Source organism: Gossypium raimondii, chromosome 9 (assembly GCF_025698545.1).
Source record: "Gossypium raimondii isolate GPD5lz chromosome 9, ASM2569854v1, whole genome shotgun sequence".
Classification (NCBI taxonomy): Eukaryota; Viridiplantae; Streptophyta; class Magnoliopsida; order Malvales; family Malvaceae; genus Gossypium; species Gossypium raimondii.
In genome coordinates this window covers 27,437,801-27,509,889 of record NC_068573.1, presented here as the reverse complement: position 1 = coordinate 27,509,889, position 72,089 = coordinate 27,437,801, and the positions used below count along the sequence as shown (strand labels likewise).

The 72,089-nt window shown below is 34.1% G+C and overlaps 1 protein-coding gene, 1 non-coding gene and 1 pseudogene across 2 annotated transcripts; all 3 read right to left on the bottom strand.

The window, feature by feature from the left end:
* Positions 1-5,087: 5,087 nt before the first annotated feature.
* LOC128032940 (small nucleolar RNA R71) lies at positions 5,088-5,194 on the bottom strand. Its single transcript, XR_008189280.1, has one exon. It is a non-coding gene; the product is annotated as a small nucleolar RNA R71 (small nucleolar RNA).
* A 22,322-nt stretch (positions 5,195-27,516) lies between these two features.
* On the bottom strand, positions 27,517-33,232 carry LOC105798791 (1-aminocyclopropane-1-carboxylate oxidase homolog 1-like; annotated as a pseudogene).
* A 7,447-nt stretch (positions 33,233-40,679) lies between these two features.
* On the bottom strand, positions 40,680-43,806 carry LOC105798790 (uncharacterized). The gene is made up of 5 exons (XM_012629003.2): positions 43,625-43,806; positions 43,206-43,320; positions 42,630-42,719; positions 41,702-41,800; positions 40,680-41,076 (listed from the first exon to the last, which is right to left on the bottom strand). Exons 1-5 carry the CDS (start codon positions 43,690-43,692, stop codon positions 40,975-40,977), a joined length of 474 nt encoding a protein of 157 aa, XP_012484457.1. The 5' UTR covers positions 43,693-43,806; the 3' UTR covers positions 40,680-40,974.
* Between the last annotated feature and the right edge of the window lie 28,283 nt (positions 43,807-72,089).

The window sequence follows — 72,089 nt, the reverse complement described above, 5'->3', positions numbered from 1 at the left end:
ACTTTTTTTAGTAAGTGGCCAAAACGAAATGTTACATATAATTTAGTGACTAATGGTGTAGTTAATTCCTAATTATAGTTTAGTGAAATGGGATTGGAGAAAAGTTGTCGCCTATTCTAAATCAAACACGTGGGGATATGTAGATTTTGAAATTCATGGCTTATTTCTGGTTTAGGCCCATTATAGTTTAACAATTTTACTATTTAATCCTTAGTTCGTTCATATATCACTTGCCTTGGTTGCATTATACAGCCTTTATTTGAAGACTAGGAGTCTTTCGGTTTCCAAGTTTGAGAACAGTTTTGGCTTGGTACATTATGCTAAGTTCAAGTTCGACCCGTGGTAGGGCTTAGAGAAGAAGGTATGACAAATACAAGTCCTTGTAGGGTGTGCATCACATTTATTGGATAATTTGCAAGCACTTACCAAATTCAGCCGGTAATGTCGTTACAAAAAGCTTTTCGACATTACGAAGATGTTGTGATGATACGAATGAGGAGGTTGCAACATGGCGACATTGTTTCCAGAAACACCGAGTCTTTTTTCCTAGTTGAACTCTGCTATCTTTTTCCCGATTAAACTTTGCTATATTTTTCTGAGTTAAACTCTAGTTACTCTAGAAATATTTTATCCATATTTGGTCTTTTAACTTAGCCTATTTCAAGAGGTCGTGTGTCCCTTTTTTGATAAGGCAATTAAATATGTAGTAATACAGGGATTTTCTTTTAGGGCAACAAGACGTAGTCGCAGATGAGTTTTGGTGAGAGTTCCCATATGGACCACAAGACCATGCAATTTGGGCATAAGGATTTGCTACTTGACCCAGTAAAGAAAGGTGATAAAATGATAGACATGTCTGCTAAGTTTTGGACTGAAGAACTGTCCAACAAGGGGAATTAAAAGCCTAGTTTCGGCACTTGATATTGGCTGCCCAAAAAGTGTGTTTGGGATATTTAAATGATGATCCTTAAAGTTGGAAAACAATTAAAATTCAGCCCAACAACTTACCTGTTGAAACCGTCCACTACATAGCTATCTTTAGCTTGAAGTTCAAATTCTAAATGGAAAACTTGGTCATCCCTTTCCCTTGATACATGGCCTACCACATGAGAGAGGGAAGGAAGATAATTTTAAACTATTTTTAGTATACTCAAACCCTTTTCCCTTTTTCCCTTGCATAGTCATTCATCCATTCTCCATCTTTAGCCTCAAAAGCTTTGTCAAAAGTACTTCTTAGCTGGATACCTTCTAAACCCTTAGCAAAAGAAGCTTTCATTTGAACGGAGGAGCGTATCAGTCAAAACAAATCCGAAAGGCTACTGAACTGAACAGAGTAGAGCACATCAGTTAGAATAGATCCGAAAGGCTGCTGAACTGAGTTTATCTTTTCTCTTTTTATTCATTTTAATATGTTTTCTTTGAGTTTAATGTTTTTGACATCAACTACGTTCTTCTAAATCCTAATTGATGGGATAATTATATTTAATTGATAAGATTTATTTAATTTATGTTAACATTTTTTGTGCCTCAGTTGATTATGTTTTCAATTAATATCATGGTGCATTTCATTCATACGTGATTGGGTGCACTCAGGTTAGCTAAGCAATCCTAACTATGTGACGACTAGTAGACGCATAAGTGAAAAGAACAATGCTTAATTTAGGTCATTAAACCCAACTAAGTTAAGGTTCATAATATCTTTAGTTAGCTCTATTATCTTGTATGGTTTTTAAATTTATGTAATTAAACTATTACAAATGTAAATATCCCTATGACCTTGTATAAATGCTAAGAAACCCTTAGTCTAATATGATTAGCAAAATGCATATTTAACTAAGTAAAAGATCCGAGAGGACTTAATTTGGTTTCTAAACCCATAAGAGATCGAGTTGCCATGAAAGTAATTCTAAACATGTTAGCATGATGAAAGTAAATTGAATTAATTAATATAATTATCCTAGCTCATTTAAAGTTTATTGTTTTTTATTGCTAAAGCCCTCATTCATACATTTAGGTAAAATTTAATTTAGATTAGAAATTACATAGAGATCACTCTTGCATTTAATTTAATTAAATCATCACCATCCAAACAATCCATGTGGAGACGATAACTCATATTTACTTATTATTTGAACGACTATGTCTACTTGCGTAAAACACGTTACAATTCGTTACAAGTTTTTGGTGCCGTTGCCGGAGACTGTTGCCTTAATCATTCTTTGTGAAAATATTTTTACAATTTGGTTTGTAACACCCCAAACCCAGCCTGGACATTATAGTTGAATCTGATGATGTCACATGATAGTGTGTTTGAAAACTGATGCTCTTGTTAAAAAAATCGTAACTTTACTTAAAACATTTCCCGTTTAGATCTCATCATTGTCTTTTATTAATCCTAAAATAGTGATTTTCTATTCAGTCATTAGTTTGCAAAATTTTGTAGTTGCGGTAGCTTTTTAAAATAGTTTGCATATTTGTACGTATTTTTTTAAAACGTTTGATTGGTTTTGAAAACTCGATTATCCTTACTACTAGCAGTTGTAAGTCAAAACAAAATAAAAACCTCAATTTAAAAGTAAAAATCCAAAGAGACCATTATTACAGTAAAATACCCCCAAAATAAAAACAAAATTATTATTAAGTACTAAGTCGAATAAAATAGGTCGTTTGGCCACCGCTGAGTCCTTCGTCGCATTGAACCGCCTATGTCTGGGGATTACCTGTACAGGTGAAACAGAACGGGTGAGTTTACGTAAACTCAGTGTGTAATTCCCCATGCAAACAAACAGACAATAACGGATAATCTCAGTTTGGGCCTAAGCCCATTTCAGTATCAGTAAGCATTAGGGCTTTGTCCCATCACAAGACAAGATATAATGGATGCTTATGCGCTTATAAAATCCTACCCAACCAGCCTCTACACTCCATCTCCGTCCAGTCCTACAATCATTGTGGGGATATAATCAACCCACCCAACCCTACACTCCAAGTAGCACTGAATGCGGCACTAGACAGTAGTTGCAGCTGAGCTAGCAATAAGTTAGGCTAAAAGCCTTTTAGTACACTTCCTCCAATCAATATCAATCCCCAACCCAATGCAATGCATCATACAATCATGTTATGGGATCATGCATAATCAGAATAGTATATACATCATACTCATCATACAGACATACATATCTATCTCATATAGGCATACAACAATCTTTCAATCATTTCAGTCAATTAGGGGTCTAGGTATTCTAACCGTCCCTACAGTAGGTTCACAGTCGAATTGGGCGACCCGTTCAACCTTAGCATTCCAATAGTGAAAATGGGCCCACAGGCCCATGTTGCATGTCCATATGGGCCCACACGCTCGTGTGGACTACACGGCCCAAAATGGCCTTGGCTGAGTGGATCACACTGCCTGGCCCAATATACCCACACGATCCAATTTGACATGGCCCATGAATCGCTCACGGCCAGCCTCGTCGATCACACGCCCATGTTCAATCACACAACCTGTCACACTGGCAGTCGCAGGTCGGTATGGCGTCGACAATCACTTTTTTTCGACTTTTCATCGGTTTCTGCTTCCAAAGTTGTGTTTACACACCTGAATTACTTTCGACGTGTAAGCACTTCCAAGTGCACCGAAGCCTAAAAAAAATCATTGTACAAAACCTCGATTACCCATTAAAAAATTTAAAACTAACGAATTCATCGATTAAGGAATTGCCCAAAACTTGACTTACCACCGATAGAGGACCTTTATAACCATTTCTCAATCCAAGAACGAACTTACTCCTCCACGACCTTCACCGAAATCGTACGAACGTAATACCTGTTGCAAGAAGTGAACGATAATTACAGTAAAATAGAAAAAGAAAAAGGAGGATTAAAGGAGAATTTCAACAAGAGTGAAAGAAAAAGAAAAACAAGGTCGAAGAGGAAGAACAGAGAATTTCAACAATATGCAAGATGAAACTAAAAAAAATCAGAATCTTGGAATTGGGGAGAGAAAAAAATCTGAACTAAATGAGATAACCCATCAATGCCTCAATCTGCTCTAACACTCTCCCATTACAACTCAAACACCCCAAAACCGTCCAACACTCCCTCTCCCTATCCAAATTCCCTTAATTATCTCCGTCAACCTCTCCACTATCAGAATTTTAGTCCATCACAAACTCACACACGGCACAGGCAGCAAAATAAAACCCCTTGTTTGCACAGGGATTCGAACTCAAGACCCCCAGCACACTGACACTCCACTTAACCACCAGACCAACAAGCCCATTCTGATATGAATTTACAAACTTTAAAATATAAGCCTATTGAACCCAGTTAAGGCTTTATTCATAAAAATACCAAAATTTTCCCAAGTTAAGGCTTGAATTTGGGACCTCCCAAACACTCTCAAAACACATAACCACTGAAGTAGACATATATTTGTGTCACAATAATACAAAAATAAATATAAGAGATTTTTGGGGTGTTACATGGTTCTTATTTTTATTTAATTTCTAACACTACTAATTTATTATTTATTCTATATTTTTTGTGATTTATTTTAAGGTGTTTTATGAGCATAGATCGAATCATTGATCTATTACCTATGGACCCTGAAATCGAGTGGACTTTTAGACAAAGAATTACTCAAAGACAAGCCGAGATGGACAATAGAAATCAAAACGAGGAACAAGGTAATGGAGTCAATCAAGTGCGCAACCTAATCCTTATTGTTGATGATAGGGATCGTACCATCAGACAATATGTTGTGTCACTCTTCTATGAGTTACATCTGGGAATTAGAAGGCCGGATATCAAGGCACCCTAATTTGAATTAAAACCAGTGATGTTTCAAATACTCCAAATTGGCCACGGAAGATCCACACTTACATCTTCAATTATTGATGTAGGTAAGCGATTCATTTAAGTTAGCTGGTGTGACTGAAGACGTACTGAAGTTGAAACTGTTTCCATACTCGTTGCGAGATCAAGCACAAGCATGGCTAAATTCATTGCCACCAAGTTCAATATATACTTGGCAAGAAGTAGCAAAAGGTTTTTAGCATAATATTTTCCACCAAGTAAGAACAAAAAGTTACGAAATGAGATAACAACTTTTCAATAGTTGGATGATGAGTCTTTGTATGATGCTTGGGAAGGATTCAATGAACTACTTTGTAAGTGTCCTCATCACGGGATTCCTCATTGTATCCAATTGGAGACGTTTTATAACGGTCTCAACGCACATACAAGATTTATGGTAGATGCTTCTACGAATGATGTGATTTGTCTAAGTCTTATAACGAGGCTTATGAGATCATTAAAAAGATCACAAGTAATAACTACCAATGGCCGACAAATCGATCAGTTTTAGGAAAATGAGTAGCCAAAGTGCATTTAGTGGACGCACTGACTTCACTCTCTGCTCAATTATATTCTATTTCCTTTATGTTAAGATAGTTTACCACTAATGGTTTGAATAATTTTGTAACTCAATCACCAAGTCAATGTAATGTAGTTTCTTGTGTATATTGTAGGGATTGTCATTCTTTTGAGAATTGCCTTTCAAATTCTGAATCAGTGTATTATTTAAGGAACCAGTATCAAAACAGAAATGGACAATGACCATAGTCTAGTTTCTACAATCCATCATGGCGAAACCATCTAAACATTTCTTGGACTAATCAAAGAAATGGACCGAACAATAATCAAATGCAACATAGACCCAACCAAACCCAAGGGTTTAATCAACAAGCCCCAAAACCACTTCAAGCTGAAACATCAAACAGTTTGGAGGACTTATTGAAAGCGTACATGGAAAAAAATGATGCCTTGATCCAAAGTCAAGCAACAACACTGAAAATCTTGAAAACCAGATGGGTTAATTAGCTACTAAACTTCTTAGTAGACCACAAGGAGCCTTGTCAAGCGACACAGAAAATTTGAGAAATTTGGGTAAGAAACATTGAAAGTGGTAGGAATTTGGAGCCTAAGAAGGTTGTGGTTGAAGATGAGCCTACTGAAAAAGAGGAAAGTCAACCAACAATTGAAATTCCTACAACAAAAAAATCAGATGCTGAAAAATCTGATGAGATAAACCCTAAACTGGTAAATTCTGAGAAGCTAACACTTTCCTTTGCAAATTTACCTCCTTAGAAAAGTTGTCCATCTCAACCCAGAGTTCCATATCCTCAAAGACTTCAACGGAACAAGCAAAAACAAGAGGTAGAATTCAACAAGTTCTTGGATGTTTTAAAGCATCTACATATCAACATATTGTTGGTAAAGGCTTTAGAACAAATGCCCAATTATGTAAAGTTTATGAAGGATATCTTTCCCAAAAAGAAACGACTTAATGAGTATAAGATTGTTGCTTTGAAAAATGAGTGTAGTGCATTCTTACAGAACAAATTACTTCCGAAACTGAAAGATCTTGAAAGTTTTACGATATCTTGCAACATTGGTGAATCATATTGCGCTAAAGCTTTATGTGACTTAGGAGCAAGCATCAACTTGATGCCCCTATCTATTTTTAAGCTATTGGGAATAGGAGAAGTAAGACCCATTACTGTAACACTTCAACTTGAGAACTGATCATTAGCATATCTCGAAAGAAAGATCGAGGATGTTTTGGTAAGAGTCGATAAAATTATCTTTCCAGCTGATTTTATTATTTTGGATTTTGAAGTAGACAAGGAAGTTTCAGTCATCCTGGGGAGACCTTTTCTAGCTATGTGAGTTCAAGATGACATGGTAACATTTAACGTTCTGAAGGTAATGAAATTTCTCAATTCGATGGAAGAGTGTTCGGTAATGGAAGAATTATAAACCTTAGTTTCTATGGGAAGCAATTCTAAAGAAGACCCATTGGAGAACACTTTAGTTTCTATACCATTCAAAGATCAAAAAGGTAATCAAGGTTTGGCTTTGATGGAAGCCAATTCGAGGAGTTATATTTAACCACCGTAATTCGAACTACTAGAGTTGGTTAGAAGTTCAAAAATTTATACAATCCAAGTTATCAAACGAGGAACTACCTAAAATCGAACTAAAGGTACTTCCGTCTCACTTAAAATACACTTATCTTGGTGATAGTTCTACTTTGCTTGGGATTATTTCAACAGAACTGACAGAACATCAAGAGGGGAAATTGATTGCTGTCTATAAGAAATTTAAGAAGGCAATTGGTTGGACCATAGCTGACATACAAGGTATAAGTCATTCCTTCTATATGCATAAAATTATTTTAGAGGAAGGTGAAAAAGGTAAGATTGATGGGCAAACGAGACTTAACCCTATATTGAAATAAGTGGTGTGGATGCAGGAATTATTTACCCTATCTCATATAGTTTTTAGGTAAGTCCGGTTGTAACACCCTAAACCCGGCCTAGACGTTATAGCTGAATCTGATGTGTCACATAGAAGGGTTTTACGAAATCCAAGTCTTATGCGGAAATTTGTTTAATAAAATCCAGTTAGTTCTTAATTCTTAACAATATTTTAAACACACCACACAGGAAAAACGATTTGTTGTTGCAGATTTAAATTCGCGGAAGCTACTCCATTTAAGGTTATTTTGAAGTTAAAAATACGTGTTTGTTACGAAAAAAATAGTGTTTGTTGTGAAAACTTATTTAAATTTGTTAAGCAATTTAAAATAAGCAAATAAAAGCCAGTTAAAAGAAAATTAAAACACCAGAGCCTTATTACATAAAAATCACCCCCAAAGTAAAGTTTAAATATCTGTCTAGAATTAAATATTAGCGAACGTGTGGCCACCTCTGAGTCCCTCGTAGCTCCAAATCATCTAAGTTTGAGGATTACCTACACAGTCAGAAGGAAAGGGTAAGTTACGAGAACTCAGTGTGTAATCCCCTATCGTGTGATAACAGTCAGGGCCCGAGCCCTTTTAGTATCAGTGTGGGCCTTAGCCCAATACAATATCAGTACAGTGCAGGCCTTAACCCATTATAGAAATAGTGTAGGCCAAAGCCCGTTACAGTATCAGTATAGTGCAAGTATGCAAACCCATCCCAATCCAGCCCAACACACCACCTGTACCAACCCTACACACTATGTGGGGACAAAGTCGACCCACCCAGCCCACACACCAATATTGCAGTATAGCTGCCAGTAATAATATCGCAATAGAGCTGCCAGTACAGTATATCTCATACTCAGTAACAGTCAAATAAATATCATAAAGCATACGGTCATACATAGCATAAGGCCATAACAATCACCTTATCTCCTAGGAGTATAATAGTCATTCTACCCTTCGAGGGTATTTCGATAATTTTTAACCTTTGAGGGTATTTCGATAATTTACCCATCGAGCGTATTTTAGTAATTTACCCATCGAGGGTATTTTAGTAATTTATCTATTAAGGGTATTTTGATAACTTACCCATCGATGGAATTTCGATAATTTACCCATCGAAGGTGTTTCATTAATTTACCCATCGAGGGTATTTTGGTAATTGACCCATCAAGGGTATTTTGGTAATTTTAGCCCATTATGGCCTAAGCCCATGAAAACATTCATAGGGCCTCTACAGTCTAACACCATGTTCGTGGTCTCATTTACCACACGAGCGTTGGTACGCGCACAGTGCCGTCTTTTTCGATTATTCGACTCTTGCCGATAAGTAGTCTAGAGAGGGTGTGATTACACACCTGTTGCGAAAATGTGCTAAGATCCACGAGAACTCCAAACCTAAACACCCACGATACACCATCAGTTAATTAATCAACAAGATTTAGATCATTCCTTTCATTCCTTTCATTTTGAATTAATACAAGGCTTGAATTGATGCCCAAAGTTCAAAGAATTAGTGTTAGAGCAGATTGGGTATTCGGTCAACATTACAAACAAGCCTACTTACCCCCCACAGTATTCGGCCAAAGAGATATTCAAAGAAAGAAGGCAGAGATGTGCAGAGAAGCAAGGTAGTCAACGCTCCACCGATAGTTAGAGACTATCATCCAAAAGTTTCGAAAATAACAAAACAAGATTTTTGTCATTCAGTTTATATTGGAAAACAAAGAGACAAAAGAGAGAGGAAAAAGGAGATGCAGGATTCGGCTTACCATTGTGTTATGAATAGAAAAAGAGATCGCCGACCACTTTCAAATCGACAGGCTTAGCAGAGAGAGAATAGAAAAGAGAAAGTCGACCACTTAGACCAAGAGAAAAGAGGAACTGTTGTGAAAAGGTGAAGGTGAAAGAAGAGAGAGAGAGGAGTGAATTTGACTGAAAGAGAAATAACAGAAAAGAACCCGAAAGGTACCGAGAGGTACTTCACTTACAAGATATAGACCAGGGTGATAAACAATGCTAAAACACCAAAGAACAATTCGTCTAGAGAGAAAAAGAAGTAAACAAAAATGTCAAAAATAAGAAGGAAAAAAACCTGAACAAGGACTATACCCAAAAGGCATCTCTACCAAAAATCTGAGTAGCTACACACCCAAATCGGCACATCTCTCCTCTCACTCCAACTCCTTAATTCACTCTACGAATCTCTCCATAATCCTCTCCATAACTTGTCCCACAATCTCTCGATGACCAATTCAACCCCTCATCCCTCAGACTTCTACTGCAACACAAACTTTAACCGTCCTAGCTGCAAAAATAAATGCCCCCTATGCTGCCCCAACACTCGAACCTCAGACCCCCTTTCCACACTTGTAACGCCTCCACCACTGCACCACTAAGCTTTGTGACTTAAAGTAAGCACAATAATTAATAAGACCTAGGTACTAGTGTCTAGATCTTTTTAAGAGCAAAATTTAAAAATTCAGCAAAAGCCAAGACTCGAACCCAAGCTTCTCAAACACTCCCAAACACACTCAAATCACTTAGCCATTAAAGCAGACGAGCAAATTTTGTCAAAACATACAAAAATTAAAAACTAGAATTTTGGGGCATTACAACTCTACCCCCTTAATGAAATTTCAGCCTCGAAATTTACCTGATCAGAAAAGATGAGGGTATTATTGTCGCATTGCCTCCTCGAGTTCCCACGTGCCTTCCTCCAAACTGTGATTACGCCAAAGCACTTTAACTAGAAGAATGGACTTCTTCCTTAGTACCTTAACCTCTCAGTCTAAATTCTGTACTGGTTCTTCCTCGAAAGTCAGATCTAATCTAACTTCGATCTCCTCAACTAACACAATATGAGTAGGATTAGAGCGATAACGTCTTAGCATAGAGACGTGAAATATATCGTGAATCTGATCCAACTCTAAAGGTAACTCAAGCTGATATGCAACCGGTCCCACACGCTTTATTATACAGTAAGGCCCAATGAATCTAGGGCTAAGCTTACCTTTCCGTCGAAACCTCAGTATCTTCTTCCAAAGAGAAACCTTAAGAAACACATAATCTCCTACAAAATACTCAATCTCCCGGTATTTAAGATCTGCATAAGACTTTTGCCTATCAGATACTTCCTTCAACCGGTCTCGAATCAATTTTTCCTTCTCTTCGGTATCAGAAACCAACTCTGGCCCAAGAACTCAACGCTTGCCAAGCTCAGTCCAATAGGTAAGAGTACGACACCTACGACCATATAACGCCTCATATGCTACCATTTGAAAACTGGACTGATAGCTACTATTATACGCAAACTCTGCTAACGGCAAATAATCTTTCCAGTTACCTCAGAAATCCACTACACAGCACATCAACATATCCTCTAGTATTTGAATCACACTCTCAGATTTACTATTTGTCTGGGGATGACACGTGATACTAAAGTCCAGTCTTGTTCCTAAGGCATCGTGCAACTTCTTCCAAAATCGAAATGTAAAACGAGGATCTCTATCTGATATAATGGAAATCGGTACCCCATGCAGTCTTACAATATCAGCCACATACAGCTTAGCCAACTTCTGCAAGGAGTAATCAGTACAGACTGGTATGAAATGAGCAGATTTAGTCAGTCGATGACCCATACTGAATCCTTTTTGGTAAGCGTTAAGGGCAGCCCACCCAAAAAATCCATGGTTACTCTTTCCCACTTCCAAAGTGGAATCTTAACTAGCTGCAGTAACCCTAAAGGTAACTAATGTTTAGCCTTCACTTGCTGACAAGTTAAGCACTTACCCACAAAAATAGTTACTTCACGTTTCAGTCCAGGCCACCAGTACAACTCACAAAGATCTCGATACATCTTATTCCTACCTGGATGCATAGAATAAAGACTACTATGTGTGTCTCGCAGTATAGACAGCCTCAAATCATCATCTCTCGGAACACAGACTCTTCCATGGAAACACAGTACTCCTTCGTTATTCAACCCAAAATCTGATGTTTCCCCATTCTCAAGCTGTCGAAAATGAGAAACCAATGACTCATCCATCAACTGTTTACCCTTAATTTGTTTAGTCCATGTCGGTCTAACTTGCAACTCAGCCAACAAGCTACCATCATCATACAAACTAAGATGCGCTAACATTGCTCTCAGATCAGATATGGCCATACAGCTCAGTATGTCAGCTACCACATTAGCATTACTAAGGTGATACTCAATCAAGCAATCATAATCTTAAAGCAGCTCAATCTATCTTCGTTGCCTAAGATTCACCTCTTTCTGGGTGAGGAGATACCTAAGACTCTTATGATCTGTGAAGATAGTACACTTTTCACCATAGAAATAGTACCTCCAAATTTTTCGAGGATCAAACCTAATTCCCTCGGCAGATACCACATGACCTAGAAAAGTCACTTCTCACAGCCAGAAGTCACACTTACTGAATTTAGCATACAGTTGCTTCTCCCTAAAATCTGCAAAATAATTTGGAGATGTGCATCATGCTCATCCTCAGTTTTCGACTACACCAAAATATCGTCAATGAAAACTACCACGTACCGTTCCAAGTAGGGTTGGAATACTCGGTTCATTATGTCTATGAAGGCATCTGGTGCATTCATCAGCCCAAACGGCATTACTAGGAACTCATAATGACCATAACGAGTCCTAAATGCAACCTTATATACATCAGTTTCCTTAACTTTTAACTGATGATACCTAGAACGAAGATCTATCTTGGAGAAAATTGAAGCTCCTTACAACTGATCAAATAAATCATCTATCCTCGGTAAGGGATACTTATTCTTAATAGTCAATTTATTCAGTTGACGATAATCGATACGCATGCGCATAGTCCTATCCTTTTTCTTTATGAACAAACTGGTACTCCCCACAGAAACACACTAGGTCAAATAAACCCTCGATCCAACAGTTTTTCGATTTGAGCTTTTAATTCCACCAACTCCTTCGATGCCATCCTATAAGGGATGATAGACACTGGAGCCGTTCCTGGCGGAAGCTCAATTCTAAATTCAAGTTCACGATTCGGAGGCAACCCAGGGAGCTCATCAAGAAAAATATCAAAAAACTCCTTAACAGTTCTAATATCTCCAACAAAAGGCCCCTTAGCTTCAGATAAATAAATAAAAGCTAAAAACGCCACACAACCCTTGCGAACCAGTTTTTCGGCCCTTAAAGCAAAGATCACATTAGATAGGAAGTCCCTTCGCTCCCCAATCACAGCCAACTCCTCATCCCTAACAGTCTTTAACACCAAATGCTTAACAACACAATCCAACTTAGTATGGTGTTTAACCAACCAATCCATCCCTAAGATTAGATCAAACTCACCAAATGGTAGTTCCATCAAATCCACTAGAAAAATAACCCCTTCAATCTCTAGCTGTACATTTCTGAACAACATGTCTACTTTTACCAATTGTCCCAGTGGACTTAACATAGTTATCTCATTAACATAACTCTCACACTTGATACCCAAAGTGCCAGACACAATGCATGCAATATATGAATATGTAGACCCAATATCAATCAAAGCAGTATAAGGTACATTATGAATTAAGAACGTACCCGTTATGACGTCAAAAGCATCACCATCCTCTCAGCGACAGACAGCATACACCAGAGCTGGTTGTCTCACTACAGTGTTACCTGTACCTCTGCCTGAGGCTCCACAACCTCGTCTCATGTTGTTTCCACCTTTAACTGGCCTACGGCCTCTCGGTGGCTACTAACCACCTCTTACTGGCTGAACATGACCCGGTCCTGCAGCTTGCATCTAAACCTGCCTCTGAGGACAATCCTTAATCTGATGATCCATAGACCCATATCTAAAACACGCCCTAGTCCTCTTCCAACACTCACCCTGATGAGATCTCTCACAATCAGCACAAGGTTGCGGCCTAGCAATAGTAACAGAGACTCCAGTCTAAATCGAACCATCAAACCTGGCCTTCTTAAAAAACTTTCCAGAAGAACTTGAAGGCCCCAAATCCCTCTTATTCCTGCCACTATCTTTTTCACGATTCTGACGCTCCGAGTGCTTAACTTCTTCTACAATCTTTTCTTGTGCTTAACTTCTTCTACAATCTTTTCTTTTTCTACAAGAGCAGTAAAATCTCGCTCCCTCTGCAGAGATATCAATACCCTTAACTCGTCTCGAAGACCATCCTCAAAATGTACACAACGTTCATACTCTGTTGCTACTATCCCTCGGGCATACCGACTCAACTGCAAGAATTCTGCCTTATATTCTACCACTGTTTTATTCCCATGGGTCAGGCTTAAAAATTCCTTTCGGCGTCCACATAACTTACGCCCATGTACTTTTCTTGAAATGCCATCTTAAAGAAATCCCACATCACCCGATCAGCTTGTGTACCCTCTCTCATGGTAAGCCACCATTGGTAGGCCTCATTTCACAGTAAGGACACTACCCCTTTAATTTTTGCTCCACAGTACAGTCAAGGTCGTCCATTATTCGTTTCGTTGCCTCTAACCAGTGCTCCGCTATATTCGAAGCTATACCAGAAATACCCCTGAAAATTCTCGCTCTATTAGACCGGAGTCATTTTGAAATTGACCCTCGACCCACTGTTCCAGTACTAGCTCCAGAAACCTTCTCTAGAACGCGGAGCATTGCTTGGGATAAAGCATCATCCCCAGCTGCTCAATCAAAAGATCACGTCTCAATTACTGGTGCGGCTGGTACTTCCCCAGTAGGCATATGGCCCGATGCCGATGATCCAGCCCGAGTACTTCCTCGGCCTCTACCACAGCCCCGCTTACCCTTTCCGTAAGTACCTCTAGTGCTCATATCAAGCAACGTATTATCTGTTTTAAAAAGTTTTATGTATTAGCTTATAAATTCAGTAATTATTAACAAATGTATTATGGAAAGCAGTCATAAGAGGTTTGTTTTCGTGGATCGAGGTCTCACTATAGTTTACAGTCTCTTACAGCTTCAGTTTCCTCTATCTAGAGTTTCACAGTACAGTTCAACTATATACAGTAATCTCTTAGTATTTTTCAGTTTAAGTAGTCTACAGTATATAGAAACTTACAGATTCGGCGCTAGAGACTCGGTGCGCCACACTTGCAACCTTCATAAATAATTTAAAATAATTTTTCAAAATATCTAGATATTTCTAAACCTATTCCATAGCCGAGTTTTACAATCTGGCTCTGATACCACTAAATGTAACACCCCAAACCTGACCTAGACATTACAGCTGAATCTAATGTGTCACATAAAAGGGTTTTACGAAATCTAAGTCTAATGGGGAAATTCGATTAGTAAAATCCAGTTAGGTTTTAATTCTTAGCAATCTTTTAAACACACCACACAGGAAAAATAGTTTGTTGTTGCAGATTTAAATTCGCGGAAGCTACTCCATTTAAGGTTATTTTAAAGTTGAAAATACGTCTTTGTTACGAAAAAATAGTGTTTGTTGTGAAAACTTATTTAAATCCGTTAAATAGTTTAAAATAAGCAAATAAAAGTCAATTAAAAGAAAATTAAAACACCAGAGGCTTTATTACATAAATATCAGCCCCAAAGTAAAGTTTAAATATCTGGTCTAGAAATAAATATTAGCGAACATGTGGCACCTCTGAGTCCCTCGCAGCTCCAAATCATCAAAGGTTGGGGATTACCTGCACAGTCAGAAGGAAAGGGTGAGTTACGAGAACTCAGTGTGTAATCCCCTATCGTGCGATAACAGTTTGAGCCTGAGCCCTTTCAGTATCAGTATGAGCCTTAGCCCAATACAATATCAGTACAGTGCGGGCCTTAACCCATTATAGAAACAGTGTAGGCCAAAGCTCGTTATAGTATCAGTATAGTGCAAGTCTGTAAACCCATCCCAATCCAACCCAACCCAACACACCACCCGTACCAGCCTTACACACCAAGTGAGGACAAAGTCGACCCACCTAGCCCACACACCAATATTGCAGCATAGCTGCCAGTAATAATAACGCAGCAGAGCTGCCAGTACAGTATATGTGGCAAAGCCACCAATATCACTATGAGTGTGGCAGAGCCACCAGAAATAATACTTCCTCCATAACAGAAACCCAACCCATGCAGTATGTCACGTCATAAATTATATATGTATGCAATATGTCATATTCAATAACAGTCAAATAAATATCATAAAGCATACGGTCATACATAGCATAAGGCCATAAAAATCATCTTATCTCCTAGGAGTATAACGGTCATTCGACCCTTCGAGGGTATTTCGATAATTTACCCATTGAGGTTATTTTGGTAATTTTCCCATCGAGGGTATTTTAATAATTTACCCATCGAGGGTATTTTGGTATTTTACCCATCGAGAGTATTTCATTAATTTTTTCCCATTATGGCCTAAGCCCATAAAAACGCTTATAGGGCCTCTACAGTCTAATACAGTGTTCATGGTCTCAGTTTAGAACACGAGCGTTCATACGCCCACAGTGCCGTCTTTTCTAATTATTCGGCTCTTGCCGATAAGCAGTCTAGAGAGGGTGTGATTACACACCTATTGCGAAAATGTGCTAAGATCCACGAGAACTCCAAACCTAAACACCCACGATACACCACCAGTCAATTAATCAACAAGATTTAGATCATTCCTTTCAATAGTACCATCCAAAATGATTTAATACTTTCCTTGATCGACAGATATGGCTTAGCCCACCTAGGTCGCTAGTTGAGAATGATCACCCCTTCCTTCTCAATTTACTGAGCATAAAACGGATTAATACAAGGCTTGAATTGATGCCCGAAGTCTAAAGAATTAGTGTTAAAGTAGATTTGGTATTCGATCAACATTACAAAACAAGCCTACTTACCCCCATAATATTCGGCCAAAGAGATATTCAAAGAAAAAAGGCAGAGATGTGTAGAGAAGCAAGGCAGTTGACGCTCTACCGATTGTCAGAGACTATCATCCAAAAGTTTCGAAAATAACAAAACAAGATTTTTGTCATTCAGTCTATATTGGAAAATAAAGAGACAAAAGAGAGAGGAAAAAGGATATGCATGATTCAGCTTACCACTGTGTTATGAATAAAAGAAGAGATCACCGACCACTTTCAAACCGACAGGCTTAGCAGAGAAAATAGAAAAGAGAAAGCCGGCCACTTAGACCAAGAGAAAAGAAGAACAGTTGCAAAAAGGTGAAGGAGAAAGAAGAGAGAGAGAGGAGTGAATTTGACTGAAAGAGAAATAATAGAAAACAACCCGAAAGGTACTGAGAGGTACTTTACTTACAATATATCAACCAGGGTGATAAACGATGCTAAAATACCAAAGAACAATTCGGCCAGAGAGGAAAAAAAGTAAACGAAAATGTCAAAAAGAAGAAGAAAAAAACCCGAACAAGGACTTTACCCAAAAGGAATTTCTACCGAAAATCTGAGTAGTTACACACCCAAATCAGCACATCTCTCCTCTCACTCCAACTCCTTGATTCACTCTACCAATCTCTCCATAATCTGACCCATAACTTGCTCCCACAATCTCTCCATGACCAATTCAACCCCTCATCCTTCAAACTTCTACTGCAACACAAACTCTAGCCGTCCTAGCTGCAAAAATAAATGCCCCCTATGCTGCGCCAACACTCAAACCTCAGACCCCCTTGCCATACTTCGAACACCTCCACCACTGGACTACTAGGCTTTTTGTGACTTAAGGTAAGCACAATAATTAATAAAACATAGGAGCTAGCATCCAGATCCTTTTAAGAGCAAAATTTAAAAATTCAGCAAAAGCCAAGACTCGAACCCAGACTTTTCAAACACTCCCAAACACACCCAAATCACTTAACCATTAAAGCAAACAAGCAAATTTTGTCAAGAAATACAAAAATTAAAAAACTAGAATTTTGGGGCGTTACACCGGTACAATATGTACCAAAAAAAGGTGGGATCATGATTGTTGAGAATGAGCGAAATGAGTTAATCCCGATGAAAACTGTCACGAGTTGAAGAATCTGTATTGACTATAAAAAGCTGAACAAAGCCACTTGTAAGGATCATTTTCCTTTACCTTTTATGGATCAAATGTTAGACTGCCTAGCAGGTAGTGAATTTTATTACTTTTTGGATGGATATTCGGAATACAATCAACTAGTTGTAGCCCTAGAAGACCAACATAAAACTACTTTTACCTGTCCATATGGTACATTTACTTTTAGGCGAATGCCTTTCGGCTTATGTAATGCACCTGCCACATTTTAACAATGTATGATAGTAATTTTCACTGATATGGTTGAAAATTATGTTGAGGTTTTCATGGGTGATTTCTCTTTGTTGCTTGAACAATTTGGCTAAGGTACTCAAAAGATGTGAGGAAACGAATCGTCCTTAACTTGGAGAAGTGCCATTTTATAGTTACGGAGGGAATTGTTTTAGGGCACAAAATTTCCAAGTATGGAATTGAAGTGGACCACAAATTTATAAAGGATTTTTCAAAATTTTTAAACCCTTATGTATGCTTTTAGAAAAAGATGTTTTTTATTTTAACAAAGCATGTTTAGAAGCTTTTGAAAAATTGAAAATCCAATTAATTTCAGCCTATTGGAACATGCCTTTTGAGTTAATGTGTTATGCAAGCAATTTTGTTGTTAGAGTTGTGATGGGCCTAAGTAGGAACAAAGTCTTTTATTCTATCTACTATGCAAGGAGAACTTTGACAGGAGTCCAGGTTAATTATATGATAACTGAAAAACAACTTTTTGCTATAGTTTTTACTTTTAAAAAGTTTCGTTCATATCTTATAGGTACCAAAGTTACAGTGTTTATCAACCATGCTGCCATTAAGTACTTACTGACGAAGAATTTGACCTTAAGATCCAAGTTAGAAAAAGAGTTGGAAATCAAGTAGCCAATCATCTGTTAAGGTTGGAACAAAATAAGGTAACTTTTTCACTTGTTCTAATTAATGAGAACTTTCTTGATTAGCATATCTTCGAGGTAAGATAAATCTATGAAATACCTTGGTTTGCTGATTTTGCCAATTACTTAGCTTGTGGAATAATTTCTCGAGAAATGGCATACCAATAAAGGAAAAAATTCCTTCATGATAGTCGATACTATTTTTGGGAGGACCCATTTTTGTTTAAACAATGTGAAGATAACATAATCAAGAAATGCGTAGCTGGGAGTTTGATTGATGAAATTTTGTACCATTATCATTCATCTTCAAGTGGGGACACTTTGGTGGTTCATGTAAAGCAGCAAAGATTTTACAAGCTAGGTTCTTTTGGCCTACATTATTTAAGGATATTTATGCATATGTGAGGAACTACAATATATGTCAAAGGATCAGGAACATATCAAGGAGGAGCGAGATGTTCTTGACAAATATTTTGGAGATAGAACTTTTTGACGTATGGGGCATTGACTTCTTAGGCCCGTTTCCTTCTTCCTATAGGAACAAATATATTTCAGTAGTTGTGGACTATGTGTCCAAGTGGGTTGAAGCTAAGGCATACCCAGCTAATGATGCTAAGGTAGTCATGTTATTCCTACATAAGTATGTATTTACACGATTTGAGACTCCTGGAGTTATAATTAGCGATGAAGGGTCTCACTTTGTAAATAAGTGACTTAAGTGGTTACTTGACAAATACGATGTGAAGCATAAAATTGCTACTGCTTATCACCCATAATTGAATGGACAAGTTGAAAGGGTGAATCAAGAAATCAAAGGTATTCTTAAAATATTAGTACACCCTAACAGAACAGATTGGTCTCGAAGCTTGATAATGCACTATAGGCCTATTAAACTGCTTTTAAGACACCGTTAGGGATGACTCTCTATTAGTTGGTTTTTTTGAAAGGCATGTCATTTGCCAGTTGAATTGGAGAATAAAGCTCATTGGGCTCTAAAGTAATTGAATTTTGATATTAAGCAAGTCAGTAAGAGAAGGATGTTACAACTCGATGAGTTGGAGGACTTGAGGTTATTTTTATATGAGAATTCCAAGATGTATAAGGAAAAATATAAGAAATGACATGATAGTTGTATTCAACCTCATGAGTTCAAAGAAGGTCAGAAAGTGTTGTTGTTTAATTCGAGGCTAAGGTTATTTCCTGGAAAGCTCAAGTCTCAATGGAAAGGACATTATACCATCTACAAAGTTTATCTATATGGAGTTGTAGAATTGTACGACAACCATAGAGGTACATTTAAATTTAATGGTCAACGTCTCAAACACTATTGGGATGGTGAAGTTGAGCGAATTAAAACCTCGTTCAACTTAAGAGACCCTTAATCTTTCATAAACCTACTTTTTAATAAAAAATTAGAACTTATTTTCTTAAATTAGTACATTTAATTAATTCTGTCTAAGGAGATTGGAACTTAAGCGGGACCATTGTCACCCCTCCAACCTTTCTTGGGAATTAATTTAATATAATCTTTTAAGAAGAAAATTTTCAATTCATTTTAATCTTTTCTTAGTTTTATTTTTATTTCTCACTTTTTGTCTTTAATTTTAATTTTAATATTTATTTTTTATTTTAATGCTATTTTTATTTATTCTAATAAAGGGGATCAAATTGGCCCAACTACTAATAAGATTGTTTATTTTTAAGCAGTCCAATTTTTAAATAAAGTTTGGGCTCAAGGCCTGAAACATCAAATAGGACAAATTTAACCCATGTTGTCGTCCATAAGGATCCCTAAAGTCCTAATTTTTGCCACCATATCATCTCTCTATCTTACTTACTGCCCAAGCCACTCAAAATTAGCTAAATTTTAGCTACAAGACTACCTTGTCGCCTAAGTCTTTTAAATTAGCTAAATTTTAGCTACAATATTTCTCTAATTCACCACTATATAAACCCCTTTCTACCTTCATAATTTTCACAAGCCTTCAAGCTATTAGCTCAAAACCTAGCCACCCATTCTTTTTCCTCCTAGTCGTTGGCCTAAATCATGACATTTCTCTCTACAATTTCTTCATTGTCGCAAGCCCCTAGTATTGTCGCAGCATGACCTTTGCCGGAGTAGCCCCTTCGCTGTCGTATCCTTATCTCTGTCGCATCCTATCACTATCACAACCTTTAAGCTGTTGCATGCCCGTCGTTGTCGCAAGTCGATTGCCACCGCAACACCTTGCTCCTATATTTTGCTGATTTCTTTATCCAGTCTTTTGCTACAATTTTTCTTATTTTTCAAGAAAAATGTCCATATCTCGCAAAAGAACTAGATCTTTCAAGACCTCTGCCAAAAATCTCATTTTGATCCAAAATGAAGAAGTGAAAGAAATGTTTGATTCAATATTCAAGAATCAACCTATGATGTTGGAAAAAATGTTTCAATTTGGAAAACAATGATAAGATGGTTGTGGCCTTATTAATTTAAAAGACGGTTGATGCCCTCAATTAAATTTATTTTTGTGATGTACGATCATTGCCAGAAGAGAAGTTAGTTTAAGAGTTCTATGCAAATTTGACTAAGCCAGATGCTACTGAAGTTTTTGTTCGTAAGAAGAAGGTACCCCTAACTTCTAAGCCCATTAATGATTTGTTTAACCTACCTGATGTTGAAGAATATGAACATTTTTTCTTGATGACAAACATAAATTGAGATTTTCTTCAACAAGTGTTTAATGTTGTGACAAATCCGGGATCCCAATGGATTATAAGGAAGTATGGTAGTCATTCTTGTTGAAAGGAATACTTAAAGTTGTTGGCTAATGTATGGTTTTACTTTGTTCGATATAGTTTCATGGCTATCTCACACAGTTCCACCATCTCGATAGAGCAAATACTTCTGTTGTATGCAATTATGACAGAAAGGTCTATCAAATGTTGGGAAGATTATTCTTAAAGAGATCCATGATTGTGCTAGAAATAAGACCGAAAGTGTTTATTTCCTATCATTGATAACTTCACTTTGCTTAGTGAACCAAGTTAAGAAAAAAGCAAACTTGAAGGGTCCATATGTTCAAGGTTACATTACAACCCATGATCTTGAAATGTTAGCAAAGAATGTCCATGAACTAAACCCAATAGAACCAAGTGAGCCGATAGAATCAGAAATCGATGAGTTATTGAACAAGTCTGAAACTGAAGCTAACTCATTTACTAAAACAAAAGAGGTAGAATCGGAGGAGGAACTGAATGAGACTAAATCGATAAAGGAACTGAAAACTTCTGAACCAAGAGATGAGCCAAATGCCAATGAGCCGGTTGAACCAAGTATTGGTCCTGAGTTGACTATTCCAATACCCACTTCTTGAAACACTATGAAGAAATTAGAATTATCAACTATGATGGATATGATAAAGTTTATGCATAATCAGTAACAAGCTTTTTGGAAATATACAAAAGTTAGAGATGATTTTATAAGAAATACTTTTAAAAATATCTCTAATAATTTTGTTCCTGAGTTCCCAAATTATATCTTCGATTCATAGAACGAAGATGATGAAAGAAGCGAGGACGAAGCATTAAAGGAGCAAGACAAGGAGGATAAGTCAAATATATCAAAAGGTGGAGTTCTTTTCTTTAGTTTTTATTTCTTTTTAGGTGTTTATTTTTATTTATTAGTTAGTGTTTTACTTTCACATAATAAAATAGCGAGTATGAATAAAATAAGTTCAATGCCTCTCCATAGAAAAATTAAGTGGTGTGGTAATAGGAATGAGCATCTCTAGGATTGGGTTGTAAGAAAAACTTGGTACTTAAGCAGTCTTTATGACTCAACTCTCTTTTCTTGAAATCTTACCTAATGTTTAGTTTTCATTCATTACTTTATTCTCACAATGAGGACATTGCTTCTTCTTTAAAAGGAGGGTAAGCTAAATTTAGCATGAATTTTAAAGTATGTTTCAATCTTTTTTCTTAAGCATGTTGAAATAAATGAACATTCAAAAATAATTTTTGTTCTTGAGTTTGTTCAAATGCAAGCATGATTTTTTATTTTATCTAAGTTATTTGTATGTTATCTTGAATGATGGAATGCTTGTATGATCTTAGTCTTAGATAGTATTTTCCATGAAAGTTTATTTTCTTTAGAAATAGACATGTATGAAGGTTTAAGTCCTTAGAATTGACTTAGTAACTTTCTTGAGGCGAAATCTTAAGAGGTATAAGATTCTAATATGATATAAGCACACTTTTTTTGGATAGTTTGAGCCTTTCAAATCGACCTTATAAGATTTATCCCTTAAAACTTAATTTTAAGCTTAATGGCTTGTTTTTTGTAAAATACGTACATTATAATCTACATTAACATCTTTTTGAATTTTATCCTATTCTTTTGCACCTATCTAAACCAAAAATTTGTCTTGGTGATCAAATTTTGAGGAGAATTATGAAAAGATGCATGTGTTCTTCACATATTAAAAAAATGAATAAAGAGCAAAGAAAAGTTTGGTCAACTTTCCAAAAAAAATAAAGAAGCTTGCTCAAATGTAGAAAAATAAGAGCAAATGAAAGAGTGCCCAAAGTCTCAAAAACAAATAGCAAAGTTTGCTCAAAGTTCGCGAAAAATAAAAGTGGAGCATAAGTTTGAAATAAGTTTGGGAGTATTCCAAAGACCCATTTGTATGAAAGTTGTGAAGCCAAAAGATCTAAGACAAAGTTAGGGTTAAGATACTTTGAACCTAAAAAGCACTTCTCTTTATCCATACCTTTAGCCTAGCCCTATTAAAACCTAATAAAAGACCTATTGGTTAGATGATTATACCGACAACATTAGTGAAGAGGATTTATTGAGTCAACATATGAAGACACTAATTAAACCTCGGGATTGTTATAATTAGTTGGTAAAGAAAGCATGTTGATTGGTGAATGTTATGTATGACTTTGAAAATGCATGCAAACTATGATTCATGTTGACATTATGATGTACTTAGTATAAAGTTAGAAATACTATTTGCATCCGAGCTACTTGTCAATAAAGAGTATTTTTTAGCATGATTTTATTGATGGATGATTATGTGAGAAGATTGATGCTGCTTTATCATTTTGCAAAATTGCCTTAGCAATAGTTGTATTGTGCATGAACATTGCTCGGGATGAGCAATGGTTTAAGTTTGGGGTGTGTAAACTCAAAATTGTATAGAATTTTTCTATACATTTTACCATCTTTTTACTTAATTATAATGTTTCTATCGAATAATTATTATTGAAATAGGTGAATTTTACTTAATTAGTAATTTTGGACATGAATTTGGAAAGTAATTATGCTTAATTACATGATTTTCATGCATATTTTATATTAATTGATGTTCATTTATTAATGTGTGTATTTTTCACTATATAGGTAGGCTATGGAGACATGATATAAATAAATAAAAGGTGGCCATGCACAATTATCCATGTGGACGACAAGACCATACAAGTTGGGCATAAGGATTGAATACTTGACCTAGTAAAGAAAGGTGATAAAAAGATGGACACGTCTGCTAAGTTTTGGATTGAAGAACTGTCCAACAATGGGAATTAAAAGCCCAATTTTGGCTTGATATTGGCTACCCAAAAAGTGTTTTTGGGATATTTAAATGAAGGTCCTTAAAGTTGGAAAACAATCAAAATTCTGCCCAACAACTTACCTGTTGAAACCTTCCACTACATAGCTATCTTTAGCTTGAAATTCAAATTCAAAATGGAAGACTTGGTCATCCCTTTCCCTTGATACATGGCCGACCACATGAGAGAGGGAAGGAAGGTAGTTTTAAACTATTCTTAGTATACTCAAACCCTTCTCCCTTTTTCCCTCGCATGGTCATCCATCCCCTCTCCATCTTTAGCCTCAAAAGCTTTGTCAAAAGTACTCCTTAGCCGACTACCTTCTAAACCCTTAGGAAAAGAAGGTTTCTTCAGAAGGGAGGAGCGCATCAGTCTATGAAAGGCTACTGAACTGAACAGAGTAGAGCACATCAGTCAGAATAGATCCAAAAGGCTACTGAACTAAGTTTACTCTTTTCTCTTGTTATTCATTTTAATATGTTTTCATTGAGTTTAATGTTTTTTACATCAACTATGCTCCTTTAAATCCTAATTGTTGGGATAATTATATTTAATTGATGAGATTTATATAATTCATGTTAACATGTTTTGTGCCTCAGTCAATTATGTTTTCAATTAATAATATGATGCATTTCATTCATACGTGATTGGGTGCATTCAGATTAGTTGAGCAATCCTAACTTGACGACGGCTAGTAGATGCAAAATTGAAAAGTACAATGCTTAATTTAGGTCATTAAACCCGACTAAGTTAAGGTTCATAATATCTTTATTTTACTCTATTATCTTGCATGGTTTTTAGATTTATGTATTTAAATTGTTACAAACATAAATGTCCCTATGACGTTGCATAAATGCCTTAGTCTAATATGATTAGTAAAATGCATATTTAACTAAGAAAAAAATACGAGAGGACTTAATTTGGTTTCCAAACCCATAAGAGATTGAGTTGTTATTGAAGTGATTCCGAACATGTTAGCATGATGAAAGTAAATTGAACTAATTAATATAATTATCCTAGCTCATTTAAAGTTGATTGTTTGTTATTTCTAAATCCCCATTCATACATTTAGGTAAAATTTCATTTAGATTAGAAAGTGCATAGGAATCACTCTTGCATTTAATATAATTAAATCATCATCATCCAAGTTTATTGAGTTTTTATATTAAATTGTTAATTATAATTTTGAAATTGAATTCATTAAGCTTACATAGTCCCTGTGGAGACGATAACTCTTTCTTACTTATTACTTGAACGATTACGTTTACTTGCGTAAAACATGTTCCAATTCGTTATAGTTATACGGTCGCGAGTAGAAGTATAACTACGGCTCTCAGTTGATGGTGGTTATGCAGTCATGAGTTCGAGTATAACTCGGGCCCCCAATTGACGGTGGTTATGCAATCACGGATTCAAATTTCACGGCACTAGAAAAGGATACTTTATTAACCCCATATATAAGTTTGTAGTCATAATCATAGGAAAAAAGGGTGCACACCGGTGTTATCAATTTATTCTTTTCTCCATAAAAGTAGTATCCTTAACCTCATTGTTTGAAACCTATGTTAAAGGTGGGGGCACGAAGTCTTTCAAGGGGGACTGACTATGACGAAGGAGAAAAAGCTGAAACTCGAGTTGATGTGACAATGGTTGTAGTTATTAATGATTTCTTTAATCACAATAACCATTGTCGCCCATGAGTTATGTTTCAGCTTTTCTCCACTGTAACAGCAACATTGAATATTCACTTGGAGTTCATTGCAAGAACTTCTTTTATTCAAAAAAACTTAACAACATAGTGACTTAAATAAAAACTTTTCAATAGTTCAATGACTTAAAGGAATATTTTCAAAAAGTTTAGTGACCAAATTGTAACTTTTTTTAGTAAGAGACCAAAACAAAAAACTTATATATAATTTAATGACTAATGGTGTAGTTAACTCTTAATTATATTTAAGTGAAAGACTTGGCCTCTCGAGGGTAAATGATTTGGGGAGATATCTTGGAATTCTAGTTTTTCACAGACGGGTCTCAATCGGTACATTCCAATTTTTAGTTGACAAAGTCTGTGCCAAGCTAAATGGTTGGGATGCTCGAAGACTTTCAATGGCAGGAAGGCTCACTCTTGTAAAATCGGCACTTCTTGCTGTACCTAACTATTTTATTAATATTGCTCCTATTCCAATTTCTGTGTGCAAGAAAATTGAGAAATTTGCACATAATTTTATTTGGGCATCAAAGAAATTGCACATAATTTGGGGATCAAATTTGCTATACATAACTATCTTATGAATATTGTTCGATCTGTGTTTGTTGTACATAACAATTGATGGAGGTAATAAAGTGTACAAAATAAAATTAAAATGTATAAAAAAATAAAATATAGCTTTGGATGATTGGTAAATTTAAATTTTTACAATGCAATTAGCATGAGTTCAAATCTCACCATAAGTTTTTTTTTTAAATAAAAAAAAAAGACTAAAGTAACTAAGAATAATATAACTTATTTTAAATATGAACAACATTTTTGTAGTTTCCCTAACCAAGTTGATGCTCGGTTGACTCGTGACATCAATTTAGTCAGAGGCTTAAATAACAATATAGATATGTAAAAATTTAATTATATAAAAAGATTAATACCCTACAAATTCACACATATTCTTTTATAATGAAAGGTAAGGTAAATTATCTATATTAAAATCTCTATCACATGCGTATACATGTAGAAACCATGTATTTAAAATACATATTTATGTCTCAAAATAACATACAGTAAATAATAGTATAGATATACAATAGATGAAATTGATAGTAATATACAATAAATATTAAGATGAAGTTTTGTTGAGTGGTAAGTTAAAATTTTACTAATTCAATTGGCATGGATTCAAATCTCACTATATGCATATTTTTACTATTTTTTTGTTAAAATAAAAGGACTAAATTACCCTCAAATAATTTAGCTTATTTTAATTACGGAAGGACATTTTTATAATTTCCCTAACTGAGTTGGTGTAACAAGTCAACCGGGCACCAACTCAACCATGACTTAAATAATAGTAACTATATATATACAATTGATAAAAATAATAAAGTATGTATAATAAAATTAAAATATATAAAAAAATTTAAAATAAAATTTTGATTCAATGGTAAATTTAATATTTTACCAATGCAATTAGCATGTGTTCAAATCTCACCATAAATTTTTTTTAAACAAAAGTACTAGAGTACTCTCAAATAAAATAACTTATTTAAATATGAAAAAAATTTAGAAAATTATTATTTAAAAAAGAGGATACTTTAGTATGATAAAATTGAATCATTTATTAACTTATTTAGATCCCAAAATTATTATTTTAGAATTTTTTAAAATTTTAACCTTTTATACATTGTTTAGAATTTTTTTTAGAAAATATATATTTCAAAAATATATAAATTTTGAAATTTTATAAATATTTTGAATTTTGTTTTGTTTTTTTAGAGAGATTAATTTGTTCATTTTCAAAATTGATAGGGACCAAAGGCATATTTACACTGACCTATTATTTGATTGCCCGAGTTATATTTCAACCCGACTTGAACTCAAAATGCGAATTACTTATTCGAATTAAATAAAAAATCGAATAACTCAATTCAATTAAGGCAAAATTTAACTATCTAATTATTGTTATGAAATTAGTATTTAATTCAATGAAGGTGAATGTGACACAATAACTTTTGCTTTGTCTTATTATAAATTTAGATAATCGTTACAAAAAGGGCATTACTGGTGACGTGAAAAGTCGTGCACCCTATCTACCTTGTGGAAATGCATTATTTCCTTTTGGATTTTACCTAAAGCCCTGCACAATATCAAGATGGATGTGATACAACAAAGTAACTTTTGATTTTCGTATCAGTATAATAGTAAAAAACAAAACAAACAATAATTTCACTTACGTGGACCCATTGTTTGAATGGAAGATCTAACCCCTTATATTCGGCCCCTTATATTCGGCATAGACAATAAAGCTAAGTCTGAAGAGTTACAACGAACGATAATTAAAACAATTCTACAATTTATAATAACACTACTTTAAAGTTTGATAATGTTTTAACAGAAACAAACTAGTATCCCAAGAGTATCTTCCAACTAACTAAAACTACGAAAATAATTACCATGGTTAATAATACTAAACGATATAAAAACATATCCGAGCTCCTCATCTGCTGACCCGATCAAGTCAGTGATTCACCTTGAATTCATTCAACAATAATTGGATTAATATATCCGAAAGGACCCAACTATTTACATATTCAATAGAATATCGGTAAAACCAAGATATTCAAGTGCAGATGTTGATTCAGAATTAGGAAACAGTTCATTCAGTTACAGACTATAATCAGATGCAAAACAGAATAGAACAGATGTAGTTACTTAATACCAGCCGTTATACACCATCTCTAACCAACCTAACACACCAAATAGGGTATTTATTACATATCCAACCCTACACACTACTTAGTGCCGGTCTGACACATTTTAGAGATTGCAATCTAGCTGCCAGATTAGTACACGGATACTAGGGATTTAACAACTGGTTCAAAATAGAATACTTCCTTCTGATTCAATTCTCATCCAATGCATATGCATACTTCACATAACAGTTAATACAGAGTTCTATACGAATATTCAAATACAACTTATACTCGAATACAGTAGACCAATTCTAGCAATATTAGTCAAACACAATACACACATTGATAATCAATATTCAAGTTCCAGATCACAAAATATCAATTTATGCAGTTTAATTCAGTTCAAACGGCCTCACAGAAGGCTTGTATTTAGTTCAAGCGATGCTTGGAATATGGAAAAAAATCGTAAACTGGCCTACACGCCAGTGTGGTCTCACACAGCCTGGAACATGCCCGTGTCCTTATCCGTGTGTCTCACACGGCCTAACACATGGTCGTGTCCTTTGCCCATGTGCTTGCCCGTGTGTCTCACACGGCCTAACACATGGTCGTGTCCTCCACCTGTGTAATCCTTATTTTGTAAACAGTGAGTCACACGGCCTGGACACACGCCCGTGCCGTTCACCCGTGTGATCATTATTTTGTAAACAGCGAGTTACATGGCCTGGACACTTGCCCGTGTCCTTGTCCCATATGAACCCTACACTAATATGGCCAAACACGATCTGGGCACACTCCCATGTCCCTTGCCAGTGTGGGTAGTGAGTTTCACGGCCTATCACACGACCTGCCACACAGCTGTGTGGCGTTGACAACCATATTTTTTGGCATCCAAACTTCGTAAAAACTCTGGTTTTTGGTATGCACCTAAAATAGTTTTAACGCAGTAACAACGTAGAAGATTCCAAACACCTAAAATGAAAAGTCCAGCAACAATTAAACAATAATTCGAAACAAACGTTAAGATTATCATACCACCAAATTTGTCGAAACATTTCGAGACCTACCCCTAAACAACAACCAAACATATAATCAAAAGGGTTTGAACAGTTTACGCAAAACTACATTGGACAAGGAAGACAACAATCAATGTTTTCCAAAATTGGACAACCAATCACAGTAATTTAACACAACACAAACTTACCCAACAACAGTAGCATACAAGACGTGTAAATCTAAGCAGCGATTGAATGAAAGAAAAAGAAATAAAAAACTAAAAGGGAAAGAGACAAAAAAGGAAGAACAAAGGAAAGGGGAAAATAGGAAGTAGAAAGAAGAAAGAAGAGGGAAACATTTAATTTAATTTAACCACCAATCAAAATTCCAACATTAAGAAAAAAATATTACTTAACGCATACGCTGAGAGTCGAACACAGGACTAAACCGAATATAGAAGCTGAACCAATGAACCAACAAGCTAATTCTTGATACAGGTTAACACTGAATTAAAATTAAGTCGATGGCTTAGGAATAGAGGTTAGCTTAAATTAAAATAACAAAACTTTTTAAAACACAACTCAAACTCTTAACCTAGAACACATAAGTAAAGCACAGAACCACAGATACAGAAACGTAATTACGCTAGAATCCAACACTTAAACACTCAAATTTTTAGGACATGACAACTCTCTCCCTTTAAAACAAATTTTGGCCTTGAAATTTAACTGACTCAAACAAATACGGGTGTTGTTGATGAATCGAATCTTCAGGTTCCCAAGTGGCTTCCTCAGTCCCATGATTTCGCCAAAGGAACTTAACTAAAGGGACAATTTTCTTTCTCAATACCTTAACGTCTCGATCCAAAATCTAAATAGGTTTCTCCTCAAAAGTTAGATCCGGTCATATCTCTATCTCCTCAATAGGAACAATGTGCAATAGATCAGATCAATATCATTTCAACATCGAGACGTGAAATACATCATGAATTTGATCCAACTCAGGATGTAATTCTAACTAATACGCGATAGATCCGACACGCTTTAGAATATGATAAGGTCCAATAAACCTCGGGCTCAAGTTGCCCTTAAGACCAAACCAAATAACCTTTTTCCCCAGAGGCACTTTCAAGAACACCTGATCGCCAATAGAAAACTCAATATCTTTTCTCTTTAGATCTGCATAAAAATTCTATCGATCAGAAGCAGTCTTAAGTCGATCTCAAATCAGCTTAACATTTTCTCGGTCCTAGAAATTAGCTCGGGACCCAAAGCCCGACACTCACCTAACTTAGTCCAACACAGAGGAGTACGATTGTTACGACGATACAGAGTATCGTAAGGTACCATCTAAAACTAGACTAGAAACTATTATTGTATGCAAATTCTGCCAATGGCAAGTAATCCTCCCAACTACCACGAAAATCAATTACACAACCTCGTGGCATATCCTCCAGAATCTGAATAACCCGCTCAGATTGTCCATCAGTCTAAGGGTGATACGCAGTACTAAAGTCGAGTCGAGTGCTCAACGCCTCATGAAGTTTCTTCCAGAATCGAAAAGTAAAACGCGAATCCCTGTCTAAGATAATTGACATTGGAACTCCGTGCAGTCTTACAATTTCATAAACATACGGCTTGGCGAGCTTCTGCAACAAGTATTCTGTCCTGATAGAAAGGAAATGAGTGGACTTGGTCAATCGATCAACGATGACCCGCACCGAATCTTTCTTAGTGGGTGTTAAGGGCAGCCCACTAACAAAATCCATCATCACCTACTTTCACTTCAACAGAGGAATTTTAAACGGCTAAAGCAACCCTGAAGGTAACTGATGCTCAGCCTTAACCTTTTGACACGTCAAACAGTGTGGCACAAAGGTCCTTACCTCCCGTTTCACACTGGGCCACCAGTACAGTGCTCAGAGATCTCGATACATTTTCTCTCCACCAGAATGCATAACATAAGGGCTGCTATGTGCCTCCTGTAGAATCAATCGTCTCAATTCCTTATCGTTAGGCACCCAAATTCAACCCTTGAAGCACAAAACCTTGTCGCCATTCAAACTGAAATCCGATGATTCACCCAAATCAAGCTGACGTAGACGTTGTACCAGAGACTCATCACTTAGTTGTTTAGTTCAAATTTGATTGACCCAAGATGGCTTAACTTGCAGTTCAGCTAGCAAACTCCCATCCTTGAAAACAATCAGACAAGCGAACATCACTCTTAGTTTCAGTCATCGCTCTACAGCTAAGAGCATCGGCTACAACATTAGCCTTACTAGGATGATACTCTATTGTACAATCATAATCCTTAAGCAACTCAACCCACCTACGCTACCTAAGATTTAGGTCCTTTTAAGCTTTTAATGTGTTGGACTAGGGGTGTAAATGAATAGAATGTTCGATGAACTAATCATGAACCGTTCATATAACGTTCGTTTATGTTCATTTACTAAGCTAAATAAACGAGTATGAACAATTTTTTTTTATGTTCGTTTAATAAACGAACGAACACGAACAAAGGTGTGTTTGGTTCGTTATGTTGATGAACAAGCTCGTTTATAAGCTCGTTTATTGACTCGTTTATTTATTAATGATATTTTCTTATAAAAATATGAAAATAATATATGTGTGTATGTATTTATTGTTTGTTTGTTTGTTTATTATTCATTAACATTGTTCATGAATATGTTCAATTATATGTTCATGAACATGTTTATTTAATGTTCATGAACATATTCAATTAAGTTAAATGAACATGTTTGTAAACATTAAACAGGCAAACATGAACACACATATTTTTAAATAAATGAACATGAACACAAAATTTGAAAGTCTTAATGAACACGAACTAAACACGAACAAACTTAAAAATAAATAACTGAACATGAATAGAGATTTATTCGTTCAAACTCTATTCATTTACAGCCCTATATTCGACACAGTTTCAAACACAAATAAAACTGCTAAAAATACCTACTATAATGTTAAGGTTAAAGGTAAGGTAGACTTGCCTGCATCATATCACCCAAATTTACAACAAGAGCTCCATGGATAGACTTAACATCAAGCCATTGATTTTGCTGAAGGACTTGAAGTCCGCCGATTTGATCTTGTAAAAGTACAGTGAAGAAGCCGCTATCGGTGTGGCTGCCGGTGCCCAATGTCAAGTCTGATTCAGGGCATGGCGGATAGTAATGGCCAACCATAAGCAGTCCCTCACCGCACCCAATATCTTCCAAATAACTCCGGTTCAGCCCCAAAGCTTCCGAGAGCAGTTCTAACAAAGTCTGTCCTAATTTCATCACTCTATTCGAATACTCTATCATTATATCTCTGCAGATTGAGTTAGCGTCAGATATGATTGCGTAGCAAAGATCTCTGTAACACACCTCAAAGTATCCCTCCAATTGGCTGCTTCCGCCACATAAAGATCGAAATTACTATTATAAATCACTTTCCTGCTGTTATCTCGAGAATAAAACTCTTTCTTAGCTTCCTTATCTTGTTCATGAAACCTTCGAATTCCGTCAATCATTTCATCTAAAGTCGTCAGCGGAATCCCATGGTTGATAACGTGAAAGAAACCCCATCTCTCACAAGCTTCTCCAACTTTCTTCACTATTTCGTGACGTAAAGTTGGGTCATCGTCGAAACCAGTCAAGTCTATGATCGGGATTCAGCCATTGATGGAGCTTCGAGGTTTGTGGTCATGGATGCTACTGTTTCTCTCGAGCTTGTACTGTTGGTTGATGAAAATGGTTGGGATCTTGGATAAACCAGAATCTACGAGCCCTTTCACTCTTGATTTTGTTTCATCGAATGCTTTCAATTCGTTTTTCCGATTGTAATGGAATGCTTCAGTAGGTTCTAAGCCTGTTTCCGCCATTTTTAAGAGCTTTGGAGAATCTCTAACAGGGCTTATATTTTGTATTTGTGATGAAAAAGGTAAGGAGCACTTGGTGTTTTTATAGTTATTTTTTGGTGTTGAAAAAATCGTGCTAAAACTTATCACTTGTTTGTGGTCATGGCTTTCGGTTTTGATATTGTCATCAGTCACATACGTTTTATTGTTATGGCAAATACGTTTGATCAAAACTTTTTGTTATCACTTGCGTTTACGGTGATGGTTTTAGGTATGGTGTTGGGTCATGATTTATTTAATCATTAAAAAAATTTATAAAAAAAAACCAGTTTAATCGGTTTAACTATAAATTCAATAGGCTCATATAAATTTTCAAATCAATTAGTTTGATGTTTCTCTCTGAACCGGTACTTTGACCAATATCCAATCCAACCGGTCAATCCAGTCTAAATAACAATTATCGCATTAGGTGCACCAATAATGCGCATAGCATTCTAAAAGACAGAACACAAGTTTGAACCATGAAGATGATACTAATAAGAGGGACAATCAAAATATGAACCATAAAACAGACATAAAAAAATAGATACCAAAAAATATTATTTTATATTTAAGTTGTTTTATTCCATTTTGATTTATATGGATGTATATTGGTCAATATAAATTCTTGATATTTTAAATTAATTTTTAATATTTTTATTTTAATTATTTTATATTTATATTTTAAAATAAAATATAATCATCAAATTCTTAAATTTCAATTTTTTTTGAAAAAACATATAATGTATATGTATATAGAAGCAAATCCAGAAATATTTTTAGTGGGGCAAAAATTAAATTACAAATTTTTGAGAGGTCGAATATAAATTTTATCATGTATTAATTTATGATTTTTTTCGTTTTTGAATAGACTATAGAATATTTTTCATTTTTTGGAGGGGCCAATACAAAATTTTCCCTTATATAATTTGGGTGGCTAAAACTACAATTTTCTGATTTTTTGGGAGGCAGGCAAGACTAGACTTGTTCATGGGTCGGGTCGGTCCTCAAGTAAGGCTTTTTTTGCCCAAGCCTGGCCCAGCCCGAATATGCAAAAAAATGCTTTTTTTACGGTTTCTTTTTCTATTTTCTTGCTATTTTCTTGCTGTTTTCTTGTTATTTTGTTGCTATTTTCTTGTTGTTTTTTCACTATTATGTTGCTACTAGTTATTGTTTAGATATTGTATAACTCTTATTTTATTGTTAATTTTGTTACTATTTAGAGGCATTTGCTTGTTAAGTTGCACCTATCTTAGTATTATTTAAGTATACATGTTTTTTTTTTAATTTATTTTCAATTTATTGGGAAACATTTATTTTAATGTTTTTAGAATTTGTATGGTTAAATATTTTTTTAAATTATATAAAATAATATGTATATAATTAGTATGGGTGGATCGGGCCCAGGTTGTAGCGTTTTTATCCGAACCGAGCTTGGGTAAAATTTTAGAACCATTTTTCAGGTCGAGTCGGGCTCGGGTCTAGCAAACAAGCCTAAAATTTTGGTTGGGCCTAGCCCAGCCAATGAGTACCTCTAGATAGGGCCTCTATATTTGCCCCTGTATGCAAGTAAAAGAAAAAACTTTATATAAAAAATATATTTATAAATAATTATTTATCAATTAAATCGTAAGTGGAATGGTGTATGATTTACATATAAAATTTCGCTAATGTCAAGTTTGATCCTTAGACATATGGTTTAGTTTAAGTAGTGAGTTCTAGTTGTTTTATTTACATATGTTATCTAAAAATATTAAAAGACAAAAATACTATTATAATAATATTCATTACTTTCTTAAAACCTGATTTTTAAATCATTAACCAACAAAGTTAGTGTCTGGTTAACTCGTAATACTAACTCAACCATGCATTTAAGTTAGTAAAGGTATAAAAATATTTATGCGTACATAATCGGCTTATATTTACATTTTGTTGTTGAAGTTACAATTAAAATCACAATTGCAATCAATATGTTCTAATAACCACAATTAGATTGTTGACACATTTGGTGACAAGAAAAATTTTGTGATTGTTTCTGTGGCTGAAACAGTGACTACAACTTCAGGCATTGGTGCATTGTCGAACTTGCCTATTTTTAGAATTGGCATATTTTAGAACAAAAGCATTGGACTATTTATTTTGAAGATACTTGGATGAGTTAAAGCCTAAAACATGAAAACCAATTGAGCTGAAATTGAATACTTGAATATTGGTTTCTTGTGGACTAAGATTGGTTACTTACAGAACAAGTAAAATCACTTTCTATGGTTGAAGACTTTGAATTACATTAGCACTCTTATGGAATTATTATCCTATGTTGATTTTTAGCATTACTTTATAGAAAAATGATTAAATTATAACTCTTATGTAAGCAAAACTTAAGTAGTATATAAACTTAAGTTTTGTCTAGGTTAAAGACAATTGAGAGACCTAAAGTTTAAGAGAGCACAAATTTGTTCAAGAGAGGAATATTTATGTGTGCATTGTTTATGTAAGCAATCAAGAGAGCTTTTTGCCCTACAAAACTAAGCTTTCGAAGGGAAACTTAATGGGAGAGTGATCTGGTCTTTGTACATCGGTCACCCTCGCTAAATTGGTGAGAGTTATTCCAGTGTTAGGACTTAAATCATTGGTTGTACTATGTGAAAGATAATTAATCATTGCTCTGGGTAAGACCTCGCAGACGTAGACTGAGGTCGAACTGCGTAAACAATCTTGGCGTTCATCTTTACATTTTCACACTTTTGATTTCGTGGTTGTAACTGTGGCCACAGTTCCAAACACTATTTTAGCCATAGTTTCTAGTTTGCAAAGCAAGTATCCCCTCTTTTCTACAATTGGTATCAAGGCCTCTCACTTAACATAAATAGTGATTATCTTAGTTAATATGCTTGCTTACAATGAAAGGATCTTCAATCTCATGTCCCCCTATGCTCAATAGAGTAAATTATGCTTACTGGAAAGCTAATATGAAAGCTTTCATTAAGTCAACTGATGAACGAGCATGAAGAGTTGTTTTAACTGGATGGACTCATCATTTCACTAAAGTTGAAGATATAAAAACTTCCAATTCCGAGGCAACCTCGACCACTGAAGAAGAAATGACTGCTAATGCAAACTCAAAATCACTTTATACTATTTTCTATGGGGTAGATGCACAAGAGTTCAAGAGAATTTCTAAGTGTACTGAAGCCAAGAGGGCCTGGGAAATACTAGAGATAGTTCATGAAGGGACCAATACAATGAAAAAATCCAAGCTTCAGATGCTGACAACTAAATTTGAGACTTTAGGGATGTAGGAAACAAAGGCCATTGGAGAGTTTTATGCAAAACTCTATGACCTGGCCAATCAAGCTTTTGCCTTAGGAAGTGATTACTCAAACTCGAAGCTTATGAGAAAGGTTCTTAGATCATTATGTCACACCCGAATATCTTAAAGGACCCAATTATGTGGGAAATTTGGGACTTAATTGAACATATGGTAAGTTGGCGGACTCTATCAAGAATTTTGGGAAAATTGTGAACCAACAAGCAAATAGTTGGGTTCTAATTCTGGTTCGATAAACAAAATTTTAGCAACTTTTTTACGGCTCAATTTATAGAAATGAGGTCCCGATACCTCTTTTTCTAAAGTCACTTGACTTTTGGAACATACCATTTGAACTTAACTATTCATTCAAATAACATAAATTGTCAAATTAAAATTTATTAAATAATATGTTTGACTTGTAAATATTAAATAATAATATTTACAGTCTCACTCGTCGAATTTGTGAACCCGAAACCACTATTTTTGACACCGTTGAAAAATGGATTGTTAAGATAGCCTTTGTGAAGAATTATGAAGGGATAGCCTCTGTGGAAAATCCTACAATGATAGCCTTTGTGGCATACTCCAGATGGAATGCCCTTGTGGTGTGTCTTAATAGGACTCTCAATGAAGAACTTTGAAGGGATATAGAGAATTAATGGGTTAATATTAAAAATGTATGCTGAATAAGGATGTGAACTTAGTATGTTTGAAGGAAGTACCTATCATCTGTGTATGTGTTACTTCTTGAATCATGATGAGGTGTTGGCTCAAAGTTTGAAGGATGTAACTGATGTATCGAAGACATTGAATGAAAAGGAAATAGCTTCAGAGTAAGGTATAGTAACTAACGCGTGTAAAGGGATAAAACTTGAGGAAGCATTCGTAAGAGACAAGTTGAAGGTTAAGAATGATGAAATCATTTATATAAATTATCAATTGCAATGTGCAAATATCACTCAGGTAAATGATGTTTTCCTCACTAAGTTCTTATGAACTTTTCGATGTGTGTTATGTTATAGGTGAGTTGATGTGGGACTGCGCCAGGAGGGACGATGTTAGGACTACGCCAAGAAGTGGCGTATCGAGTTATTATGCATACAGAATGATTTTGGTGGTGAGTTCGAAGTCTGAATTGTTACATAGAAATCCATACTTTTAGGTATCTACAATAGATTAGGATTTCAATTTAAATATTGTTGTAAGTTAATTACCATGTGTTGTAGTTGTATTTTTCTTATTGTATATACTTATGTAATTTAGTTTGAAATTAGTAACTAAGAAGGTGTAATTAATTGTAACTTGTTTAAATAGATTAAGTTTTTGTATGTATTAGTTTGGTAATACCCAATATCCGGATCCGGCATAACGAATTGGGTTGAGGGTGTTACATGAAAGGTAAGTTCTTATGGAACTCACTACCCTTCTTTATTTAATAGGTTTGCTTATGTTATTTCCATTTGTATCTGAGCTTGAACATAATTTGAAATGTTGGTAAAAAAGTTGGCATACATGGCTAGCGAATGTGGTTGAATTGAAATGCAATGAAATAGGTAATTGATGTTATATCTATTGATTGTAACTAGAAGAATGGAAAAGATCATGAAATGTATCATTCACTCTATGTATAATTCAAGTTTTGACTCAATCGATGGAAATTGAAATTTTATATGCGACAATACAGGTTATGAATATGAAAATATGAATGATTAATGCCCATGTGAATGTAGTAAAAGGCTAGGATACAGTTGTCATGACAATAGGGTCATATGCACACTTGTGTACGTGATAGTTGATGATATGGAGATTATGACAGGTTATTTCGAGACCTATCATCTATTGTGGATCGTCGAGCGTTCATTGTCTCTACGGAGACCTTGGTGTGGTAGAGAGATGTATTTGAATATGTTTAAACATTTGATGCCTACAGGCTTTGCACTTTGGTGCCTTGGTGTGGTGTAATTCACCCGCGTGTTTGAGTTTGTTTTACTAGGGTTCCATTGGACAAAACATTAATATTGAACTTTGAAACGGAAAAATGGAAATGAACTGGATTTGATATGTTAAAAAGGGTATGTGACTAAAATGATAATAGCATGGATTAATGACTTAATGAAAATATATGAATTGGTGATGAACCTATGTGAAATGGTGCAAATTAGTGATGTTTGAGTTATGTTTATCGTGTTTAATGCATATAAATGCTTATGATTCTTATGTATGTTTTGTTGTGACTTAGAGTGCCATGTGCTAGCTAAATGTATGCCTAACCTTTGGTAGATAACATGTTCATCTATGAGCAAGGTAAGTGTTATAATTTCCATTTGAACTTACTAAGCATTGAATGCTTACTTATCGTTGTTTCTCCTATATGTAGATCCCTAGCTTGCGCAATTCACCACGTTGGATCAGGGTGGATAACATACCATCATCAAGATGGTATAAATATGTTCGTTCTAGTTCCTAATATTGTGGCATGTATATATAGTTATTTTGTTATGTAATTGATCATCCTTAATGTCAATGCCAATGTTGTGTTTATGGTTAAGGTTATGTTTGCATGTTAAGCTTCATATATGGCTTAGTTGTGTCTAGTTTGATTATGCTAATGCCATTTTGATTCTTTATTTCAAGGTTTACATAGACCTTATGTGTTTGAAATTGGAAATGTGGTAACTCGGTATGTTTAGGTTGGTAAGTGGCTTGGATATGTCTAGACTTTGATCATGAGTTTTGTGCCATTTTAGCATTTGATTTCAAAAGTGTGATAAGTTTAATTTGGTATAGTTTGGCATGATATGATGATTTTATGAAATTGGAATGAAATTGTATTATGATGTTTAGGTCACAAAATTTAGTATATTATGTGAAATGATAGGCTGAAACCAAAAGGGATTGAAATTATTGTATTCTGCTTATAGAGTTGCAACAGCATCCTATGGATGTCACGACACAACCTTTCAACGTCACGACGTCCCTCGCTTGAGGTCACAACACCAATTCGATAAAGTTTGTAAACTTTACATTTTAGTCCTCAATTCGTGTTACCAACCCACTATTTTGGAAGTCGCGACATTGTACCCTTAAAGTTGCAACTCTAGCCCAAAACATTTTGAAACTTTACAGTTTAGTCCTTCAATGGTCTTGAGTTATGAAAAGAGCTTTCGTAAGCTCGTATAAACCCTAGATAAGATAATATATTATAAGATAATGATGTAATGATCATGTCTATAGATATAATGTGTTGAATCAATAGAAATCATGTTACAATTGATTATCATTGCTCCAACAACAGTCGTGGCATCCTGTAACTTGAACCCGACAATCGGATCAGGTAAAGAGTATTATAATTTAGGTTACAATTGAGAGGTTTAAGGTATTAATAGTTAACACATTTATAAAATTAAACTCACACAAGTCATTGTCCAAAAATCTTAATTATTACATAATTATTGCTTAAATTTCGTTGCCATGAATAAACTTTGCCGTGCTTAATTTATTCAAGGTAAGCCTAAAACTATATATTATGAGAAATAAATTCACATATCTATATTTAATTAATGTTTTCAAAATAATATTTAATTAATATATTAAAATCAAGTAAATTACATTCTATGTCACTAAATTATTAATAAGTTTACTTTTTGTTACTCAATTTCAAAAAATTACCTAAAATTATTATTAAACTATTTAAAATCTTCACTTCAGTTATTGAACTATTAAAATAATTGTTATCGCATCACCGCTCTAATCAAAACCTCTCCGTCTCTTTTCTTCATCAAGTTTTTTTATAAAATAACTTTTAATATCACAAATCTATAAACTAAAATCTAAACAATTTTTCTCAAATTTCTAACAATGATCATCAAATTGACTTAAATCTAAAATATGTTATTCTACTCATCGATAAATACTAACCCACCATACCAATCATTGACTCCTTACTTGAAGCTTGCTAACCAAATTTCTTTTAAAAAATTAATCCAATCATTTAAATAAAAATTTTAAATAATTCAATGATTTGATAAAACTTTCAAATAATCAAAATTCATTTTATAACTTTTAAAATAAAGTAATTTTGGCTATAATTTACCTATACTCTAATATCTAGTCAAGAAAACAACATATTACAATATTTTATTTTTTAAACAGTTTATCAGAGTTTAGAACAGAATCGAACATTAAAGAAAATTTAAAGAAATGAATGCCATATCCCTATCCAATTCATAAACAAATCGAATAATTTCACTAACAAATGAACCCAAACTAACCTCATAAGTATATTTCCTAATATATCATCTAGAATCACCACGATTCCATGATTAAAAGTTCCATGAGAATGGCAAAATCCATAAAGGTAAACAGCAGATTGAAGGGAAAAATTATGAAATCCTTTTGTGGAACTCAAATTAAATAGCTATGAACTTCGACAGGACAACAAAGCCTTGGTACAAGCATACAGAAACAGATCTAGTTACACCGAGGTATACAAATTAAGATCGAACGAGAAAAACCAGACCCTCTTCGGTTTTAACCGGATGTGTTACGTCTTCAAACTGTTTTGGTTTTCGGAGCCTTTTTCTTCAGTTGTCTTGTGGGGATTGAGTTCTTCATGCCAATGAAGAACAGCAATGCCCCTAACAGCGTCAAGTTCTAGGAAGAAAACGAAATTCATTTAGAAATTATTCATTGAAATTTCCATCAAATGACAAATGAACAATTAGACTCTAGGAATGGCAAGTGAAGGAAGTAGACAAATGTTTAGGGTAAATATACATTTTAATATCTTAACTTGGCTTCAACGTTCAAATTGATACTTAAAACTTTTTTATGCAATTAAGTGCCTAAACTTGGCCTAAAGTTTCAATCCGGTACCTAACAGTTTTTTGTCCAATTAAGTATTTGAGCTTGGCTTTTTAGTTCAAATAACCAAGTACTAACTTTGAGTAAAAAGCCAAGTATTAATTTTAACTACTCTAATTGAACCAAAAGATACTTTAGGTACTAAATTGAACCTTAAAGTCAATTCAAATACCTAATTGGACAAAAAAAAAAACCTTAAGTACCAACATGAACCATGAAACGAAATTCAAGTATCAAAATGTATATTTACTAATTATTGTCCACTATCATTTAATAGAAACCGATGCAAAATTCAAGGAGAGAAATTATAAAATAACTAAAACTCAATACGGCAAAAATATACGTATCAAAATTGTATTAATATAAAATGCCTTATACATCAACCCTCATTCCTTGAGAAAATATAAATACCAACCTGTGAAAACTTTGTAAAAAGAAGACCAAATTCTTTCTTTTCCGTGTCGTAATTGTAGAAGTCATAAACAATGGGAGTAAGAATGAGTTGGTGCAAAACCTACAAACGAAGTATATTGTTGTTATCATTTGAATTTCAAAGTACACCGTACTCATTTGAATATCTATGGATATTTTCTTTTTCCTTTAATTACTATTTGGATGAATTCAAAGCGGATATAAATATAAACTTTCTTATATTTATCATCATCTTTAATTTTTCGAAGCCATTGTTTGAGTCTATTTTACTTTATCGCAAATAATGAGTCCCCAAACCTATTTGTTATCTCCTTTGTTTTAAATATATTTAATGAATTTAAATATCTAACAAATAATGCTATTTAAATCAAATGTCAGTACAGATCTTAAACCAATTTTAATTTTAAAGCAATTGTGCATATTCAAATTTGAAGATTAAAAATAATAATAATAAATGTTCTACCTACTACCAGCTATATATATAAATATATTTACTTTTTTTAACATATTTGTGAAACTCCACGTTTTAATAATGGATTAGTATTTATTAGACTGGCACAATTAACTTTAAAAAGTTTATATGTATTTTCTAAAATATTTATTTTAAATTAAAAAAAACCTTTACAAACAGATTTTGGATCATGCCATTTGTTTTAAAATGTAATAAAATAATAATTAAATAATTGAAATAATTTAATCAAAATAAAAAATCTTAAATTAATGTTGTAAAGAAAATTTTTTTTATGGGCTAAAATAATAAAACTGCCCTTAAACTTTATAAACTTAATTTTAAGAACACCTCCATACTTTACTACACTTAAATAAGTGATCTCATATATTAAGTTTAACCCCAGATAAACAGTAGCACCAAAAGAAAAGAAAAGCCGGAAAAGTAGGGTATAAAAACATACCAGAAGATAAGCTCCGATGGTGCTGCCAAAGGTAAAGAGAATACTCCCAACACCTTTAAAGGCTACAGCAGCAGCAACTACATACTTGATCTGTAAATAATAACCCAAAGAGTTAAAAAGACATTTGAAAAGCTTTATATAACCCTATAATAATAGGGTTTGTTTTAGAGGTAATAACGGTTCGAATAGGATTTATTTTAAAAAATCGGTGGTTAACGTGCAGTATTTTAATTTTTTGTTTAAAACGAATCAAATATCAAGATAATCGAATCGATCTGAACCTAATTTCACCTATTCAGATAGATTTAGTTTATCAGTTTTAAATTAAAAAGAAAAATTCTATGATCATTAGTTTAAATATAAAATATTTATTTTCATATTATAAAAACTTAGAAAATAATTACAAATTAATAAAAATTCGATTTGATTTAAATAATTGTTTTAATAGTGAACAAAAATCAAATTGAACCAAATAAATTTATAATATCCAAACTAAAATAGATCCAAACTGAATGCACTACGGATAGTTTAGGCATGATATTAAAAAAAAAAATCTCGAAGAATAGCAATTCTTACATCAAATTCAGGCACTTGCAACCCTGTGTGAGACGACACAGTCTTTGAGAAGACGTTGAACTTTGGCCTCAGCTCCTTCGCCGCTGGACCACCATCGACGCCAAATTCATTGAACCTGAACAAATTAACTATTAGACTTAATGAAGAGCTAAGTCTATATCTTCATCATTTGACTCAAAATTGAATATACATAAAAAAAACACTGAATAAGTATAAAGAGTAGAAATATATATTTGCTCAGTCTTCCAAATGTACATCAAATAAGAAAGAAGTCATCATTAATTAAAGTATAAATAAACTTTTAAAAGTTCAGAAAAACTAAATCAAGATCTAAACTATCTCGCTTCTTTTTACACTTTTCGCAAGAACCACATTAGAAAACACAAATAAGAAATTACAGATCTGGAAATGAAGCTTACTCTTGCCAAGCAGAGAGGATGAACACTGACGCAAAAAGAACCCTGCCGATGAAAGAAACCAGCGCCATTTTTCTGATTAATATCTTCAAAGAATATATAGAAAAAGCCTTTAAAAAAAATGTTCTCGAAAATGAGAAGAAATTGCTTTCGGGAAGCAGAGACAAGAGAGTAAAGAAAATCCAACAGCCGGCGATTTTTATAGAGAGAGTAGAGAAATATCTGTGGTAGAAAAGACGTACTCGCGCGAGTATGATAATGTTTAAACACTCGCGGAAGATACTGTGGGAAACACGTCGATTTAACCAATCAGTTTCACTGGTTCCAGAATTGGAAAGGGGTGACGTGGACGAAAGTGGAGAGCGAGTTCAGTTATTGGTTACCACAATTTCCTTATAGTTTAGTTTAATTTACGATCGTAGCCATCACGAGATCCGTTTTTAATTTAATTTTTTTATTTTTTCTTGCTTTTTATTTTGCCGGTCTTTTGGTTCAACTTTTTGAAATTTGAATGCGGTAGTATGTTCAAAAAGTTCCCCTGAAAAGCAAAAGGAAATTTAACAAAGATAAAGAATTTTATTAATATCAATAAAATTTAAAATGATTTATAATTTTAAATTCTATTGAAAAATATATTAGATATTTTTTTTTGGTGATACAAGAGATTAAATAATAATAATAATAAAACTTAACTACTATATTCCAACTCTCAACCATATCTTCATGAAGCAAACTTTTCGTCCTAGACAAAAAAAATTTAAAGGCTTGCAATTCAGGCATCATATTTATCATATACGGAGATACATGAACTTGATAATTTTATCTACATAATATCTAAATTCTTTTTTGAGCCTAATTAAAACTTAAAATTGGCAACTATAAGCTAAAATGGTACTTTTTAATAACCTTAATGACACTTGTAAAAGCCCATTTTTGCCCGGCCCATAAACCAAATAAAATAAACAGTCCAATAAACAAAAATCCACTGTCCATTACAAATCAAATAACCCCGAAGCCCCAATCACTAAATCCAATTACGATAACCCACTATTTAAAAAGCCCAATCGGCCCAAAGCTAAGAAAACAAGAAACCCTAGGGTTTCTGCAGCATCTAGCGCCGCAACCTCCAGGCCTTCTCCTTGCACGTGTTGCACCTGCGCGCGTGTAGCCGCTCCACGCCAGCCTTTGCACTCACACGTCTCCGTACCAGTACCTGCGCAGAAAACAAACACACACGAAGGGAGCAGCAAAAAGGGACAGAAAAGGAACAAAGGGGATTTCGGGGGATTTTTCCTTGAATTTCTTAGGATTTATTTTTTTCTTTCTTTCTGTAATTCGGCTATATATGAAGCCAAAAACAATGTAAGGAAGGGGGGACGCATATTGTATCAAAAAAAAATCAATACACAGAAATAAAAAAAAAGTTTTTGAGTTTCGAAAAGGTGATTCACCATCTATTTCTTTCTCTGCGTTCTTACTGTTTTTTTATTTTTTATATACAAAGAAGATAAATTTAAAGGAAAAAGAAGAGGAAGAGAAGAGCAAGTACCTGGTGGCCGGTCTTCCTTCTGCTCCGTCGCAATCGGAGTCGGATGGAGGATTGAGGCACGAAACGGCGCAAGAAGGAAAAGGGAGCGTCTAGGTTTGCTTTAGTTTGGTTTTGGGTGGCTGATTAGTTTCATTAGGTTTTTTTTAATGTTATAAGAATCACGAAACGGTGCCGTTTGAGGCTTGATTCGGTGGCTTCAAAACGGCACCGTATTGAGCTTACCCGATGACCCGACCCAGATTGCAGCTAGATCTGCGTGTTCTGGCATGGGGTATTTGCATGTTCAGCCCCTCTGATTTTGCGCATTAATGCAATCCGGTCTTCGTTTATTTTACATTTGATCCTGAAATTTACGGCACATTTCAATCGAGCCCTTGATCCATTGACGCTTTGGAAAAAGGACACATGTTCGATTTTGGGTTTAATTTCGCATTTGGCCCTTGACCTTTGTGCGCCTTTTGTTTTAGTCCTCTCTGTTATTTTATTATGTTTTTGCCCTCTTATTTCATTTTTGCCCCGATTTAGTCCCAAATCTGTTAGATTTCACTTTATTTTTGCAATGTATTTATTTATTTATTTTAAACTTTATATTATTTATTTTAAATCGTTCTATTATTATTTATTTTAAGTTTTTAATATATTATTTATTTTAAACTATGTTAATCAATTATCCATTTTAAAATATATATTATTTATGTTAAACTACATATGTATATTATTTATTTGGAATTGTTTTATGCACATCATTCATTATTATTTTTGTTTAAAAATAAAATTTGTTTGCATACTATTCATTTAAGATTCCTTTTGACATATTATTTATTTTAAGCATTTTACATGTTATTTTAAATTGTTTTCTATGTTATTTATTTTAAATTGCTTTGAAGATTATTTATTTTAGCTTGTTTTACACATTATTTTAATATGTATGGAATTATTTTAATATATATATACGTGTATAAAATTTATTGTAATTGGTAATTTCTAAAATTTTATTCTACGTTTTAAAATTTCTTACCATTTCGATTATGTTGATTGGTTTACTTGGGATCAAATTATTATTGTATTAAGTATTCTTTTTTGTTATTTGTAAGATCGATTATTAGTTTATTTGATTATTAATGTAGATGTATTATATATGTGGTTGCTCCAAATTGTAGAATTAATTTGCTATTCATCATTCACTCCGTATATTGTTATATTGTTTGTAAGAATTGTATTCCATTAAAACATTATAATCGTTTTATTTCAAAACTCCTAAAAAAGGGCTTGGTGTTTAATAGTTCTCGAGAGAATTGTGCCCTAACTTACTAGGCTTCAACTCTCTTCGATGGATTTATATCATCAAGTTTCCATTTTATTAAAACCATATCATTGTCAACATAAAGTTTTTTTCGGGATTTCAAAATGTTGGACCCTAACTCACTGGATCCGATAATTTTGCTATTCTGAATTAGGGTTTTTTATAAAGGCAATATTCGATGTTTAGGAATCTCGGGAAATTAAACCCTAACTTACTGGGTCTTAATTTACCGTTGGACCCAAATAATCGGATATCCTTCTCAAAATGCATAGGTTTTTAAGGTCAAGAGATAAATTTAATTTTGAGGATTTAATATGTTGCATTCTAACTTACTGAGTGTGACGATTTATTTCTTTGATATAAGTGAATCTCATCATCCAATTCATTTTACTCAAATTTTCTTTTCAAAGGACCGTATTTTAAAATCTTTTCAAAGTTTCGACACTAAGACATAAAATGATCAACTCGGTACCAATTTTGGGCGTTACGAGGGTGCTAACCCTTCCTTGTGCGTAACCGACTCCCGAACCTGTTTTCTCAAAATTCGCAGACCTAAAATTTATTTTTAATGGTGAACCGATCACACCTTAATAAAAGATCGGTGGTGACTCCCATTTTCATTTTCAAAGTCGATTCCCATCGTTTTTTTAAAAAAAAACTTAAAAAGGTGTCGACAACACTATTAGCTTTTATCAATCTGACCAATAATTATGCACCACGTGTCCAATTTTATCAAGTCACTTAAAATACTATTTATATATTCAAGTATTTAAATAAAATAATTTTTAAATAAGTGTATGTGTCTCAAGGTTAATTATCTTCTTCTCTAAAATGGCAATGGCTTCAAGCAGTGGCCTAGAAATTGTTTGTGTGTTCTTCCATTTATATCTCATGTTCTGAGTTTACAAAGACGGACTCATCTAATGACTCCGAAAAATGGTAACAGTGCCATAATCCAACGGCCCTCGAACCAACGATTGATCTAAAGACACATCGATGCCTCTCCCATCGCCAACTCGTCATTTCATCTCCAAAACTAATGTGATCTTGGACATGAGCACTGTGTTGAATTCCAAAGAGTCTTTGAAAATTGAAATTGGGCCAAATGTTAATGGTTCATTTGCTCAAGGAATGTCTAGGACCTTACAAGATCCATTACAAGTGCCTATTGGGCAAATCACAAGTGTCCGAGCTAAACAATGTAGAGAAGCTCTCAATGGCACGATTTGTGGGCTTTAGAACAATGGTCAAGTTAGTCACCTTCAAGATGGGTTGAACGTCGTTCCAAGAATGGTTCATGTAGTCCAAATGTTGAATGAACATCCAAGTGGGCTTAGGTTACCCATTTGACCACCTTGAATTATTTAGAACACTTATTTATCTTTTATTAATACTTTAATAAGCATTGCATTTCATTTTGACTGCAGCTTAGCTAGTCTTTATTCGTGTGCTTGAGTATGTGCGTGTTACTTATGCTTATGTCGTGTGTCTTGTTTTACAATATAGTTGTTATTTTGTTTTATATTAGTATAAGTTACGTTTATATGTTTTAGTTATGTTAAAGTGTCATATACGTGTTAATTGTCTTTTCTTGTCAATTATGTTAGTTCAATTGTTGCCTTGTTCTGAAATGATCTAATAGCACTTCTATTTATACCATTTTTAGGTACATTCGGCTTGCCATTTAAGCATTCTATGCCCCTTCACATTTTGTCTGGATTCATGCACAAGCATCATTCAAAGATCCTACAAGTTCATGCATTCATCAAGCCTCAAGTGACCATTCATATTCCATGACCGAATGCAATGTTACATGTGCTTAATTGTCATGGATGGATTCAAGGTACTATTTTACCTTACATGGATGTGTCTAAAGGAAGAGATTGTGCCTATTTAAAGATTCATAGACTATACATGCATGTACGACAAGAGAGGAGCATATCATTAAATGCACAAACATTGAATGTGAATATACATGTATCTACACAATAAGGATGAATCTGCCCATCATGCATTTCAAAGGAGGGACGAATCGCCTCTTCAAGCACCCAAATGATTCATGAACACCCAAGGATGATGAATGTGACTATTTGGTCATACATTGCACCCATAAGTTCATGTATTTCACTATACATTGTACGACACACATACATGTATACACATTAATAGTTGAATGTGTCCAATGGTATGCCTAAGTTTATAAATAGCTTTGACATTTCAATTGTAAAGGTTAATCAATCAACTTTTGAATACAAATCATATTGTGAAAGTTTATCTCTTGGTTCTTCATTGAACTTTCGAACTTATCAAAACTTCAATTTTGTGACGTTCACTTATCATATCATTCCCCTTATCCCTTTTCGAAGCGTGGCAACGCCAATCCTTCTTATACTAAGGTTTGGGTGTTTGTCAATTTAAATAGGTTGTGTTCATATATAACTTCAGTTCCTTAAAACTTTCAAGCACCTTGGGTTACGGTCTTTTTACTCGTTTGTCCTTGTTTAAAATGATCCATCGCAAACGTGAATTTCTAACTTCGAGTATGGGTCTCGTTAGTATATTATCAAGGTTCTATTCTGGTTTAAAAAATTACATAAAAACCATAGACCCTAATCTATCGTAATTTGATATGTCAAATTATGCTCTCTAGAACACTTATTGAGTTTGTTCTCAAGCAATTTATGAGTCTTTTTTATACTTTCCATTAGTTTTTAGTTTTCACTATTAATAACCATTTTTAGTTGGTTTTACTCCTTTTAGGGCCTAAATTGGCAAAATGGTGCCATTGTGAGTCTCATAGTGTATTTGAGTTGGTGTAGGGAGACAACGATGACCTAACTTTGAAGAGAACTACATTTAACATGGGTGTCGCAACACTGATAATAGGGTGTCACGACACTGAGCCTCTACTACCTCAAGGTGTAAGACTTCAACAAGAAATCAATTTTATAACAACTTGATTTTTTACGATGTCAAAAATAGTGGTTTGGGGACCACAATTCTAATGGTAGAGTCAGTAAATATTATTTAATAATGTTACGAGTTCATTATACTATCCTATTGATGTTTGAATTAGTAAATTTGGTTAACAGGTTAGAAATGAAAATGCACAAACTAAATTGTAAGAAATTAGCGAATAGCCAGTTAATTAAGTTAATAAGAATTGATTAAGGTTAAAGGTTGTAACTAACCACTCTTGCATGTTTTTTTGGTTGTGTCAATGTATGGAATAAACACCTGTTAGTTTTCATTGAAGGATGAAAATTATACTGTTTGGTGCTATAGGATGAAGTGGATGGAAAGAGGGTCTTATTCTCGTCTTCCTTCACTGAAAATATTGTTCTCTATAGAGGAAAGAAAAGCTCTAAGCTATCTTGATTAATTGGCTTTGCATGTAAGTGTTTCACGAGTTTCATGTTTTTGAGATCTTTGTATCTTGATTTAGCTAACCTACATGTTTAATTTCAAAACTGTTAAATTTTGAAGCGTTGTCATTGATGAACTGAATGTATGAACGTATAGATCAAGAACCAAATCAATCTTTTGATAACAAAGGGAAAGGAAAACTCCTAGAATAGTCTTTGATATCCTATTCTGCTGCTGTACTAGGTAAGTTCATAGGGTGTTATTGTAGCGGGTAAAATGGTGTGTGATTTTGTGCAAGTATACAAGTCGGTTCAAGTAATAAAGTGATGAGTGAGTATCGTTCCCATGAGGATAATATTGAGGCGCAAAGTTGGTCAAGTTATTTTAGTAAAGTCAGGTTAATGCTATGGCAAAACGATTGAATGAAATGTTATGAAAAAACTAAGGTAAATATGCAATGATGAGTAATATATGGAATTAGTAAATAACTGGATATGTTATGGCAAAGGTGAGAGTAGGAATGTAATTGCGAATATGAGAGTGATATAAAAATATTTTATAAATAAATAAGTACTAAATATGTTGTGGCAAAGATACTTTGGCAAAGAATAAAGATATAATGTCTATGATATTTATGTGGTAGTTTGAGATTATTAAGAATCAACCTTCACTGTCAATAATACCATGGCAAAATCTTTATTAACTTACTGTGTAGAAGAGTCCTAAAGTGGCCTACCTCTTTCAAGGGCAAAACCTCAACTAAAATTTTCCGCATTAAATAAACTTAACAAGAATAATATGCCATCGATTATTCCTAGGGATTGCACTTAAAAAATTGAATGGGTAGTAAAATAATCAGATTTATACCATGGAAACTTAAAGCAGTTAAGTATCATCAAAATAACCCCAACCCGATGAGATTTAACTCATCGATTGAGGAATAAAATTCCAAACCATCTCCATCATTTACAACCAAATAAGTTCATAAGAGAGCACTAAGGAAATAATGGAAGAACATCGGGAGAACAGCTTCTGTTGGTCCACACTTTAACAAAGACAAAGCCTGTGCTAGCCGAGAGGATGACTTCCTCTTTCAATCGAACCATCTTACTCTTACCTTAGGATATTCCCGTCTTATTGTTCTCTTTTTGTTGTGTTTTAAGTTGTGTTTTAGGGTTTCATCCTTTGGCCTATTTATAAACTAGTGTACTAGGGTTTAGCCAACAACCCAAGATTATATTTTCTCTTTTTAAGTTCTTTTTGGTTTAAAAATCCCTTCCTTTTGATAGGTGGTTATCAACTCATTATCTCATGATCTTTCTCCTCTTTTAAAATTCTTTTTCTCTAAGATAAAACCAACAACCCAAGATTTATGCCCTCTTCTTTTTAGGCAGCTTTACCTAGTACAAGTCGAGTTGGTTGAAACTGGTACGCGTTGACTGTTGACTCGGTCATCTTTCTGAAATCGTGAATTGCCATGGCATACAAGTTGGCAAACTGTCCATCATTTTGCCCCGGGAAACCTTCACTCATTTATTCATTGTTCCTTATTCTACCCCTGCAAATCCACCAAACACAACCCTTCCACAAGCAAGTAAAAGTAACAAATACCATTTAAACACAGTCCAAGCTCCTAATGTAATGATTAAGGAAAAATACTAATGAAATGTTCTAAAGTGCAACTAAATGTACTTAAGTACAGGAAATTAGCTAGGTCTAAAGGCATGAAATATAACTCCTTTCAAGAGTTATCAGTTATATTTGTTTATGATATGTCTGAATGTGAATGCAAATGGAAAATGTTAGTAAACTTGTATTTGTAAAGTGAGAAAGGCATTAAATTGTAAAAAGAGGGTCTAGTTGTGTATATTGCTCGAACGAATGAAATATACAATTGGCATGCCAATGGGGTAAATCTGCACTATGAGGGAAGAAGTGAGATGTGATGAATATGAAGGAAGTTATTGAAGTTTACTGGAATCTTGCATTTGTTACAGATTTCCAATTTAATCTCTTCGAAGATTTGACGTGTTATTAGTTTGAAAGCTCTTATGAGCAAATTGACGCGTTATTGGGGGAGAATATTTAGCCTACGGGTTGTACACTATGTGCATCTAACATGTTATTGTTTGGAAAACTTTTATGAGCAAATTGACGTGTTATCGAGGAGAATATTTATCATACGGGCTTTGCATTATGTGCATCTTGCGTGTTATTGATTGGAGAGCTCTTATAAGCAAACTGACATGTTATCAGTGGAGAATATTTAGCCTACGGGCTTTGCACTATGTGCATCTTTCGTGCAAAAACCATTTGAGCAACATTTGCTTCTATTTTGTACTACGATCTGACCACATAATACCGCTTAGTATTAGTTAAACAATAGACAACCAATGAGCAACATTTGCTTTTATTTTGCTTTGCGTGCAAAAACCATTTAAGGACAATAATACAAAGTATATTAATTTAATTCATGAATAATTTTATTAATCAGTCTATTCGAAAAAATTACAAGTGTACTTAGACGAAAATACTACACTTAGGGCACCAGACCCAGTAGTTACAACAATGCATATTTTTCTCCCCTTATTTGAACATCATTTTATAACTCAATATTGAGTCATTCAATATTATTTATCAATAATAAATCACGAACATATACAACAAATTTGTTGATACGTATCAATATAGTGATAAAATTAAATCGCATTCGCATACTTTAGATATCGCCTACAACTTTATAAAACATGATGTATTATATCATTCACTATTACCAATACAATGAGTGCATTGGGCACATAAAAAAATGGTACTTCAGGACCATCATTTTATAACATTATTGTTTGACCATTTGTATTTCTTTTCAATATCTCCAATCTACATGAAAAATTAGTCGGTTGATTTAGATTATATAAACACTCTGGATACTCAATAGCAATTCTTTATAATATCATTGTGTAACAATTTGCCCTTATTGAACACTTGATCTTCACATTGAGACAAATTTTCATTTTAGATATGTTTTCATTATAAAGTTTATCTATCGAATAATTATTTCTCTTGAAAATTCTTCAAGAACTCTAGTGATATTTGATTCATTAATATCAACAATGATGATAATAACCTATATGTATAAATACATTAATTAATAAAACTCTGAACAAAATCATATTCACATTTAATGATTTTATCATGAAAATCGAGTTTTATGCTTCATGTATCAATATTATCAAATAATTTATATCGATGAATACAAATTCACTAGAACTAAATAAATAACTTTATTTGGTGTTTACATCCACCACAAATTAATCATTTTTCATAACCAAAACCTAGTGTCTTGTGAACGTTCTTATTACAAGTCAATTCTTATATTATGACTTGTATTTTTTTCGCTATTATGCTAACATGTACTCCCATTGGCTTTACACCTTTCAAGTGTTTAGACTTCAAGTTCGAGATACATTTCATAAGTTATAATAGAAGTGTCTCTTTATTTTGATGAGTTGTTCCCATATCAATGATTTCAAATATATTTTCATTCAAGATCCTCACTTTTCCATATTATTGAAGTGTTCTACGTATATTATCGTTGTCGACAACAATTTCCTTTTGTCACCTCCATCATTTTTAGTTATGACATAATTGATTGAGATATCCCAATATATTCATAATTTTAGGTACTTGAACCTCTTCTAGGGTTTAATCAAAAGATATGCCTTAGGTCTCTTCATGAGTACCCGCCTCCTTTAACATGTGACCATCTTCATTTCTTTCTCCTTTCTTTCGAAGTTTTTTCGTTTCATGGAATCGATTGGTTTATCATGCTTCTAGCATGCTCAAGACTTATTTTTATCACATTATCCTTCTGGGACATATAATAATTATTTGGAGCATTTTAGCTAGTATATGTATCAACTAGTCTATGCAATCCCTAAATGTCATCACTAAACATGTCTGACAAATAATTTTATCCTTTAAACTTTGTGCATATAATATTAGTGAGGATTACAAAAAGTGATGACATAATTATTTAACCAACTTGTCTCCTTTAATACTAAGAAAATTTGCGACATGACAATACTTTTTCAAAATTATAAATATATCTCCTTTCAACTGTTAACATCTAATGAAAATTCTAATTTTCTCAACTTCATACTTGATGATTCATCTTAATGTATTATGGTGGAACATAAAATATATATTGCACACCCAAAAATTCTTAGATGAAATCTATGGGCTTATAAATGAAAGTCAATTCTCATTAGACAAATATTTCTTACATGATGGTTTGATGCAAATAAAATTACATGCTTATTGTAAAGTTATTCTTATATTAATGGTTAAGCAATTAAATGGAGGCATAGTTTTGCTAACCATTAAGTATAACATATATGGGTATAGACAGCTTAATATTATCCCAGTTAAAACTATGAAAATCAAGCTTGGGATATAATGCACTAGTGTTGTTAGCACAATTTGCATACTATAGAGATTGTGCACAATCAAATTATTTTAAGAAATAATATCACAAACTTTAGGTTGCACACATGTGATACATGAGCTCATATATTATTTGGCTATCATTTAAAAATGCAATCGACCTCTAACTTTAACTAGTGTTAGTTCAATATTTCTCCAACGAATTAGTATTGATGACAAATATTATTAAAATATAACTTCTAATTCTTCAATAAAATCATATAAATTTCCAGCAAATTGTTTTGCATCATCATTGACTCGGGATGGTCTAACCGGTCATACCAACACTATAAACTTATTTTCACTATCTCATATGTCATACATATAAGTCTAATGTATTCCTTTGGGAAATTTATATAATACAAATACATGAGTGTAATCATTTTATTATATAACCTAATGAATGCTTAATTTATTTTAAATAATATACACTTTTGTATCTTTTCAATATGAATGATAAAAAATTTATATTCAAAAACTTTATTATTCATATAAAATAAAATGAATAGGTATAAATAAAACATATATTAAACATAACAAATAATAAATTCATGTTACTAATAAATCACTATGGTTAGATAATATTTTTTTATATATACCATAACACAACAAAATGCAAAATATTATAAGGTCAAATTAAAGTAACTTTATAGATATAAATGTTTAAACATAAAAATTTTCTAACCTCCACCTCAATCATGAAACTATCCGACATGGTGGATATCCCAAAGTTCATGACAAGTAAGTACTTTTACTCCCATTTTGCAATAATCATATATCTTAATCAAAATTAAACTTAAAACATTCAAATCTATTAAAATGAACCAATAAAAATAAAAACATTTATCTCCACATAAAAATTTCAATAACTAAATGCGTAAAGAGTTTTATAAATTCATAGAGTTACGAATAAAGAATTATATAATTGAACTTCTTAATAGAAAGCAAATCAAATTTCAAAAGAAGGTGATTAAACGGACTTAGGTTACCATGGATCAGAATTAGTGATTATAAGCATCATTTGTAATGAAGAGAAAGAGATCATCCCCTAGCAAATATCAAGTAGACATTGATTCTAATGATTCTTAAATCAAACAATCAAATTTCAATACATGGATCCCAACAAAATTTTGACACAAACTAAGAGCATATTAATCATCCTTGTATGTATGGTCAACTTTAGCATCATGTTGAAAAATTTCATCTTTTGCTGAAAAATTTTCCTCTATTTCATCATGTTGCGATAACGAATTTTGTCTCAATATTATTTCATTTTTTTAATGGATACTTTGATAAAATTTTCCTAGATGCTTAAACATACGACAGGTACGTGATCGATGCATTTTCATACCACATTGGTAGCATGAATTTTTAATAATCTTCAAATATTTTGACCACCATTTTCTTGGTTTTTCTTCTTATTATTTTTCTAGAGGTTAGAAGTACCACTATTATAACCACCATGTTAACAATTATTAATGTCTCCAACTACATCCTCAATTACAACGACAACCACGATCTCTATATTTTGATTTTTCATAATTGTTATGTATTGTTACATATACTTTAGGGAATGAAGCCTTTTTTCACTAGAAGATATGATATTGTTTTAAAATACTTTTTAAAGCCTTTTTCACAATATTATCTGCTACAGAGCACATAAAATATTTCAATTATAACAAGCATTAGAGAGTACAATCATTTTCTAATGGTCAAATAATTCTTTCACATTATTACACAATTCAAGAGTAAAGAGGATATTTCACAATTAGATATTCCACTTTTAATCCTTTATATTGATGATTTTGGACAAAAATAATGGTTTTGCTTTGTCTATAAAAAAGTCAAATTCGTTTATACTCACAAATCATGTGTGACTCTATTAGAAATAATTTAATAGGCAATCTAGTTATCATAATAATGACGTGTGCTATGAAAGATATACATATTTAATAAAAATATTGAAGTTGTTGATACTTCAATCTTATTCAAAGTCTTATATCATAAACAAGCATACCATGGAATATATAAAACATAAATTCATACTTAAATATGAAAAAATGAGCATCATTTTTAACTTTTTTTCATTAAGAATATTGAAATCTCAAAATTTTTCAAGCACAAATAGAAAATCAAATACCTTAGGATTGTTACTTCAACAAGGACGTTGTACATCTATATTACTTGTTTTCTAACGAAATATTGAATACTATAGGCAAGCTCGTGCTAATAACGTGTTATAATAATAATAATAATAATAATAATAATAGCATAGGGACACAAGAATAATAGATGAAAATAAAAGAAGATTTGTATTGCATTTCTTTCTTTTCCATCATCATTACAAATAGTATACTCTTATATATATATATAGGAGATTAGGCTCATCATTTTCTAATTCATAAATAAGAAAATGAAAGGTGAAAGGTTGATTATAATGAACATCCACCTAATAACATTTATAGGATTTTTATTTTTCTTATGAAATTAAGAATTAATAATATTAGGTTCTGTATTTTTAAACATTTAAAACTTGAGTAGACTCAATGTCCCACTGTTAATTTGAGTTAGAAAAAAGTAACTTGCATTTCAAAAGTTAACTAAAGTCTTCAAATTGAAGAAAAAAATCTTAAATTGAAATTAGTTAAAAACAAAGAAATCAAATAATAAACTCTTTCCAGCAACACGAAACAATCAGTATTAATCCTTTGGGTTGTTGGTAAGGATTATGAAACATACTTGAATTGTCACATCGACTATTATTTTTGTATCTGATGCAATTTCAAATGATTTTATTAAATTGTAATAGAAAATATTAACTTGGACCAACTTAAATTATTAAAAAAAAAACTTTACGAGCCAGAAAGATTGAAATTGTTTTTACAGAAAACATTAGTCACACCCCCCAAGTTTGATTTGATGATGTGTAATTGAAGTAGATTTTGTTTCAGACAATACGATAGCATGATAAGTCAAGCACAAACTTTTACCCAAAAGTTGCAGAAAGGAAAATTAAAATATTACGTAAAATCTATATAATTTTTTTAAATCATGTAAAAGGTTGGATATTTTAATTACTTCAAAATTATTTATGAAAAGATATAAAATTTTACTTTGTTAAAAACTTACAATTAATATGAAAACCCTAACCAAATCATTGAGATCAATATTTTTTTTTAATTTTATGATTTTGTGGACTTTAAGCTTAAAATGATAAGCTTATAATGATTTGTAGTTGTGGGATAATGTTTTAAGAGAAATTAAAAAGAAAACTTGGTGAGACAAAATTCAAGTGCAAAATTTAATAAAGGATAGTTGGGCATTGTTTAGAGTTTAAACCCAATATTGAAGTGTGGTCGTGCCATCATTGATGAAATCTGATTGGGTTCCATGTGACTTTAAATCAAACCTGACATATGATCAAAAGAGATCACATCTTGTTCTCTATAATTTATTCCTTTCTATAAAATATAATACATAAATTAAAGTTCAGCATGTATTACAATTTGTTTAAGGGAAATCAAGTGAAGATTTAAGTTAATAATATTAAAAAATGTCTGGTGGTAAGTTGTAATAATTTGATTATATAAGTACCTTCACAAATAGGAATAATGAGAGAAAAAAACAAATGCATCAAATTGGGGGCAATTTACTAATAAAAGTCTTTTTTTCAAAAATTACTGAAATGGGCACATTATTTAATTATTTACCGGAATGGTCCTTCTTCCGCGAAATCGCGTCCACGTCAGAGCGATGTCGCGGTTTTTCCCACGTTAGGTTTTTTTGGCTTTTAGGGTTTAAGGTTCAGGCTTTTAAGGATTTTTAGGTCCTGGAAGAAATAATTTCGAGTTGACGTTTCTGATAAAATAGTATAAAATCTCTTCTAGCAGGATGCTATTTGAGAAGAATTTGTGAAATCGCGCCCTCATGGACGCGCTTTTGCGCGCAAGTTTGCTACAGTAGGTCACGGAAGAAATAATTATTTTTTTGACGTTTCTGAGCAAATAGTATAAAATCGCTTCTAGCAGGATGCTATTTGAGAAGAATTTGTGAAATCGCGGTCTCGTCAACGCGCTTTTGCTACAGTAGGTCATGTAAGAAATAAATTTTTTTGACGTTTCTGAGCAAATAATATAAAATCGCTTCTAGCAGGATGCTATTTGAGAAGAATTTGTGAAATCGCGCCCTCGTGGACACGCTTTTGCTACAGTAGCATGTTTGGGCTGAAGCTATAAATTAGGCAGAAAATGTTCTCAGAGTGCATAAGTCACAGTAGAAACAATTTAGAGAGGCTAAGAAGGTTAGAGTTTCAAATATGAGTGAACGTATTAGTGCTGTTATTTACTACGATGATGAGGTTTGCCACACTGAGAATGATGTTGTTTTTTTGTCGGAGAATGTGGTGCGACTGGTTTTTAACCAGAACATAGATTTGACAGAACTTCGTAAAAGGATTAGGCGTAAAATTTTTGGAACGACGCCAATGAAAGTTCTGTCTATCACGTATCGATTTTGTTCTTCTGTTGATCCAGTGACATATGACTCGTTCGATATAAAAGGTGCTCGTAGCTTGGAGGCAATGGTGCAGACTCATCTTGCTAGTGAAGCACCTTATATTGAGTTATATGTACAATTTACGTCGCCAACTGATGTACCAGCGACCGGTGTTCGAGATGTATACACCACCCCTGGCCGACAGACGGTCAGCGGGTTACAAAAAATAGAACAACCCATGTTCGGTAGCGGTGTCGAATGCACATCCCCTGCAAGACACTCTATCGATGGATGGGACATGTACGTCAGTGGCTCGATGCTTGATACTGGAAATACATACTGGGAAGCGGCATCAAGTTCTAGCGGGTGGCAATCTACATCTAATTGGGGACGTTATCAAATGCCCAGAAGAAGGAATGATGTACTCCCTATGACGGCAACCGGTGAGGGGACCTCGTACACTGCAGATGATTGTGGGTTAGAAGATGACTCTGATGTGGATCCACCTCGAGAGCCCAGGCCGGATGGTGCAGAAGTTGGCTTATTTTCTGAATCGAAGCCTATTCCAACAGAAGCTGAAGATGCTGACAGGAGTTCAGATAAGGAAGAGCATCCACGATTCAGAGCATACTCACCTCCAGCCCACATGCATAATATCGATCTGTCTGCAGATGATGCGTTAGAGTTTCCAGATCTACCACACCGGTTGAGTGATCGTACAAGTTCAGGGGTAGATTTCGGTGAACTTGAAGTTGGTAATCAGTTTACCAACAAGGATAGTTTTATTGGTGCTTTGAAACAACATAGCATCAAAAACGGCGTTAACTACCACGTCGTTAAATCAAAATCTGATAAGTTTGAGGCGAAGTGTGCGGTGCAAGACGGCACATGTTCATGGAAAATCTACGCCTCGTTAAGGAAAAGGACAGGGTTGTGGGAGATAAAAAAGTACAAAGGTCTACATACATGTGCTGCAGGTACAGTATTGACTGTATCTGAATAATACTTTTATTATGCAATGTTGCATTATTTAAAGTACTCCCTTTGTAGGTGTTTCACAAGATCATCCCAAAATGGATTCAGCTATGTTAGCTAGCTTGATACTGCCACGATAAAAGTAGATCCTAGGACTTCAGTGCCGGTGTTAATTGCCAATATCCGTAGCCAAATGGGGTACACGCCCTCTTATCGCAAGGCTTAGATAGCTAAGCAAAAGGCGTTGGAGAAGATGCATAGTGGGTGGGACGCCTCATATAATGAAATATGGCAGTGGTGTCAGGTGCTAGAGAGATACGTCCCTGGTGCCATCACAGACCTTGAAACGGAACATGCGTATTATAACGGCCGATTGCTACGTGGATGCCAAGTGTTCAAACGCCTGTTTTGGACCTTTAAGCAATGTCGAGACGCATTTCCATACTGCAAGCCATTGGTACAAATTAACGGTACCTTCATGTTCAGTAGGTATACTCATCGGCTATTACTTGCAGTGGCACAGGATGGCAGTGGGAGAATTCTTCCAATTACATTCGCAATAACACCGGGAGAGTCGTCTGATGACTGATTTTTCTTTCTCTCTAGGTTAAGGAGGCATGTGTGCCCCCAACCTGATATCTGTGTTATTTCAGATCGGGCACCGGTATACTAGCTGCATTTGATCAAGAGAGAAGCTTATGGCAGCGCACACACCATAGATATTACCTAAGACACGTTGCTTCGAACTACTACAGGAAATATCCATCTAAGAGTAAACGACGACAAGTGACCAACATGGGTATTTAGTCTATATCTGTGTTATTTCGTTTGTCAATTTGAATTAGTTTTATTGGTAGAAGTGGTATAAATTATTTGCTATGATATTATATTAGCAGGGTATGAAATAAATAAATATCATTTTCACGAGATGTTGGCAATTTTACAATCCCAAAACGGAGAAGGGGCGGACTACCTTTGTAACATACGTTTGACAAAGGCACAAGCATCTGACGGCTGACCTACGATATGGCCATATGACGTCGAACTGGCGTAATGCATAAATTCTGTTCTTAAAGGAACACGCCATCTACCGATAACATCGGTTGTGCGAGAGACATATTTTCGTTTGGCGGCGTTATTTCCAAAGCGAGCAACAAGTTATGCAGGCCAGATGCAGGGAGGCCATGTATGGTGCAGTAAGGTAGTTCAAGAAATTAACAAGGCCAAGGCGAGGGCAAACACCATGCACACAGTGTATCACGATCAAGACAATTTATGGTTTCGCGTGACAAAGTTTGACAGACCGCACCAATGTGTTGTTGACGGGCAATATCGTGTACACTTGCGAAATAGGACTTGTGACTGTGGGATGTTTGATGCACTTCGTTATCCATGTGCTCATGTTATTACAGCTTGTCAGAAACTCCGTCTGGATCCGATGAGTTATATGAACGAAGTGTACAAATTAGAAAACATGTACAACGTATGGAGACACGTTTTCCCACCGGTCCCAGATGAACGTAAGTGGCTTCCCGTATCTCTTGCTCCTTTTAAGATGTTGCTGGATAGAGAATTACGTCGCAAACCAAAGGGTCGACCTTGCTCGACTAGAATACGTAACAATATGGATATCTGAGAAACAGCCAGTCAAACGAAGTTGTGCGGATGGTGTAGGAATCCAGGCCATACAAGTCTATCATGCCCTAATCGCAATAGTTGAATGTAATTGTAAAAAAATTAAGTTTGTGAAATTATTAATTGATAAATTGTATTAAGTCAAAAATTGTATTAATGGTTAGTAAAATTATCAAATTATATAAAATTATTAATTGTTAGTACCAACAAAACATTTTTCCAAATCTAACATTATGTGAATGTAAAATTATTAAGTCAAAAATTGTATTAATGGTTAGTAAAATTATCAAATTATATAAAATTATTAATTGTTAGTACCGGTCAAAACATTTTTCCAAATCTAACATTATGTGAATGTAAAATTATTAAGTCAAAAATTGTATTAATGGTTAGTAAAAGTATCAAATTATGTAAATTATTATTTGTTAGTACCAATCAAAATATTTTTCCAAATCTAACATTACGTTAAGGTTAGAGCTTTTAAGTTAAGGGTTTAAGGTTTTAAATTAAATTAGGTTAGGGTTAGGGTTTTTAATTAAATTAGGTTAGGGTTAGGGTTTTTAATTAAATTAGGTTAGAGTTTTTAATTTTAAGTTAAGGGTTTAGGGTTTTTAAGTTAAGGGTTTAGGATTTTTAATTAAATTAGGTTAGGTTAGGGTTTTTAATTAAATTAGGTTAGGTTTTTAATTAAATTAGGTTAGGGTTTTAATTTTAAGTTAAGGGTTTAGGTTTTAATTAAATTAAGTTAGGTTTTTAATTAAATTAGGTTAAGGTTAGGGTTTTTAAGTTAAGAGTTTAGGGTTTTAATTAAATTAGGTTAGGGTTAGGGTTTGTAATTAATTTAGGTTAGGGGTTAGGGTTTTCATTAAATTAGGTTAGGGTTAGGGTTTTAATTAAATTAGGTTAAAGTTAGGGTTTTTAATTAATTTAGGTTAGGTTTAGGTTAAATTAGGTTAGAGTTTTTATTATATCAAATAAACTTCTATTTTATTACATCAAATAATATCAAAATAACTCGAAAATTTTTTTATTTTATTACATCAAATAAACTTCTATTTTATTACATCAAATAATATCAAAATAACTCAAAAAATTTCTATTTTTTACATAAAATAATATCAAAATATTCAAAATATTTGTACAAATAAATTTAAATACGGCAATCAATGTCTATGCCCGGGGGATTCAGTGCCACATGGCGGCCGTCGACGGTTACACGCTGGATTCCTCCTTTCTTTAGCTTCCGGCGGCGGTTGTTGTTCCTCCGGTGGGGATTCTGGTTTTTTCGGTTCGGCATCTAGTTGTCGGACTTAGGACGATGATCCACCTTCAAAGAATAGTGTATATGGAGGTGTTTGCATCAGGAACGGCGATGGTGTTTGAAACCCATACGTTGGTGAGGATTGGTAAAAAGGAGAGCTCCCCGACGGCCCCCTTGCGATCCCTCGTGTGCCGCTGGCTTATACATCGGCGGTCCGCTCGGCATAACAGGAAATGGAGCTGAACTGGGCATTTGGCTCCAACCTGCCATAGGACTCGGAAAAGGATACATATAAGGGTTAGGGTATATATAAGGGCTAGAAAACGCACTTGGAATCATCTGAAAAGGCGGTTGTGTGGGTATCATCGATTGAACTGCTGCGTCGGTGCTCTTGTTGGGCCTAGTGATTTTATGGTCGCTGATGATAAGCCGGGTGAATGTCTGGGCCTCGTTGAGGGGTTACCTTCGTCTTGTCGTCTTGGATTTAGAGGCCCGCGCCTTACCCTTTCGACACGTATTTGCCGCTGCCTCTCCTCTAGCGTCAGTAAATACGGCTTGCCATGGATCCTAAACCATAGCATGTATTCTGAAACGCACGATAACTCCGGAACGATGATTGGTTCCCGAGTAGGTAGATATTCATACTGATCTTCCCACATTTCCATGTACTTAGACCAGTATCTCGTCCAATCTGTATTCAATTGCCGAAGGTCGACTTTGTGTTGATCGTCAAACACCTCAGGATCCACTGGAATCAGTTGTCTACATCCAAACTGTTGTAGCACTCTGTCTTTCTGGTGCGGCTCCACGGTTGCGTAGTTGACCAACACGACTTTCACGTGCCAAGCTTGTGGATTTTGTAAAAACTCTTCCGGGATTACTGCCCGAATTGCCGGATCCTCGTATGGTGTCCATTGAAACTATATGAACATGATAGAAATATTAGTTATATACATAATACTAAATACTAAATACTAAATATCAATCGAATAGCGAATGTATGGAAATATCTATTTGCAATAATACTTACTTTTGCTTCCGACCATTGGTCCAATAGAAGCCGTATATCTTCAAGAGAGGACGGTAATCGAGCATAACTTGCCGATGGTTCCACCTAATTAAATAAATTTTTAGCATACTTTTATTTTTAAAAATCTACATAATAATTGTAAAATGTAATATAATAAAATTTACCTCATTATGAGTGAGAATGTATATGGGTGGTTCACTCGAGGACGTAGAAATGGAAAGCGAAACCGTGCCCATGATTGCAGTAGTGACAGGCAACCTTCGATGTTTGCTCTCCTTGGTCGTGTCGCCCCGCACATCTCCCGATATAATGTTGCCAAGACGGCAGACCCCCAACTCAATTCACCGGCTGCTCTAAAATCAATGAGTTTTAGCAGCCATCTTAGATGTACGCGGCTCCGTGACGTGTCGGGCATCGGATAACCTCCAATTATTTAAAGAATGTATGCCCGAGCATATCAGATTCTTTCAATTTCGGTTGAATCTTCATCCGGATCAGGGAATGTGTCACGTAACCAGCCCATCTCGACCTTACCTCCCTCCATTTTCTCCGGAATAGCGCCCAAAAGCTCGTAGCACACCGCCTCCCAATTGCTAGATTGGGCAGACCCGGTGACTGGGTGCCCGTCCACCGGCAATCCCAACTGCAGATTAATATCTTCTACAGTGATAGTGTACTCTCCATATGGAAGATGGAATGTGTACGTCTCAGGTCTCCACCTCTCGATCAACGCACTGATCAGTTTCGGGTCCAACTTGCATCCCCGGCCTACCGTCGCCACGTGCCAAAAACCCGCTTCCCGCAGGTAGTTCTCTACCAACGATGGAGGAGCATGCATATTCCGGATATTGCATTCCAATACCCGATCTTTAGACTTTTATAACAAATAATAAATTAATAATTATCTAAAAATGCATTAATAAAAAATTCTTAAATAATATTTAAAAATTAAATTTAACACTTACAATTGTCATTTGTTCCACCGATATGTGATGCCTATCAAGACGAGTCAATGATCCGGCCATTGATGAAATCGTACAAATTTATTTTAAAAAAGGAAATTGAGAGGAAATTGAAATTAAATATGGATTTGAGAGAATTTTGGAAGGAAATTGAGAGGAAATAAGAGAGATGATTTGTTTGTAAAAAAATAAAAAGGGGTGGGGGTATTTATAGTTTTTTTTTTTACCGTTGGGAGGGCAACGGTCAAATTTTTGACCGTTGGGTACTGTTCACGCGTGGGTCGAAATTGCGTCCACGTCAGCGCGAGAGGGCGCGATTTGCTGCCACGTCAGCAACTCGTGCTGACGTGGACACGATTTCGCAAAAAAGGATCATTCCGGTAAATAATTAAATAATGGACCCATTTCGGTAATTTTTGAAAAAAAGGGCTTTTATTGGTAAATTGCCCTCAAATTGGTTCTATAGTTCAAAATTAATTTATTTGAAATTATTATCTTAATAATTAAAATTAAATAAAATTGTTCATGTAAAGTTTTATCAATTTTTAATATTTTAAAAATAATATTATTAAAATTTTAAAATAATCATAATATTAGAATTACTTTTAAACAAATCTATAATTGATATTAGAATAAATTATTCAATAAATAGAATATATTTAAATTAATAAGTGAAGTTAGTTTAAGAAACTAATGTTTACATTAAAAAAAGACAACAATTTTGTTTTTGTTATTAATATATTATTAAGTAGATATCCATCATGATAAAGTTAAAGTTTTGATGTACTTCAAATTTTAGTATTTATTAGAATTAGATCTCTACTTCTTTTATATTTATTATGCCTATAAATAGAGACTACGATGAAGCATTGTAATTATCCCTTTTATTAATAAAGTACATTCCCTATTGCTTTCATATTTTCTTTATTCTTTATTCTCTCTATCTTTCTTTATTTTATAACAGCTTTTAAAACTTTTTAGAAATAGTAATTAAATCAATCAAATGTTTAATATACAAATTTAAATTTTATTTTGATAATTTTGTAGAAAAATTGAAAGAATTTTTTTTCTAAATTATAAAAGATATTTAATAATTTTTTACATTAAATTAGAAATTTTTTAAAGATTTCTTACATTTCATTAATTTTTATTTAGTTTAATAAAGTTTTTTATATATTTAAAAATTTTAAATTCAAATTTTAATAATTAAATATTTAATTAATTTGATGTTTATTATTAAACACTATTTGCCCAAAAACAAATAAACGTTTTTTCCTCAAAATTTAATTATATTTTAAAAATGATTTGTAATAATTTAAAATGTTTTCAAACTTTTTAAAATAAAATTATTTTAAAAATTAATTATAATAAAAAATATTTGGTTAACATTTTTATAAAATGTTTTTAAAAATAATTTGTTAATAAATTATATACTGATTTAAATAAAAACTGTTTGTGATATATTTTTATTTAAAAGGTGTATTTCCAAAATTTGTAATAAAATTATTTTTATCATTTTTGAAATTAATTTATATAAATTATTTCCTTATATTTTTATAATAAATAATTTTTTTAATAACCAAATAAAAACTTGAATCACAATATAGTAAGGATTTAAATTCAATATATAATATTCAATGATATAAATAGTTATGAATAAAAAACTTTCAAAAAAATTATAAACATATAGTTGACGAATAGTTCTATGTTGAAACAATGGAATTCATAGCTCAATTAAAGAGTTAATGATATCCTTTCATTGGCACTGTGTGGATTGATAAATATGGAACGTGGCCACGGGTTGTTTGTTCTCGAACGAGCAATTTATCACAGTCATTTGTTGACAATGATCATGTTAATTATTAAGATGACACAATGGTGACAATGAGATAAAATAGGATTGTATTGAGTGAACGGATTTTACTCAAAGTAATCAAAGATATCATATAAGGGTAACACACACATGACGAGGTCATTGAATAAAGTAGTTGGATGAATTGCTTTCATAAAGAGTATACAATAAGGATTTTTCAATCACGGTACTTCTTATGGACTGCCTCCATGATTAAGTAATTGCAAATTATCGGAATGATGCTTCTAGACATAATTGCAATCATTAGAGCCTAATTGTATATGTTTGATTGGTCACTCCGCTAGCTCAACAAAAGCTCGATCGGACTGCATTTGAATCAGAACAAAATTCTACGACTTTAGGAATAATTTAATTGATTCGATCGATGTGAAATTAAATTAGGTGGTCGTGAGAATTGTTAAACTAGAGGCTTTTCTTGAAAAATTAATTTGGAAAATCTAAGTGATTTTTAGAATAATTAATTTTGATCAAATAAAATTAAATTAATCAAATCAATTAAAATTAATATACTATTTTTGAAAGTTAATTTTCAAGTCAGAAAATTGGCCCAATGGGTAATAGAACTTGAAATTTGGACCTAAGATTGTAAACTGGGTCTAGGAGCCCAAAATCGAGACCGAAACCCAAAAACTAGTTGAATCGGGTATTGCATGTGAAACCGAGCCTACGGTCTAACCGATGACTAGGCCGAATTGGTCGAGTCGTCATTGACCCAAACCAAACTAGCTTGGGGTGCCGTACGGGTGTCGCACCTGCATCACCAGGCATGGCAGTGCTGTGGCTGCGACAATAGCGTCCTGGTAACTGGCAGCGATTGATCATCGGTGGTTGAGTAGTGGAAGAGTTATATTCCTGTTGAGACTCTATCAGAGAATTTGATTCCAGATTAATTATTCCAAAATATAATATTATTTTAATAATTTAATATTAAATTAAATTAAATACTTATCTTAATAGTATTTTATTAAATTAATACTAAAGTGATTATTTTAATATTAAATTTAATTTAATGTTTATCTACAATATAAACATTCTATTTTTAATAAGATTTAATATTAAAGTGATTAAGTTTAATCATAACTCAACTCTCTAAATTCTCCTTATATAAAGATAGCCTTGTGTCATTATTTACATACACTTGAATTCAATAGAAAGTTGTAGAGAGAAAATTCTCCGAAAAGATTATTTTAGAAAATTTCTAAAGATATTTTTTTATTTATAATTTGACCCAAAAGTTTAGAGAAATTTAAAAATTACCCAACTAGTAATTTTTCTGAAAAATTTTCTAATTCAAAACGGGCCCACACTCGGCAGACATGAGCTTGAAGATAGCAGAAAAGACTACTCGATTGAAGCACTCATCCTAGACGAATCTAAAATGTACAATTTTGATTAAGTGTTTATTACTTTAGATATCACAACCAAGATCTTGTTTTGGAAAAATTTTAAAAACTCTAATTTTTCCCTAAATTTATTTTTCACTGTGTTTTCCAAATCTGTTTTTCAAACATGCAATCCAAAAGCCTACCATGTCGTTCAGTAGCAGCCAAGATTTCAGGTCCCTTGTCGAATATAACACATTTGTCTAGCTGTATGCAAATGTGACGGAGGAATCGGCTAAGGAGGAAATGTCAATCATCTGTCTTTTCAGAGGGAGTTATTGCAAACATTATTGGTAGAATCATTCGATTACCATCCTGGGCACCGGCCAGCAAGAACCGGTGATCATACCTCCTGTATAGCCAAGTATTGTCAATCCAATCTAGTATTTGACACCATTGCCACAAATTGTTGTACGACCTGTCCCAATCATGATGCAACTTATCCATAGCCTTTTGTTTTGTGACTCATGCCTTATAGTACGATGGCATGTAATCGTTCTGGCTACAGATGTTGGCAGTCAACACCGAGACGGGAATTTTGGAACTCACTTTCACTATAGGTAGAATTATGTCAGATATCATGTCAGAGTCTATCCTTGGATGATCTTCACTTACACCTTCAATGTACAAGTTAAAGTTATGTTATAGGAAAAAACGAAGACCCCTATCAAGTCACATTATGTCAGAAAATCAGGTGATCACATTGCGCACCTGGTGTAACACAAGTACGTGGACTGGACTACTTCTTTATTGTCCATAAATCTGTCTTCTTCCAAAAAGGTTCAATGATTTTCCATTTGAAACTCCCATCGCACATTGCGTACTTTCCCTCGAATTTCTCCAAAAAAGATTTTCTAACGTAATAGTTCACACCGTTCTTGAAGTTGTACCACTTCAGTGCAACAAGAAAAGTATCTTTGTTGAGATACTTCATGCCAACTTCCAATACCTCGACATTTGATGATGAGCTTACATGGTTAGGTGTTCTGTGCGAAAGCTGTTGGAATTTTAAACCACCCTCGACAGAGAGGTCGATATTGGTCATGTGGGGTGGAGGTTCATATGGCCTGAATCATAGATCTGGATCCAGAGCATTGTCGAAATCATTATTGTCAGATCCGCAAGGTTTTGGCTCAATTGAACATGCTCTGGTTCAGAAAAAAGTGCTACTTCTGAACCAACTTCATTGGGCTATAAAATTGGATCGGGGTCTGATTTTAATCCGTTAACAACATCCACTGCCCCTTCTTCCTTGGCTGCATCTTCATTCTCATCTTCAACCAAAGGTTCGGTGTACCCTCACCGAACCCAATCATAAGGAAGAAGTCATCAGTTCTTTTAAACCCTATGTGCCCAACAAAATCTGCACTAGATTGTCAACCGATGTAGGCTGATGACCACCCATTATAAGTGCTTCCACCCCAGGACATCGAGCCATCGAATTTGAAATCGAACGCACTGACTAAATGTCATGCCAGGTGTCGAGGTTCGAGTTACGCTCATACCCCAACTAATAGTGGTACTCGAAGTTTAAATCAGTGCCTGAAACCGAATAATATCTTCCCATTGAAGCTTTGGGGACATCATAATATGAGCTTTGTAACAAAGCAGTAAATCCACCGCACAACTATGTAGTAGGACTCTTTGCTTCTACTTCGGTTCTTGCATTAGCCACAATAATGGTCGAAGATGGACCAACTTTATCAACCTCAAAAAAATCAAAATATAACTCTATTATAGCATTTCCGCTTGAGCAATGCAATGATATGATCACCTCCAACTCGAACTTGCCTTTTACATCAAATAGCTCATACATAAAAGGGTCAACCAATGCCAGATATCTACATTGCAAGCTCGAAATTCTTCCCTGGCTTGAACCCTGACTTTTCTCCAGATTCTAGTCTATAGCTCACACAATTAAATGGTATAGTTGAAAGCCAATTCCACGACCTGGGCTCTTGCAAATACAACCCCGACATTTGTATTGCAAATTTGACTATCATAGTAAATGACGGATTTCACTCGTCAACTCATTTAAATTTAAAATGATTTAGATATTTAGAACAAAAAAAATCTTCAGATGGTTATCCAAAGAAATACAAACGACACTCGCAGTGCAACTCTTCAATATTTTATATGAATCTGTTGAATGTCTAAGTTCTGAATAGTTCGGTAGTTTAATAGCAAGAAAAGAATGAGAGAAGGAAAGCGTGCTTCAAAATGCGTTACAAAAGACGTGTTTTCATCGAATAATAATAATGAAACGCTCTTCTATGCTCGAAAATGCGCTTCAAACATCAACTAATTTCATTAGACGTGTGCTTCAAATGATATTGAGTGCTTCAAAATGTGTTTCAAATCTTACCCGGGATTCCTAAGGTTAGGGAACTTTTTGCAGACTTTTGGTGGAAATGATAAGAAAGCTCGTCTAGCTAGGCAAGTTTTCCTACTAACAAGGCACACTTTCCACTAAATAAAAGTAAAGCAAGTCCAGCTAGGTGCACTTGCCTACCATGTCAGCATGAAAGCTTGCCCAGCTAGACGAGCTATCTTACCATTTCCACCAAAAGTGCCCTGACCCTGGGAATCGTAGGTTAGATTTGAAGCACGATTCTCAGATATTTGATGAAAACGCCTTTCTTGCAATGCGTTTTTAACCATGGGGTTTTTTCCTTTACGATCTCACCCCTCCCCTACGCCTATAAAAGGGAGGTTCTCCCTCCATTCTCCATCATCCCTAAACCCATCATCTCTCCTAACCTCCATCCCTCTACTTTACAATATCTTTCTCTCTCTCGATTTTCTTTCCCACTTTAGTGTTAAAAATTTTTGTCACTAATAAAATTTCTTGTTTAAGGTATTCTTGAGTCGTCAGTGATGCAATATCACTTCGAGACACACACATTTTGTATATCCCATCGAGATGGACCATTACCTCGAAAACCTATCCTATAGAAGTCGGGTTCCTGGGTGATTTTACTTTATATGGTCACGGCTGGAAGTCTACATAGTCTCGGTCAATGGTTGTTATGAGGTCATGGATCAGAGTATAATGAGGGAGCCAGCTGACGGGCGTTATGCGGTCACGAGCTCAAACTTTTCGGATACCCGAAGATGTTTCCTTATAAATATCATATAGAAGTTTAAGGGAATAATCATAAAGAAAACTGTAGGGCTTCCCGCTATAATCAACGTAATTTTTTTCTCCATTTTCCACACAGCCAGTATCTTTAACCTTCCTTCTTATACGAAGGTCGGCACTGCCGTGGACATAAGAAGACTTTTAGGCGGGCAGTGGCTGTTGCAATGCAATAAAGGTGATGCTCCTTTCGGGGTGACAATAATTGTTGTTATTAAACAACTTATTAATAATTACAATCGTTGTCGCGCTAACTCGAGTTTGACCTCTACTATGTCGAAACATCTGCTCTACACCTAAGAACACTCTACGTCCACCTTGGTGTCAACCTTCGAATAAGAATGAAAGGTTAAAGATACCGGCTGCTTGAAAATAGAGAAAAAAATTACATTGATTGCACAGAAAGCCCTTTCTTTTTCCCTATGATAATGGCCTCAATCTTATGTATGACATATATACGGCATCATTTGCAGGTATCCAAAAAGATTAAACTCGTGTTCAGATAACGATCGTTAATCGCCCCGCTATATTTCGAACTCGTGATAAAGAACACTACCGTCAACTGGGACCTCCACTTAAACTTCGACCCATGACTGTATAAAGCACTGTCACCCAAAAACTTGACTTCCATAGGATAGAGTTTTGAGGTAATGGTCCTATCCCGGCATGACATGTGAAATGTATATGTTCTAAGACACATTATCGCATCCTCGACCCTTCAAATCTACCTATAAACTTTCACAATTTTATTTCTAAAACCCTAAATACTAAACTCTAATTCCTAATGCAAACAAAACTCTAACCCTAAAAAAGGCCAAAGAGAGAGTGTGTGTAACACCTCTTACCCGTATTCGACGCTGGAATAGGGTACGAGGCATTACCGAAACATACACTTGTAAACGTATTAAATCGAGTCATAAAATTTCATTAATTATTAAAACTTTCAAATTATTAACATGCTTTTATAATTCTTCACAATATAAATAATGCAACATTTCCTGCCAACACAATCGAGCT

Coding starts and splice junctions, on each gene's coding strand:
- LOC105798790 (XM_012629003.2), bottom strand. CDS start 43,692: ATGGCGCTGGTTTCTTTCATCGGCAGGGTTCTTTTTGCGTCAGTGTTC. Junction 42,720..43,205: donor TGCAAGTGCCTGAATTTGAT/GTAAGAATTGCT, acceptor TATTATTTACAG/ATCAAGTATGTAGTTGCTGC. Junction 41,801..42,629: donor CCATCGGAGCTTATCTTCTG/GTATGTTTTTAT, acceptor CTTCGTTTGTAG/GTTTTGCACCAACTCATTCT.